We start from the raw sequence: 72,089 nt of genomic DNA, 5'->3' as shown, positions 1-72,089 counted from the left end.
CAATTCACCTTAATCAAATTAATTCCTACTCACTTGAAGTGCCCACATTTTCAATCATACCTAACCAAAGAATTCACAAGACAAATCACCAACTTGAGCACTATAAATCAATGATTGAATATATAATCCTCAGTGGTGTATCTCTCTTTGGGTGAGTGTTTCTCTCAACTACACACATCATTTCTATAAACATAAGCATTGATATCATCTCTCCATTGTTACTCTTGAAAAGAAGATGAAGGATCACAAGGTCTTTTGAGGGTTGTAATAGGCCTAGTTAACAAAGAAATATGGTTTTTCTTGTTAAACAAGGTTCAAACTCTAGAGAGCACAATAAACATAAGTAACATGACTCAAGATTTTGTTCACTCTTCAATTTTCAATTCCAACCACATTTCTCAACCCAATTTCTTCCTTCAATTTTCCATATTTACCCTCATAATTTACTAACTCAATTGCAAGAATCCCTTCTCTTTTGAAACTTTCTATACATTAAATTAGCTTCATTTTTTTTACTCTTTTTTTATGGAACTTTTTATGAAGCTACTTTTGAATGGAATTGTATAGTGATAACATTATAGAGGTAATTCTCACTTTAACACTTTACAACATAGTACTTCTTTTCTTTTTCTTCAACCTTAACAATCTTCACTCCCCCCAACTTAACCCACATTCATTTTCATCATGCTCTCTAAGGTTTGGTTAGGGTGAGGAATATACACTTGCCATAGACTTAACGGTTGAATAAAGGTTAAAGCTCAAATGGGTTTCAAACAGAGATTTTTCTCAATTAAAGGTTAGTTGTTTGGCTCTAAGCTCAAAAGATTTTTAATATGAACAATACAATGCCTTGATCATTTCCAAAATTTCTTACAAGAGCAACTATTTCAATAATCAATCAATGCAAACACATATGTTATGATGGTGACTCTCTGAAATATAAGTGTATGCATCGGGTGCTCTCACTCCCCGACTTGGCTCAATAAATCTGCCTCCATTGCAGTTGCAACTCTAGCAATCGTTGCTCCAGCCTTGGTTTCAAATGTCCACCTTTTTAAGTTAATTTAAGACCATTTATTCCATTTTAAGGCTACGAACTCTTTCTTTTCACTCCCTTTTCGTGCTCTCAACCCTCCCCATTCTCTTCTAATCCCACTCTCATTCTCACGAGTCTCTCTTGCTGGTAGGAGATTCTTAATAATTTCATGGTTCTCTTCTCCTCTCTTTCATCATAAAAAGGTAAGTTTTCCTTCAATTTCTTCTCCTCTTGTGGGTTTGCATGCTATTCTTTCAAATTTCTTCTTCCTCTTGGAGGACAATGTGAGTTTTAAATTGCAATTTCTTGAAGGAACTAAACTTCATGCTTGCTTAAATGTAGAAAAATTTCATTCGGGAATCATCTTGGCTAGTTTTTGAAAATTCATGATTTTGTAAATAATCCTAACCCACAAGCCTATCAAATTCTTATTTGCGTGTCTTGGATGTTTCAATGCTTGTTAATATTGTGCTTCATGCTTGTTTTTAGTTGGTGAACGAATTTGGGTGAGGCATGGTTCCAAATGTGTTTGAAAATTTTCAAATTAAGAGTTGTATGCAAGGTTTTCGATCAAATGTCTATGTGAAATTTCATCAAAATTTGAATGCAAATGAATGACACACTCCATGCATATTAGACTTAAGACATATTTGTGTGATTCATATATTTGTACATGGTAAGCGTAAATTATTGAAGTGAATGAAACACTTTGTTTGAAAAAAATGCTTATTGAAGGAGCATGCAAGGTGTTTGTGGAAATGTTTGAATGAAGTCCACGTTGTGAAATTCAAATCCTTGTTATATTTTTTGGCACATTAATCTTAAATTATTGAAATGAATATCATCCACATGGTTAATTGTGCTTGAAATTTGGATTGGTTTTTTTTGAAAATATTTGACTATACCTTGTGCGCATTGTTGTTTACATGGTCATGAACAAATTGTGCATATGCTTATCATTTTAGCATTGACCATTATGGGAGCTCTTTTGTTGTTGAATTCTTGTAAATGGTCTGCTCTAGAAGGGGTGGTTTTGCAGTCTCAATTATCATCATACTCATCTAAAGACAAGGAGACAACTCCCATCAAAATCAATCACCAACCTCTCAAGTTTAAAACTAGAGCTAAACAACACCAATTTCTGGAGTTACAAGAGAGACCAATTCTTGCTGAGAGACTTATGGTCAACACCACACCATGTATATTCTTTGATAATGAAATAATGAGGAGAAAATGGGAAAAGATTGGCACACCAAAGCTGCAATACAATGAGACTCTTGTTAGAGAATTTTATGCTAATGCTTTTCTGACTAGGCCAGATATAAAGGATCAAATTTCTTGGGTGCGAAACAAGAGAGTTCCATATGATCCTGACACTATAAATTCTTATTTGGACACTCAACATCAAATACCTAGCAAGATGACTACCATAAGATGCTCCACACTCCTTTAGATGAAGTCAGCTTTGCTTAATACTCTTTACCTTCTTGGAAGTGAATTTCATCTCGGTACCAAACAACAACCCAAAGATATTAAAAGAGATCATTTGAAATCATTAACTCGCATGTGGCAAGCTCTCTTGCAATATAACATCCTTCCAACCACCCATTCTTCAGACATCACCATTCCTCGAGCCAAGCTTGTTTATTGTATTATTCAGCAAAGAAATGTAGACTTGGCTAGCTTAATCTCTAAGGAGATTCATGCAATTGTTATATCTCAACCTTCTAAAAGTGGAATGGTAAGACCATTGGCATTTCCGGGGGCTCATCACAAGATTATGCAAGGCTTTTGGTGTGGTTATTCCTAAACCATTAACATCCATCAGTAGACCCATCAATCAAGCCTATTACAATAATCGGATCAACAATGCAAGAGAATTTGAGCCAATCCCACCTCAACCTTAGCCTCACATCCCACCATAACAAGCACCTCAACCAGGCCTAGAGGCTCCATTTGATATGTTAGCCATGAGGTGTTTGTTGTGGTGGGATGTGAGACTGAGGTTGAAGTGAGATTGGCTCAAATTCTCTTGCATTGTTGATCTAGTTATTGTAATAGGCTTGATTGATGGGTCTATTGATGGATGTTAATGGTTTAGGAATAACCACACCAAAGGCCTTGCATAATCCTGTGATGAGCCCTGGAAATTCCAGTGGTCTTACCATTCCACTTTTAGAAGGCTGAGATTTAACAATTGCATGGATCTCCTTAGAGATTAAGCTAGCCAAGTCTAGATTTCTTTTCTGAATAATACAATAAACAAGCTTGGCTCGAGGAATGGTGATGTTTGAAGAATGGGTGGTTGGAAGGATGTTATATTGCAAGAAAGCTTGCCACATGCGAGTTAATGATTTCAAATGAGTTCTTTTAATATGTTTGGGTTGTTGTTTGGTACCAAGATGAAATTCACTTCCAGGAAGGCAAAGAGTATTAAGCAAATCTGCAGAGATGGCTTCATCTAAAGGAGTGCGGAGCATCTTGTGGTATTCATCATTCTCAGGTATTTGATATTGAGTGTCCAAATAAGAATTTATAGTGTTAGGATCATATGACACTCTCTTGTTTCGCACCCAAAAAATTTGATCCTTTATATCTGGCCTAGTCGAAAAAACATTAGTATAAAATTCTCTAACAAGAGTCTCATTGTATTACAACTCTAGTGTGCCAATCTTTTCCCATTTTCTCCTCCTTATTTCATTATCAAAGCATATACATGGGGTGGTGTTGACCATAAGTCTCTCAGCAAGAATTGGTCTCTCTTGTAACTCTAGAAACTGGTGTTGTTTAGCTCTAGTTTTAAACTTGAGAGGTTGGTGATTGATTTTGATGGGAGTTGTCTCCTTGTCTTTAGATGAGGATGATGATAATTGAGACTGAGAAGTTGCAACTACCCCTTTCCTTTTTTTGGTTGCAAAGATCTCATGAGTTGGTCTAGAACCTCCTGCAAAACCACCCCTTCTAGAACAAACCATCTATAAGAATTCAACAACAAAAGAGCTCCCATAATGGTCAATGCTAAAATGATAAGCATATGCACAATTTGTTCATGACCATATAAACAACAATGCGCACAAGGTATAGTCAAATATTTTTAAAAAAACCAATCCTAATTTCAAGCACAATTAACCATGTGGATGATATTCATTTCAATAAGTTAAGATTAATTGCCAAAAAATATAACAAGGATTTGAATTTCACAGCGTAGGCTTCATTCGAACATTTCCACAAACACCTTGCATGCTCCTTCAATAAGCATTTTTTTAAAACAAAATGTTTCATTCACTTCAATAATTCACGCTTACCATGTACAAATAAATGAATCACACAAATATGTCTTAAAGTGTAATATGCATGGAGTGACAATATTCATTTGCATTCAAATTTTGATGAAATTTCACATAGACATTTGATCGAACACCTTGCATTCAACTCTTAATTTGAAAATTTTCAAACACATTTGGAACCATGCCTCACCCAAATTCGTTCACCAACTCAAAACAAGCATGAAGCACAATATCAACAAACATTAAAAATCCAAGACACGCAAATAGGAATTTGATAGGCTTTGTAGGTTAGGGTTATTTACAAAATCATGAATTTTCAAAAACTAGCCAAGATGATTCCCGAATGAAATTTTTTTGCATTTAAGCAAGCAAGGAAGTTTAGTTCGTTCAAGAAATTGCAATTTAAAACTCACATTGTCCTCCAAGAGGAAGAAGAAATTTGAAAGAATAGCATGCAAACCCACAAGAGGAGAATAAATCGAAGGAAAACTTTCCTTTTTATGATGATAGAGAGGAGAAGAGAATCATGAAGTTTTTAAGAATCTCCTACTAATAAGAGAGACTCGTGAGAATGAGTGGGATTAGAAGAGAGTAGGGAGGGTTTAGAGGTTGAGAGCACAAAAAGGGAGTGAAGAGAAAGAGTTCGTAGCCTTAAAATGGAATAAGAGATCTTAAATTAACTTAAAAAGGTGGACATTTGAAACTGGGGCTAGAGCCACGATTTCTAGAGCTGCAACTGCAATGGAAGCAGATTTATTAAGCTTGGGCTTGGGAACTGGAGCTCCAGCTCCAAATTTTATTATTATTTTTTTCCTCCCATGCAGAGCTTGGCAGAGAATTTCAGCTGCAGCCACGGGTGAGGGCTGCAGCTCTAGACCCCTGGACATGAGGCAGAAAGTTGAGGCTTGGGCTCTGAGAACCGGGGCTTGAGCGCTTGTAGCAGAAAAATTTTAAGTGAATTTTTCTACTAAATGCTCCTGTTTCTAAAAACTGCACTTTGACCTTAATTCCTCTCCCACCTGATAGAATTGCCATTGGATGTAAATGAGTATAATGCGTGATGAAAAAATGCAAATGGTTTTGTTCCGAAGCTTAAATCTAGATAAGTTTTAAGATGTAGGCTAGGGTGGGGAAGGAAATTACGTGGTTTATGATGGAACATTATTATTTACCGAAAGATTAATTGTATTCTTACAATTTTATGGTGGACTCTCCTTACCCATTTTTCCCCCTTTTAACGACCTTTCTCCTTGGCTCTTCCTTCCACCATTGCTTGGTGTCTCCATGCCCCCACTTCGACAAACCAATCTACCAAAGAGCAATCTCCAATCCCACCCTTATTGCCCAATATCAACATCTTAGTGCCCTAACATGCTAAACACCAGCATCCTTTCCTCTTAGCTATGAGACGCACGTTCAAAGTCACTTTTGCCTGAAGAGTCACGGTGCAAGGACTTAGATGAACTAATAAAATCGCCATATGAGAGTGAAACTGAATCGGTGTGGCCAGCACCTACCGTGCAACCTCCCCCACTATAAGCATGTTCACTAGTTTCACATAAGCAAGTCTTTAATGAAATTTTATGCAAGTAATTCCTCTACCAAGGGTTTAAGTAGGGACCTCAGTAACTACTTCAATAATAATGTTAGTCTGTAAATGAAATTGGGTCTGCTAGAGTGGGGGTGCGGAGACACTGGGCGACGATGGAAGGAAGAACCAATGTTAAAGTTATAGTGAGGAAAAAAACTTGGTACAAATGGCACACCATAAAATTGTAAGGATGAGATTAATCTAATAATAAATAAGAATGGTCCACCATAAACCAACTAATTTCCTTCCCCATCCTAGCTAGCCTTCATCTAGTTTTAATAAAGTGCCTTCATTTGCAAATGACTTTCATTTGAGAGAAGGGATTGATATTTTAGAAACTTTTAGCAGGGGTGTTCATGTAGGCTTGTGTTGGGTTTCATTAAACTCATTATGGATCAAAATAGTTTTGGAAAAAAAATACTTGCATAAAAAATTTCAAGCTAAATTGTTAGTTATTTTCATATAATTTCTACTCGCTAGTAATTGTGTAAATGAATAATGATTCACTTATGAATTTGACGTATCTGAACTAACATAATTATATTTTTGCGGTTTGAGTTGGATTATCGTATTATGTTGATAATTTTTCCATTATCTAATTATATATATGAAAAATTATAGCTAACGACATTATTATTTGTGATTTCCTGGTACAAAGGGAGTAAGTGATAGACACATGGGATCTGTCTAACTACCAAATTTCTGTCATTAGTAATCCACCCATTAATAGCACATTATAAAATACTAAAATATTAAGCAGAGCAAATGCCAACTCAGACCAATCTGTCCCCGTTTTCACAGGAGCAATTCCACACCACACCATTTTGGAGTTTGCATGATAAAATGGCCAGTTATATTTGTAATAATTAAGCGTAGTGCTTGACCATATTAGTGAACGGCATAACTTAATTCTCGCGCCACCAACAGTTTTCAAGCGTTCCCTCTCTCTCGTTCCTCTCCCATGCATATAATCCCCGCAAACTCTCCTCCCACCAAATCCGTACCCCTCTTAATTCAAACTTCAAAACCAGAAAAAATACAAAACTTGATCGCACCACGAAGCCTCCCCCTCCCACATCTCCATGCATTATTTGTGATCGATGAAGGTGACGAAGTAGTACTGTGTTTGCCTAACATATAACAAGCTTCGGTAACACAGATATGAATACACCATGAGCTCCTGAACACCATCATCATCGACCTGGGTCGTAAGTTCAAAAAATGGAGATGCAGCGGATGAGGGAGTTGTTGTTACTGTGGTCATCATTCGAAAGCAAGAGAATGTCCCTTGTGGGTGGAAACCACACTGCTGCCAGATTTTGCACTCGCTAATACAATAACCACACAACCCCTTTTCTCTCCTTCCTCTCTAACAATCTCTACTATTTATCTTCTTCTGCAAGTAACAACTCTCTTAAATTTCAACAATACCATCATTATCTTCTTGGTGTTTAATTTCTTTCTCTTGAATACCCTCAAGCCTATATCACCCTGTGACAAGTTTATCCAACTCCAAAATGAGGAAGAATTTTCAGCGTTTGTTGCTTTTGGCATTGTTTCTAGCTTCCTTCACCTTGATATGTTCGACCTCAACCCAACAAGAAACCATACCTGACCCTGTTGCCATAGGAACGCAAAGAAAACTATTAGGGTACGTACCCGAGGCAAAGAAAGCTGCGTTGCAAAACCTAGAAGACGTGCTTCTGGAGCCCCCACGTGCGGCTTCGGGGAAATCGAGGGTGTACTTGAAGCGTACGAGGTATTTGCCTGATTTGATGGGTGATTCGCTTGAGGGCTACCCTCGTCGCGTTTTCATCGATGTGGGGCTTCCAGAGAAAGATGGAGGGAGTGGAACCGATTGGTTTGGAAAAACATACCCAACGAGGAACAAGAATTTTGAGATGTATAAGATAGAGACAGTGGCGGAGGGTGGCCCTCAAATAGAGATGTCAGATTGGTTGAGGAAGAATGTGAGGGAAGAAGAGTATGTGGTGATGAAGGCTGAGGCTGAGGTGGTGGAGGAGATGGTGAGGAACAAGGCCATAATATTGGTGGATGAACTTTTCTTGGAGTGCAAGCCACAGCAAGGGAATAACAAGAGGAGGAATAGAAGAGCCTATTGGGAGTGTTTGGCTTTGTATGGGAAGCTGAGGGATGAAGGAGTGGCTGTGCATCAGTGGTGGGGTTGATTCAAGGTTTTAAATTTCTATCACAATTAATTCAAGGTTTTAAATTGTCATCACAGTTGCAGTTATGTGTTGTGAACTTTGAGAATACTTAAAAAACCTTAACATTATGGCTGAAATTGCGATTGTAGACTGTTTTTTAAATCCTTGGATTGATTGATTTGTTTGGTGTAGAAACTTTAAGAGGGTGTTTCAGGAATTTGTGTTTCATAGAGACAGTGGTGTAGATGAAGACACGGTGTTGAAGGTGAAGAGTGTTACAGAGATTCGAGAGGGGAGGCGGCCCGGACGATCAAAAGGCCAAGGAGTTTTAATTTTCTCTCTTGTTCTTTTAATTTCTTATTTTCTTTTGTGGCTTGTGTTTTAACATGCAGTCTATTCATATATTTTTTGCTTTGTGGATTTGATGAAAGATTGAAAGGTATCGATTAAGAAAGGATCATGAAAATATAGTGATCCATCATGGTGTTACAGTTGAGCGATATGTGTTCAAAGAGGGGTGACTTGTGGACACAATTCAGATCATGTTGTGATTGTTTATATTCTATAGCACGTAGATGAAGCTATTAATGCATCAGTGTTATGTATTTTTTTAATTTTCCCCCTATTTTGTTTTCATGAAACTAGTAAAACTTTGAAAGTCTATAGAAATTGGTTCAGTGATCGAATCGGTCAATATTTATTGGTAAGTGATTTGTTAAATTAGTAGATGAATGGTTGAACCACCCGATTAAGTGTATTATTTAATATATAATTATATTTTAAAAATATAATATAAAAATTATATTTGTGATTTAATTAATGAAAGAATGTGCTGTTGTAGTTGCAGTGATATCATTTCTTAAACAACCTCAACGACATGGGTTCAGGGAAAACATGCATGCGACAAATTAAATTAATTATATTTGTGATTTAAAATGCATACATAAACCGGTCCGATTGATAACTTGGGGTTCACTAGTTTGATCAAAATACCGGTCGGGTCACAGCGATTAACACTGAGTTATTTGTATAACAAATCTAATCACCGGTTTTCCTCGACAGTCATTGTATAACAGTGTGCTAAAATTTTTTATAATGGTCAGAATAAGTGTATAATATTTTGTGACATTTTTTATTTTTTATGTGAGACATTTTTTACTTTCTATGTGGGACTTATAAGATGATGATTGTCTTTTACTTATATATTTTTTAATTGTCTTATCTTCTGATTAATTATTTTATAAATAGTCGATATGAGATTTGAATTTTTCTAAATATACTCTTCAAGTTATAAGTTTAACTTAACCCTACAAAACAAATTTATAAGGTGAGAATTATTATCCATTTATATACTCTTTAATTATCTTATTTCTGGTTGATGTGAGACTTAAGTTTTTTTAAACAAATAATTGTCGCTAATAATAAATTTTAGTATGATATAAATACATAGTGACCATTATATATTAATCATTAATATTTTTATTAAATAATAAAATAAAGGCAATTAATTTATTACCACTAAATAATTATCGGTAATAATCAATTTTGTTGTAGTGTTAGTTGAATCATGGTTTTGCTAACCATTAAAGAACAAAACTTCACAAGTGAAAAATAAAATAAAAAGAATACCAAAAGTTGCTGCTTAGAACAATACAGATAATCAAAAGGAAGAGAAAAAGGAAAGAAATGAAAAATATAAGAAAAGAAGGGAAAAGAACACCGAAAGAAGAAAAAGAAATGAAACAATAAAAAAGACTCGCCGGAGCTGCATCAAGAGGTCCCGCCGGAGAAGAAGTTAGGACACCCATGCACAAGGTTTATTATTATTATTATTATTATTTTTTATGCACAAGGTCAACACACAATAAGAGAAAAAGAAGAAAAAAAAAATCTAAAGTGGAAAGATAAAAATACCCTCGTTAAGTGAGGGTATTCTCGCTCGCTCCAGCCATAATGTTGAAACATAAAACAACAAATTTTTACTATCAAGACAGACTACACATTGTTGTAACTTGTAAGTTCCTTTGGTTTCAGTTCTATTTCCATGAATAAAAAATATGTGGATTACACATTATTGGTGTTATTATTGTTGAATTAGTTGGAACTTTGAGAATATATTTGTAAGTGTAATAATTATACTACTAAAATTTCTCTTATTACATGCGACTTTTCCTGCAAATTTTTTATAAAAATTTGCAGGAAACATTATTCCTGCAAATTTTTCTGCAAAATTTTATCTGCAGGTAATACCTTCGTGGATAATATTTTTTTGCGAATTTTAAAATTCACAGGCAGTGTTTTAAAACCCGGACCGACCCGGCCGGTCGGACCGGTTGGACCAGGAACCGGTGGTCCAGCCGGTCCGAATCTGAAGTTGGATCGGTTATGCAGTCGACTCGTTTCAAACCGGATTGAACCGGTCAATTTTCCGGTTCAACCGGTGAACCGGTGGGTCAAACCGGTTCAACCACTTTTTTTTTTTTTTTTAAATTTTTTTAAGGGACCATAAATCACAAAAATAATAATGAAAATTGAATCTCTTAATGAAAAAGTAAGGAGTCTTATTAAATATAACAATGACTACTTGTTCTAATATATTTGTTTGCAATATATACAACTTAAATAACTTTTATAGTATATTATTAATTTTAAATTATATATTTAATAATTCAATATCTATGTAAATATTACATATATTATTTTGTGATATTAATTGCAAGCATATTATATATGTACATATTATTTATATTTTTAATTTGTATTAATATACCGTTTAACATGTAATTTTTTTATGTATTTTTTTACAAAATAAAAATAAAAATAATTTTAAATAAGATAGAAAAATTTAAATTTAAAATAAGATATGAATTTATTAAAATTTATAAGTATAAATATATTTAATATGAATATTTTTTAATAAAAATAAATAAAAATCGAGTCATGCGGTTCAACCAGTGACCCACCGGTTTAACCTTTGACCCACTGACCCAATACCTTAACCGGTTCGATGACCGGTCCGGTTTTTAAAACTATGTTCACAGGAAAATTTTCTGCGAAATTTCTTGCGAAAAAAATTTGCAGGAAAGTTTCTTGCAAAAAAAATTCACAGGAAAATTTCCTGCGAATTTTTTCACAAGAAATTTTGAAGGAATATTTTTTACAAAAAAAATAAAGAAATTACCATAAATTCTATCAATAATTTTTCAACTTTCAAATGTTCATAATGAATTCATCCGAAGCATTTGTTTCCATGCCTCCAACATGTGATACATAATCTTTTAAATTTTAAGATTATAGATTATAAGTCTAACACTCAACTATACAAATGAACTTGTGAGATAAGTGTTGCCCCAACTTATATACTCTTTAATTGTTTTATTTTCAATCGATGTGGGACTTGAATTTTTTTTAAAATATTAACTTATAAATTTAAATATTTTTTTTATTTTTCCTGCTGATTAAAATTTGCAGGAAAATCCGCAGAAAAAGTTACCTGCAAAATTTTTCTACCATTTAGAAAACATTACTTGCGAATTTATTTTTGCAAGAAAATCTGCAAGAAAAAAAAATAAAATTCTTACAATATTTTCTGCAAATTTTTATCAGAAAAAATTTTTTATGATTATTAAAATTGTAGCAAAACTTGTAAGAAATATCTGTAAATTATTTTTTACAAATAAATTCGTAAAAAATTTCTGTGAATATTTTTTTGCAGGAAAATTCGCAAAAAAATTTTGCGGAAATTTTTTTGCAAGAAAATTTGCAAAAAATTTCTGCGAATATTTTTTTGCAGAAAAATTTGCAAGAAAATGACACTTTTCTGGTAGTCATGCATACAATAAATGTTAATCACTTCTAACATATGAATAACTGCTATATCGGACATTTTAATAATATTATGATACTGTTCATTTGTGAGAAAATTTGTTTTTTTTTTAATTACGGTATTGATATGAACTACGAAATATCAACTATAAAAAACAGTATTAATTTTTATTGAGGATAATGAACTTCTACAAGTTATAACCTTCCCTAACACAGTTCATTATATAGTTAATATCAAGATTTGAACCTTAATAAACAATTTAATTGAGAAATTAACACTTATGTTATTGATTAAGATAAAATTAATCGTCATTAAATATAATAACCTGCTAATGACATTATTAATCACATGTCAAAAGTATATATAAATTTAGTTATTTATTATCAACCTCCTATGATGTAATATGTTTATACATGTGACCATGTAAGAGAGTTAGTATATTCATAATTAATAATATCAACGACAAAATTAATTATCACTAAACATTTTGAAAATCTCAAAATATTATTAATCAAATATTTAGGTGGATGTTGTGTACATTTTGATGAGTTATTTTGTATTTATATTTGAAAAAATTGTACTTATCTCCCCTAAAGTTTGTTTGACACTTTCCTCTAGATTTTAAAAACCATTCACTTTTCTTAGAATACATCATTAGTACATTAAAGTGAGAAAATGTTTTTTGGTAAAGATAGAAAAGATTACAAAGATGGTCGCAATGAGGATTGAACCTAGGTCATCATGCTTCTAATTACTCCAAACCCTCCTCACCCAACTACTAGGCTAACCCTAGTGGTTATTAAAGTGGGAGAATGAGAAAAAAATAAAAGCCACATGTCTATTGTTCATTTTTTAATTACGTAAAATACTTTTTTTTTAAAATTTCATTATTCTTTAATTTTGATAATAATTTCTAAGTTCTTTTTTTGAAAATTGTTCTAAGAAGTTGGTGTATTTTTTTTAAATTGCAACACATGTGATATTTAAAATATAATTTGAGAGTTAAAATTGATTAAGAGATCAAGTTTCATCCAATTGTTGATACTTGCATTAATAATTTGTTATCTTTTAATAGTGCACAAGATGTTATTTTATTATATGAAATTGTATATGTCACTTAGATAAATAAATAACGGAGGTTAGTATTCACTTAAAAATTAGATGGAATGTGTGTGTCATTTAAAAAAAGGTCAAGTAAGGGGAGTGCAATTTTCTTTATATTTTTTTAAGATATATTTGTCAAGAAGAACATGCTCTATTTTAAAATAAGGAAACAATTCTAAAATATTTTTTTTAAAAAAATAAATCTAAATATTTGAAACATAAATAACATATTCTTAATAAAAATTAATTTATTCCTTCCTTTTTAAACTAAAGATATTTAGGTATATTTCCAAAACTCTTCCTTTATTCATTATCTTTATCATCCGATTTAATTTTCAATTTCAAAATCTATTTTTATTCTTTTTGACTATTTTTTCTTTTTATTTTTCTTGTGATTTTTATCTCAATCTTGGGTGGGATCGCCTTAACACTTGACTCAAATTTCTCTTTTGAAGCTGGTATTTCATTATCTTCATTCTCCTTTTAATCGTCAAACTTCTTTTGAAGACATACATCTTTGTGCCCTCCTTCACTTATATCTTCATCTATAATTGACTCCTCCTTCACCAAATCTAAAACAAAGATCTTGCCTTTCATATAAACATTAAACACTTATTTCTTGTATTTATCTTTCTTAGTTTTTGTATTCATCTTTAATCACACAATTTTTTTATCTTCAAATAGCACTTTATAGACTTTTTCTAACAATTAAGCAACATTTGACAAATTTTAATTAATATCAATAACATATAAAACATCATATATTAATTTAAAACCTAAATGACTTTTAATATTGCAATTGTTCTTTTGCCATTTACAATACCAAGAACATATAAAACATCATATATTAATTTAAAACCTAAATGACTTTTAATATTTTAATTGTTCTTTTGCCATTTACTATGCTCCACTCTCATTTGAACTTTAGAGATATTAATGTTGTTGAGTTCTTTGGAGAGTTCTTAATCATAAGTCATATGATTTGTACAACTAATAAGCCAAACTTTTGTGGGTTCGTTAGTTGTAAAATATGACATTGAGAGTAGTTGTTCTTGTTCTTATTGATTTTTAATAATGTTGACTTCTTCTTGTTGTTCATAAGATGTGAAATACGTTTTTCACATGTCCTAATTACCTACACTCATAATAGTTTACGTTATGTACCCACCAACATCTCTTTTGTGGATAATTAGTCTTTTTGCAATGAAGATATGGTAGAAAAATTTAAATGCTATATTTTGGTCGCCTTCTTGGAATAATTCCTTCTTCTTATTTTTGTTACCATTGTTGCTCTTCCATTTGGCTCCCATAATTCTTTTTTGTCTCATAAGTCTCCTTTAGTTCTAATGCTTACAATGCATGTAACATCTCTATCAAAGTGATCTTACTTAGATCCTTTGGGTTCTCCAAGGCCACTCTAGAAGCTTCATTTCTTTTAGGTATAATTACTAGAAGTTTTACAACAATTCTAGAATCAAGAAATTATGCTCCTAATAATCATACCTCATTAGCAATGTGAAGCAATTTGTCTAAGTATTGTTTAATTGTTTCACACTCTATCATTCTTTGTAATTCAAATTCCCTTATTAAATTTAGTACTTGCATACTTTAAATCCTTTTGTCTCCTATATTCTTCTTCTCCAGTAATCTCAAATTGTTTTTGGCGATTTGAGAGTCATGATGATTATGATGAAAACATTTTGTAAAACATAAACAAACAATTCCTTCCTTGTCTTTACCTTCTTAATTTTTCTTTCTTTGTGAATTTTCATTTAAGTCATGGTAAGGTTATCTAAGAGTACAGAAACATCGTAATCTTCTTCTATACCCTACTATAGATCTAAAATCTCTAAGTAAGATCTCTATTATCATCATCAAAAGATCATAGTTTTTTCCCATCAAAGACCGGAGAGGAATTTTGTGAAAAGATTGTTTCAACTCCCATTTTCACATTTTGTAAGAACATCAACTCAATAAAAAGTTATTTTGTAAAGATATATTTATTAAGAGGATAATGATCTATTTCTATTTGTCACCTCTCTATATAAGAAAATTGTAATACAAAAACTAAATATTGACATTATTCTATTTCAAAAATAAGAAAAAATAAATTCTAAAATATTTAAAATAAATTTAATCTAAATATTTAAAACATAAATAACATATTTTTAATAAAACTAATTTTTTATTTTTTATTTAAACTAAAAATATTTTTAATAAAAAAATTAAAAATATTTAAACATATTTCCAAGACGGGCATATATTTGAAATCAGTAGACATGGACAGATAAGAATTAGACAAGAGACAGAAATCTTTGGAACCTAGAAGGGAGTTGAGGTCAGTTTGTTTGGGAGATCAATAAATGAACATTACTTGATCTTTTGTCCTTAGATGGGTCGTGCATCAGATGTGTCGGTCACGGGCATAGATATAATGACTTTCATTTAATTTGTTTGCATAAAATCCATGCATGCATGGACCCCTCATTTTCAGCTACGTATGGATCGACATGCATTCTGATTACGTAACTCCGGTGAGAGAATCAAATAATCATTTCTATTTGTTTTTATCAGAAAAGAATCAAAGTCACGTAATCATTTCTAGTTATTGTTCATCTTCTTCCGATCCCTCTTCGATAAGTCTCTTTTGAACCAAATGGGCATTAGCACTCCATTGAACCTATTTTAAATGTTTTTTTATTTTATAATTTTAAATTTATTAACTTTTTATAATATATTATCGATGTTAATTAAGTGCCCACCAACTTAATTGATATGCTTAGTTTATATATATATATATATTGATAATTAAATACTAAATTATATTCACAGAGGAAATGATTTCTATTGATCAAATATTATTTTTAACACAAACAAAAAATGAATTTGGAGCATCAGATTAAATATTCATATTTTACAACTATTAAAACAAGAAACTTAGTTTCTAAACCTAACTGATCGCTTTTAGTGAAATCGCTTTTTTTTAATCATGTATTTTTTTATTCACAATATTTTAATTTAAGGGTTAATTTTATATAAATACAAAAAACGTGTCCAATACTATTTGAACTAACAATTAACTTGTCTGTTTTAAAATTTATTTATTTGATTAAGAAAGAAATATATTATAAGTACAAATTAATTGTATTGGAATAAAACGTTCTTCAAACTGGGAATATAATAATTTCTGGGTGTTGTCCCTTTCTTACGGGCTATTTTGGTGCTTCCGTGTTCAACGAAGCGTAGAAAGCTGAACTTCTTCAAAACTAGTGAACTTTACCAGCTAGGAATCCAGGGAAAGATTATTGATTCGTTGCTACATGAAAAACCTACACCAACAGACATTCAGAAAATGTTCTTGGTCGAGATTCCCCACTTGGGGTACCACAAAATTTACAAGACATTAGTACATTTAAAGTTTTGTTTTGTTACAAGTAAAAAGACATGTGACATTAAAGTCACTTGCGCTTGTTTAGGGATGAAACTAGAAATAGGGTTTATAACTTAGCTTGCATCAAAATCAAGTCACACGATGCTTAATTATTTGTTAAACTATTATTTTAACTTATGCAGCGTACACATAATAAATTTTTTATTTTATATAACTATGATTTATAATAAATAAATATTTTAAATATATATTGTATTATAATTATAGTTTATAATAAATAAATATTTTTATGATATAGATTATACTTTTTATTTATGATAAAAAAAATTGATTGTGATATAATTTATTTTTAACTATTGATAATTTAAAAATATTAAAGTTAAATGTATAAATATAAATAAAAAATGATAGAGTAAAATATAAAAGAAATGAAGAAAAAAAATTCTAAAAATATAATTGTTAAAGAAAAAAAACTAAAATTCATCATTAATTTGTATTCAATTTTTATACAATATTTTGATATTAGTTGTAACATCCTAAATTTTCTTAAAAAACTATTAAATATATTTTCAATTAATTAATTGGAATTATATTATATATGTGTTGGAACTATGAAAATAGAAATAAAATATATATTATTTATCACTAAAATTACATGAAGATCAACATTGTTAAATGATAAATTAAAATAATAGTGACTAAAATAATTAAAATAAGATTTTAGAGAAGATTGGGTTGAAACACGCTTGGAAAACACCTTCACTGCATTGGTATATTATTTTGTAATGAGCTCATCTCCCAAGATATGACAACTCGTTAGATTAATTGTGTGCAGCGAAGGATCTAAATCAAAGAACATCGCTCCAAAATATACTTGTAGTGATAAGAAAATAATTTTCAAACCAGTATTTTAACATCCATCAAGATAAGGAGGAATGAGAACATCACTTTAGGGAGTAGGTTATCTGTTGGATAACAGGATTGATCTCCAATCCCATAGGTTGTGTATGTATGCATGTGTGAGGAGTTAATCCTGTTAAGAGCTAGTTATCAGGACTAATATCCTACCATTTATTCTCTCATTATTATGATGTAATTTCCTGTTTTACATTGTAATCTTTTTCTTTAAATCATATTGATTGCCTCACACAAATTGTGGTGAGATTTATCACATCTTACATGGTATCAGGTTACGGTTCCAAACCCTAGCCTCCAAACCCTTGTGCCGTCATCTGCCACCACGGTCGCACATTCTCCCCCAACCGTGCGATCGTCCAATTCTGTTTGCGGTCCTCTCTCATGGCTGACGATACCACTCCTCCGTCTCTGCCGTTTGCTACCTTGGTTCACATGATCACCATTCGGCTTAACTCTGAGAATTTTCTTCTCTGGCGTAAACAGGTTACTTCTCTTCTTCAAAATCAGAATTTGTTTCACATTGTTGATGGTTCTGTTGAACCACCGTCGCCAATCCTTGATTCTATTCCAAATCCTCGATTCGCTCAATGGCAAGCTCAAGATCGAAATGTCACCAGTCTCCTACTTTCTTCCTTGACCGAGGAGGCCCTCTCTGAGACACTCAGTGCTGACACTGCTCGGGATATTTGGAATGCTCTGCATACTGCCTATGCTTCACGCAGCAAGGCTCGTGAACTGCGCCTCCGTGACGAGCTTCAACTCATGCGTCGTGGTTCCATCTCTGTGACAGAATATGGAAAGAAATTTCGCACTATTTGTGATCAGTTAGCTGCTATTTGTGCTCCTATTGCTAATGATGACAAAGTACACTGGTTCCTTCGTGGTCTTGGTCCCTCCTATGCAAATTTTTCCACAGGTCAGCTTGATCAGGTATCTTTGCCTCGATTTACTGATATTCTTTGTAAGGTCGAAAGCCATGCTATTTTTCAGGCATCTCTTGAGGAACCAACGCCCTCTCAGCCAGCTGCCTTCTATGTGAACAATCAACCTCGCTCATTTGGCAATCAGTCGTCTCGCAGTGGTAACCGTGAACATTCCCATGATGGTTCTAATGGTGGTAACCGTGGCAATTCTAATGGTGGTTCTCTTCAACGTCGCAACAACTCTGGTCGTCGCAACACTTATGTCCCTCGATGTCAGATTTGTCGTGAACAGGGTCATTATGCTAACAAATGTCCTGTTCGCTGGGACCGGTCTTCTGAGTCTGCTAATTTGGCTCAAGCATTTGCTGTCAGTTGCTTGGTGGACACCTCAAACCAGTCAGATTGGTATATGGACACCGGTGCCACATCTCACATGACACCTTCTTCGTCTCAGTTGACTGATTCCCAAAATTATAATGGTACTGATCGTGTTTTTGTGGGTAATGGGACCTCTTTAAATATTACTCATGTTGGTTCTCGTTCTTTATCACATATTGTTCCTTTGTCAGATGTTTTGGTTGTGCCTAATCTAACTAAAAATCTTGTATCTGTTAACAAACTGACTCGTGATAATCATGCTAAAGCTATTTTTGTGATCAAGGGGACGATGTGATCAAGGACTCTATGTGATCAAGGACTCTATGTGATGGATCAAGGACCACAAGCGTTGCTTACTCCTAGTTCTTCACTGCCTCGTGCCTCTTTTGAACTTTGGCACTCTCGTTTGGGACATGTTAATGTTGATGTTATTAATAAGTTAAATCAGCAAGATTATTTAAATGTTTCGTCTATTTTGCCTAAGCCAATCTGTTGCACTACTTGTCAGATGGCTAAGAGTAAACGTTTGGTTTTTTATGACAATAATAAAAGGGCTTCTGCCGTTCTTGATCTTATTCATTGTGATTTATGGGGACCCTCTCCAGTTGCTTCTGTTGCTGGATATTCTTACTTTGTTATTTTTGTGGATGATTTCTCTCGTTTTACCTGGTTTTATCCATTACGACATAAATCAGATTTTTATGATGTGCTTGTTCGGTTCAAAGTCTTTGTGGAAAACCAATTTTCTCGATTTATTAAAGTTTTCCAAAGTGACAATGGCACCGAGTTCACGAATAACAAAGTACAGGATTTATTTGCTTCTTCTGGTGTGCTTCATCGGTTCTCATGCCCGCATACTCAAGCACAGAATGGTCGGGTTGAACGGAAACATAGACATGTCCTTGAGATTGGTCTTGCAATGTTGTATCAGTCACATGTTCCTACTCGTTATTGGGTTGATGCTTTTAGTTCTGCGGTATATATTATTAATCGTGTTCCCTCTCAGGTGCTATCCGGCCAGATTCCATTCACACTTCTATTTCAAGTTGCGCCTACATATGCTAATTTTCATCCTTTTGGTTGTCATGTGTTTCCATGCTTGCGCCCATACATGAAAAATAAATTTAGTCCTCGGAGTTCTCCTTGCATATTTTTGGGTTATAGTAGTCATCACAAAGGATTCAAATGCTTAGATCTGACCACTTCCAGGATTTATGTGTCTCGCCATGCTCAATTTGATGAAACTTGCTTCCCTTTTGCAGGTTCTCCTTCTTCTAGCATTGATCTTATGGTTTCTTCATCCAATCACAGGCTTCAAGTCTTCTTCGATGTCTGCTTCCTCTAGTCTTCCGACGAGACCACCACCAGTTACTACCTTGTCTTGTCCATCATGTGTTTCCTTGGATGCTGCTCTGGCTCCCCATCCTGCTCCACCTGTTGCACCTGCTTCATCAGAACCTGTCTCTCCTCCACGAACTCCATCCCCAGCATCGACCTCTCCTATAGTGTTGCCTGCTTCTTCTGATGCTTCTATTCAACCAGCCCCAGTTGTTGTTCGTATGCAGACTAGATCACAGAATGGCATTTTTCGGCCTAATCCGCGTTATGCCCCCGCTCATCACCAGCCTACTGCTCTTCTCACTGCTTTGCATGTTGCTGCTGATCCCAAGGGTTTTAAATCTGCCATGAAGCATCCTCAATGGTTGGCAGCAATGGAGGATGAGCTCTCTGATATTCGTAACAATCATACTTGGACCTTAGTCCCTCGTCCATCTACTCCTAATATTGTTGGTAGTAAATGGGTTTTTCGTACCAAACACAAAAGTGACGGCACTATTGAGCGCTTAAAAGCGCGTTTGGTGGCTCAAGGTTTCACGCAAATTCCAGGTTTTGATTACTCACTCACTTTCAGTCCAGTTGTCAAGGCTACTACTATTCGTCTTATTTTATCACTTGCCGTGCTTAATGGCTGGCCACTTCATCAGTTGGATGTAAAAAATGCTTTTCTTCATGGCCACCTCACTGAAATTGTCTATATGGAACAACCTCTTGGCTTTGTTGATCCTCGTTTTTCGACTCATGTCTGCCGGTTGAACAAGGCTCTCTATGGGCTCAAACAGGCGCCCCGTGCTTGGTTTCAACGTTTGAGCTCTTTTCTGATGCGCTCTGGTTTTATTTGCAGCAGGGCTGATCCATCCTTGTTCTTCTTCTATCGCGGGCGCATCACTCTCTACCTCTTGGTTTATGTGGATGATATTATTCTTACTGGAAGTGATCCCCCCTTTCTCACTCAATTTATTGCTCGTCTTAATGCTGAGTTTGCAATTAAATATCTAGGAAAGCTTGGCTACTTCCTTGGTCTTGAGATCACTTATACTGCCGATGGTTTGTTCTTGGGACAAGCCAAATATGCTCATGATCTGCTTTCCCGAGCTATGATGCTTGAGGCCAAACCTGTCTCGACCCCATTGGCTGCCGGTTTTCATCTTGTCAGTGATGGAGTGGCTTACTCTGATCCAACTCAGTACCGCTCTTTGGTTGGGGCCTTACAATACTTAACCATTACTCGCCCTGATTTATCATATGCCGTCAACACGGTAAGCCAATTTCTCCAGGCTCCTACTATTGATCATTTTCAAGCTGTCAAACGTATTCTCTGTTATGTTTGTGGTACACAACATTTTGGACTTACGTTTCGCAGCTCACCTTCTCCCGCGGTTCTTGGTTATAGTGATGCTGATTGGGCTCGCTGCACGGACACTCGTCGGTCTACCTATGGCTATGCTATCTTTCTTGGCGACAATCTTTTGTCTTGGAGTGCCAAGAAACAACCTATTGTTGCCCGCTCTAGTTGTGAATCTGAGTACCGGGCCATGGCCAACACAGCTTCTGAACTTGTTTGGTTGCTCAATCTCCTTCGTGAACTTCGTGTTGGGTTGTCTGCGACTCCTCTCCTTCTCAGTGATAATCAAAGTGCATTGTTTATGGCTCAGAATCCTATTGCTCATAAGCATGCTAAGCATATTGATTTGGATTGTCACTTCATCCGTGAGTTAGTTGCCTCTGGTCGCTTGGCTGTTCGCCATGTTCCTACTTCTCTACAACTTGCTGATATTTTTACAAAGGCGTTGCCTCGTCCGTTGTTTGAATTGTTTCGATCCAAGCTTCGTGTTGGTCTCAATCCAACGCTTAGCTTGACGGGGGGTGTTAAGAGCTAGTTATCAGGACTAATATCCTACCATTTATTCTCTCATTATTATGATGTAATTTCCTGTTTTACATTGTAATCTTTTTCTTTAAATCATATTGATTGCCTCACACAAATTGTGGTGAGATTTATCACATCTTACAAATCCAAATCTTGTTTTGATTGTGATGTGTATATGATGTCTCTTCGAATTTTTAAACATGTTATTTATAAATGTGCTCTAAATCTATGAATCCATTTTAATTAATTTGTGAGTGCTTGTCAGTTATGTGAGAAACCCTAAAGACTTTGAATTGAATAATAATTTTTAAAGAATCAATTTTGAACTATAAATCCCATGATAAAACTAAATTAATTAGACTATAAATGTCTTCTTTCTAATACAAATTTGTGTAGATTATGGAACATATCGAATGTGTAAATCACAATTACGCAAAATGTGAAATTATTGATACCACATTAGGTGCCATCTTGGACTCATTGGGTGCAGAAGCTCGAAATGCCACACCAAGAGTAGGAGCTAATCAAGGGACTCCCTATTGTAAATTCACTGAGTATAATCCTTTTAGAGGCTTTTGACCTTAAACGCATCAAGTGTAGGGTAAGCCATGCCTAACACTACCCTATTCCTGAGATTAAATTATATTGATAAATGCTTAACAAATGCGAATAGACTAATATATTAATTACATGAATTAGATGATTTAGATGAGAGAATGATGTGCCCAAGGATGAAAATTGAGAATGTATGCGAAGTATTGGAAGTCTATGATATTGTGAAACATATGAGTTATGTGATGTGTGATATACGTAAGTGATGATTAAGTGAACAAGCCTAAGCTTAATTTACTACTAAAGTGAACTAAGAGACGATGTGAATATGATTTCTATGACCATATGCAAGAGAGTCTATATATCACTCATCATTTGCATAAATGTATTTTTGTATGACGGACATGATGTAAAATACGTTGTCAAGGAAGGTCCCCCTTATGTAAAAACTTGAAAATCTCATGATTTTGGGATAACCAGGTTTAAAAGCACCAATCTTGCCACTGTGTTTATAGGGTGAAACTTGGCCAACGTAACTATCTCGACATACTATTATTTTATTGCTATATGATGTTATGGATATATTATTGTTGTTGATTATATGCATGATCATGCTATGTATTTTGTATGCATGTGACTACCTCACCATTTCTTACACTAGTAGTTAAAGTGAGATATGTTCTCACTCCCCTTTTTCCTTTGTGTCTTATTTTTAATTTGTCTATGCAAGTGACTTTAATTATGAAGGAGTTTGAATTGTTGATAGGATTACTCTCATAGGATATGACATCGAGACTCTAGTTAGATATTGTTTTTTCTATTTTATTGCATAAAGAATTTTAGTTTCTTTTCTTAGGAAATGTTTCAACTTTATTTGTTGTTCTTTGTAATTAATTGCTTTAGTTTTTAGTTTTGTTAGCTTTGAAATTTCGAGTGTGATACCAAATGCTGATTTTCGATGGAAATTTTCGACGAAAACAAGTAAATTTTCGACGGATTTTTCCTTTTTCGACGGATTTTAATCCGCCGGAAAAAGTGGCGTCGGAAAAAAAAAATCCGTTAGAAATAAATTTTTTGACGGAAATTTTTGACAGAAAATTCCATCAGAAATTTCCGACGGATTTTTCCGTCGGAAATTATAATTTTTCTTTTAATTTTAATAAATTTATTAATGTAACAATCCTCATATTTGACCTCTCAAGGGTTCTATTTCACGATATTTCACTATTTAGCGTGTTTTATCCTTACTTGTGCAATTTCTGGGAAACTTCCTAGAAGGTCACCCATCCTTGTACTACTCCAGGTCAAGGACGCTTAACTGTGAAGTTCTGATGAGTAAGCTACTGAAATATATATGTATGTTGTTAATATAACTTGTACAAATTAATTCATTTAAGTCATCCTCAAATATACAATATGATATTTGTACTATAATAATAATATATAATAATTTTATATTACGAATAATAATAATAATAATAATAATAATAATATATTTAATTATTCTTTATTTATATGTACTTACTTTTATAATTAACATATACTTATTTCTATTTAAAATTATAATTTAAATTATTTAATTTTATAATTTATAATGATAATATAATTTATAAAATTATAAATATTTATTTATTACATACTTATAAATTAAATTTTAATATTTTAAATAAATTATTAATTAATTTAATATATTTATTTACCTTAAATCAAACATATTAAATTCAAAAAATGTATTTATCCTTGTTTTTTTTTTTCTAATTATCAACTATTAATAAAATACTAACTTAAAATCTTATCTAATTATATATAATATTCTCATATCAAATTTAAAACCAGATATTAGTTATACAAAAATATTAAGATCATATAATAAATTGTCAATAAGATTTTAGTTAAATAATTTAAAATGATTAATGTTTCAATTATATTGTTAATTAGCAAATAATTTATTCCAAAACTAATTAATTTTTTTATATATTAATTATTAGTAAAATTTAATAACTTTTAATTTAACAATTAATTGGATCGATGAAATTCAACACACACCATGAGTTATTGAGCGGAATAACTTTACCAAGAGTTATTTTGTAAGTTATCTTAAATCAAACATATAAAATTCAAAAAATGTATTTATCCTTGTTTTATTTTTTAATTATCAACCATTAATAAAATACTAACTTAAAATTTTATCTAATTATATCATAACATTTTTCATATCAAATTTAAAACCAGTTCTTACATTTTCGACAAATATAAATTTGTCTGAAATATTCCATCAATAATATAGCTTTTCTTACAAAAATTTTCTCATCAAAAATATAAATTTTACGGCAGATTTAATTTTGTTTTATAAGAAATCAACTTCGATTAATATAACATTTTGTATATATGATTTATTTAGAGTAAAAGTTTTTCAATTTAACAGTTGAATTTACAAAATTCACATTTAATATAAAGTTATTGAGCGGTGTAACACTTAGTAAAATTTACACCAGTATAATTATATCCCCCCTCATATGTGTGTGTGTGTATATATATATATATATATATATATATATATATATATATATTAAATGTGACTTTTACTAAGTATTACACACACCATAAGTTATTGAGCGACATAATACTTAGTAAAAGTTATTTGACATAGTTGCTAATACAAATGAAGGTGCTCCAAATAAACATAACATAATTGATTATGTCAATGAATTATAATACTAAATTATATATAAAAAATATACTATATATAAAAGAAGAGAAAGAGATAATATAATAATTAGTTAAATTATTTAATTTTTTATAAATTTTTTAATCACATAAAGTACAATTTTAAAATATTAAATATCTTTTATTTTTTACTTAATTATCCTGTATTAAAGAGCTAGTTACAATTTTTACTTTTAATTGTCAGCTTTTTTTATTAAACCATTTCTCATATATTTTATTTTCTTTTATTACTTCACTCCTCCAATAGAGCATTAATTTTTATATGATTAAATAATATAAAAAAACATTGCATTTTTTATTTATTATTATTTTCTTAAACCTAACAAACAAAGTATACATCTCTTGTTATCATATCATAGATTATTTTCAAGTGGGGCCTATGTTATTTTAGATGGGACCGGGTTGATTAATGGTGTGTGATTAATGAAGGAACCAACCAACATCATTAGAATGGTACAGGGTCTGCACCGAATATACTACGTTTGATCATTTTTATATTTTTAATACTGTTAAATTATTATAAAAATAAGTCTTTATGATTATAGTTTTACCTAAACATTTAACAAATGTCTATAATAGATAAAGAAGTCATACTTAAGATATATATTTTTAAAGAAAGTTGGATTCAAACTAACTAAATTATAATAAAATATAGTGTGACCTAATTTATTTTTATCTTTAATACTAATCGTAGATATAAAAAACTTGTAATAAATAATTATAATATATATTTATACTTTTAAAAGTTATATATAAAATTTTTAATACTACAAATATATATAAGAAATTAAAAATATTAAATTAAAAATAAGAAATTAAAATAAGAAATTAAAAATAATAATTAAAAATAAGAAATTTTCGACGGATTTATATTTCTGTCAGAAATTTTTGAGGGAAATATGAATCCGTCGAAAATTTCCAACAGAATATTTCGTCAGAAATTTTCGACAGAAAATTATTTCTCTGACGGATTTATTTTTCCATCAGAAATTTCTGATAGAAAATTCCGTCGAAAGTTTCTGACGGATTCATATCCGTCAGAAAATTTTCGTCAAAAATTTACATTTTTCTTATAGTGACCATTTGCTCGTAGTTTTGGTTAATTAATGAACTATTTTTCAGATTCATTATTTTATATTATTGAATGTGTGCATTAATGGTAAAGGATATCACACTAATATTTAAATCATACTATGTATAATCATTAGGGCAACCTAGTGATGCAGAGTTGAGATAATGAATTTGTTTATTTAAAAAAAAATCTCTTGTAAAAGTGTTTTTTTTATAGAATAATCACTTTTTTACTTTTTGATATGTTTGTCTAATTTTTTTTTAAAATAAATAATTTTATACTTTTTAAAAAAACAACTCTTACCTATTCCTCAAAGATTTATTTTTTAAAAAAATACTTGTTTAAAAATACTTATTTTTAAATTTAAACAAACAAACTCGATATATATAATGTCTTAGACTCGAACTTAGTATAGTGATCGTAAACCTACTATGTAAAAGAGATACATTTAGTTATATATTCATATTTTCTTATTTTATTTAAAAAAATTATAAAATTGTATGAGAACTTTATATTTTAAAAAGATTTAAATTATTTTAGACTTAAATGTTTTTGTAAACGACGAAATAATTCTTTTATTTTATACCCTTATATTTCTTGTTTTCACATACCAAGTAGTATTTTCCTGAAAATGTACAAAATAAGAGAGATTGTTAAGTTAAAGTACAAAATAAAGTCACTGCTATCAATGGTGGATACTCCAGGGACGAAAAAAAAATACAAAATAAAGTCTTTTAAAAATTTATTTTAATTATAATTAATAAACAAAGGGTAAGCAAAAATGATATAAAAAAAGGCTTTATGTTTGAACAATACAACAAATTTCTTAAAATAAAATATACTAGTAACAAATTATAAAAACCATGTACAAAGTACAATAGATTATGCGTATCTTACGGCAAAAGAAATATACGTGTAATATATACACCGTATAAAGTATATCACCTGTCTTTATAAAGAAAAAGTATTTTTATATTCCAACACAATATTTTTATTCTATCACACAAATGTTTCTTTTTGGTTTTTTTTTTCATTATAATTATAATAACGATACTAAGATTCGAATTAAAAACTTTCTGCATGTTATTCCGATCTCACCACTTGATAATTCAACTGATTTTTTTTTAAATAGTGAACAACATTTAATGCTTCAACGACTATTCAACTATTTTCCCTAGTTGGTGCCTGTTCTTACCGGAAATCTGCTGTAGAGCTGGTCCGTCCAGTAAGATCAGTGAATCTCCTTTGCCCGGTGTATTGGTGCTCCAAGATGGGGGAGGTACCTGCAAAAGAGACTATGATGCCAAAGTTAGGGTTTGCATGAGTAATAGTCTCATATATATAATGCACGTACCTTGAGGTGATCTAGGTTTGCCTTGGGCTTTTGGGCTTGAGATAAGATATATCATGATATGATATGATATAATTGAAGGGCGGATCTGGTCTGGGATGAGATCCTCGGAATCAGGTATGATTTGCTCAAATATCGGGCTGACGTCATGCACCGCGTGCCCGAGGTCACCTATTTGCATTACTAATCCGGGCTAGGAGCGCGGGTGCGAAATACGGTTAGTATACTAGCCCCCCAAGCTCCGAAAGCCGTAGGTCGAGGAGTTAAGATCGGGTTCACTGGAGGGGAGCGGCTTTTCGCTATGCTTTGTCCGAAGGTTTGCCATGTGTCACGACTGTTCATTTCCCGAGGGCGTTCGAGCGACGCGTTAAGGGAAGTGACGGTTGTGTAATGATGGTTTTGCAATAAATGTGTTGTCAGTTGTGCTTTTCAGCCGACACGTGTCGCGTCGGTTTTGAATTTTGGGGGAGAGTTTTTCCTTTTCTTCCACTCGCGCCTCTTCGTTTTTACTCTTTCTCTTTCTTCTGACTTCTCAAGTACGAGAGCTTTTCTTGCTTTTTTGCCTTTGCGCTTCCATCGCCGTTTCCGGTAATCCCTTCTTTGTTAGGGTTGTTTTCTGAGGAGGAGTACCAGGTACTTCCTTTTTATTTGCTTTTTCTCTCTTTTCATGGCCGGTGGAAGTGGTGTCGGATCCTCTACGTCTGCCAGGGGCAAGGCGCGTGGCAAGGCGGTGGCCGCCGGAAGGGTCATTGTTGAGAAGAAAGACCCGCCGCCGCCTAGGGGCCCGGAGCCAGGCGTTCCTGGTTACGACTGGGTCAAACGCGAGGTGGCTGAGGCTCAGAGCATTTTTCGCTCTTTCCTCGAAGTGAATGCGTTTCGGAGAGCGCATAGGGTTTGCGATTCCTCCATCTCCCACATGATTCGGCTTGAGCCCTGTCAGGCCGATGAGGGCGTGTACATGGGGAGGTCTACTGATCCCCCCCATTTCTATGTATATCAATGCTTTTTAGGGATTTGGGTGTCTGTCTTCCCTTCACTCAGTTTGAGTGCGATTTTTTGAATTTCATCAACGCGACTCCTTGCCATTTGCATCCCAATAGTTGGGGTTTTTTGAGGGCTTTTCAGGTTCTGTGTACAGTTCTAGGTATAGAGGTGTCTCTTCGCGTCTTTCTTCATTTTTATCAGTTGAAAATGGGCGTTCCGCCTTATGGTATTTTGTCCCTGAGCGAGAGTAGGGATGGGGGATTGTTTACTCCTACTCCCAATCGTATAAAAATTTCAAGCAGGAGTATTTCCGGGTCGCCCTCGTGGGTGTTGACACTTTGGAAGATGAGGTGTTTTACTTCGGCGGTTTGCCGAGGTTTCCGTTTTATTGGCGTCCCAAACCGTCTAGGTTTCACGGTTTGGGAGATCAGAAGGTGACGGCCGCGGAGGCGGCCGCCATTAAGAATCTTGTCGCGCTCCCTCGTCCGCTGGATTGCAAGCTCGTTCTGTCGCTTGCAAATTTGCCTTATAGGGAGAGGGGCCTAGAGAGTGAGTATTGCACGCTTCAATAGATTGCCGGGCTTGTGTAGTTGCCTTTTACTGATGTGCTTCTGTTTCTTATCTGCAGGCATTATGGGGAAGAACTTGTGGCGTGAGCTTAAGCACCGTTACAATGTGGCTGAGCTCGAGGTTCCCGAGCTCCCGGAGGAGGATGCCGCCCCCCTGAGGACACATCGCAAAAGAAAAAGGGGAGAGAAGGAGGTCGGGGGGACCTCTGCCCCTCGTAGTGCCGAGGAGGTGACTTCCAGGGCCGCTGATGCCGATACGGTGGACCTTACCGAGAGTCTGCCGTCCAAAGAGGTTTTCTCAGTGGTTGCTGAGGATGTGACTCGGGCTGCTGAGCAAGTTGTTCGAGTTGCCGAGGTGGTGAGTATCGTGTTTTTTCGATCGTCTCTTGTTACAATCTTTGGTCTTTTGACCTTGGACCATTTTTTGCAGGCAGGAAATGCCGCCGAGGTGGCGACGCAGGCTGCTGGGCTGGCCTCCCAAGCTGCCGAGGAGGGGGTTCCGGCCGCCGAGCATGTTGTTCATGCTGCCGAGGTGAGTAGTGTTTGTTCTATTTGTTTTTGTGGTTCCCCGTATGTCATCTTATTTGTTCTTGACATGGGGTTGGTCTTTGCAGGTGGGGACAGGGGTCCCTACCGTTGACGTTCAGGATGCCGAGTAGGGGACGCCGGTCTCTGCTGCAGCTTCGGCGCTGCCGGCGGGTTCGTCGCAGGGGCCTTCCCGGACCCATTATCTGGCGCATCGCTTCGGGAAGGGTTTGGACAAGGTGCGGCTGGATCACGTGAGTGCTTCCGCCGACATGAACTCGCTGTGGAGCGCGGGGGTGACCGCTGAGAAGTTCTTTCCTCACGGTTCATTGGGCTCCAACGACCAAGGATTGATAGACGAGGTCGGCCCTGAAGATAGTTTTGCTGCTGCCCAGGTCATGCTGTAGAGGGTTATGGGCATAATGGGCCATTGGAAGCCTAAGTGGAAGCAGCAGCGGGAGGACCTGGCTAAGCAGCAAGAGGATTTGGCCAAGTTGAGGGGCCGACTTCATCCTTGGAAGGAGGCGAACAAGATCCTGAGGGAGGAGAATAAAGTTCTCAGTGCCTCTGTCGGCGAGGCTAAGCGGCAAGAGGCTGAGCTCCGGTCTGTGCGTGGCGATCTTGCCAGGGTGCAGAAGTCTCTGGAGATCGCTTTGCGGTCTAATGAGGCTTATGCTACTCAGGTGGGGGAGCTGCAGCAGCTCGCTGCCTTCTCCCGAGGCCGCGTCCGGTCCTTGGAGGATGAGGTGACGTCCTCTTGTGGTCAAGTGCGGGCTCTGGAGGACGCCGTCTCTTCTCTAAAGGGGGAATTGGCGGCGGCGGCCGAGGAGCGCCTCCGCAGTGAGGTCGTTCTTGGTGGCCGAGAAGACGAGATTGCTTCCTTGAGGGCGGAGCTTGCAGAGTTGGCGGCGGGGAAGGCGGCCGTGGAAGAGAGGCTCGCGGAGGTCAAACGCTCCGTTGTGGCCGAGCACAAGAGGGGTTTTCAGAAGGCTGTTCGTCAGGCACGGCTCCTTGCTCCCGGGTTTGACTTCTCTTCCATGCATGTGGAGAAGGTGGTTCGCTTTGGGAGGCTGGTTCAGGAGGATGATGTCAACGACAGCTCTAGTGAGAATGCCTCCGCCTAGGTTGCCTTTGTAATAGCGTAGTTGTTTTTGTTTTTGTGAATTGTATCTTGAGGACTTGTCTTATATGTACGTATATATGCCCCTTTGTTTTCTGTTTTTCCTTGCGACCGTATCTGATTTTTCGACACTTGCGCATTTTTAAGCTATATGTCTGGTGCCTATGGTGTGTTTTTGGGCTGAACACATAATTAAGCTATATGTCTGGTTCGAATTCGACCCTGCTTTTAGGATGAACAACATAATTAAGGTTCGAACTCGACTTTGTGCTGAGAGTGTTGAGGTTCGTATTTGACCCCGGATTTTCATGTTCGAGGTTCGTGTTCGACCTCGCTTTAAAATGAACAACGTAATTAAGGTTCGAATTCGACCTTATGCTGAGAGTCCCGGAGTTCGTACTCGACCCCGGATTTTCATGTTCGAGGTTCGTGTTCGACCTCGCTTTAAAATGAACAACGTAATTAAGGTTCGAATTCGACCTTATGCTGAGAGTCCCGAGGTTCGTACTCGACCCCGAATTTTCATGTTCGAGGTTCGTGTTCAACCTCGCTTTAAAATGAACAACATAATTAAGGTTCGAATTCGACCTTATGCTGAGAGTCCCGGAGTTCATACTCGACCCCGAATTTTCATGTTCGAGGTTCGTGTTCGACCTCGCTTTAAAATGAACAACGTAATTAAGGTTCGAATAAAATGAACAACATAATTAAGGTTTGAATTCGACCTTATGCTGAGAATCCCGAGGTTCGTACTCGACCCCGGATTTTCATGTTCGAGGTTCGTGTTCGACCTCGCTTTAAAATGAACAACGTAATTAAGGTTCGAATTCGACCTTATGCTGAGAGTCCCGGATTTCGTGCTCGACCCCGGATTTTCATGTTCGAGGTTCGTGTTCGACCTCGCTTTAAAATGAACAACATAATTAAGGTTCGAATTTGACCTTATGCTGAGAGTCTCGAGGTTCGTACTCGACCTCGAATTTTCATGTTCGAGGTTCGTGTTCAACCTTGCTTTAAAATGAACAACATAATTAAGGTTCGAATTTGACCTTATGCTGAGAGTCCCGGAGTTCGTACTCGACCCCTGATTTTCATGTTCGAGGTTCGTGTTCGACCTCGCTTTAAAATGAACAACGTAATTAAGGTTCGAATTGAACCTTATGCTGAGAGTCTCGGAGTTCGTACTCGACCCCGAATTTTCATGTTCGAGGTTCGTGTCCGACCTCGCTTTAAAATGAACAACGTAATTAAGGTTCGAATTCGACCTTATGCTGAGAGTCCCGAGGTTCGTACTCGACCCCGGATTTTCATGAAAAAGGCCAGTTTAACTTCGAGTGTTACAAAAGCAATTCGTGAGGAAATGGATTGAGCAAAACGTATAATTTTATTGATTTGTTCTTACGTGCCTCGTTAAAAACCCTCTCAGTCGAGGACTGAGGCGGGAAAAGAGTGCACAGCTTGTTCGTACTGAAAGTAAAAGAAGATTAAGCAAAAAACTTAAGGAGCTATAGTGGGGGATTCTCCTCGCTTTGCTTGCTCGACGAGGAGATCTTCAGGCTCTCGGCGTAGCATTGCCGAGCTATCTTCTGATTAGCTTTGACGGAGATGACCTGACCGTCCTTGCCCGGGAACTTCATAGTGAGGTGTGGGGTTGACACTACCGCTCCGAGTTGGTTCAAGGTTGGCCTCCCGATGATAATGTTGTAGGAAGTGTTGGCTTCCACGAGGAGGTACCGGACCATGACCCGCCTTGTATCTGGTGGCGTTCCGAAAGTTGTCAGCAAGTCTACGTATACCCGAGTGTGAACTCGTTCTCCCGCGAAGCCGACTAGGGGCTCCGTGTGAGGTTGAATGAGAGAGTGGGGGACGTCTAGTTTGAGGAAAGTCGGCCAGTACAGGACTTCAACCGAGCTTCCCTGGTCAATGAGTGTTTTCTGCACTTTCCAGTTGGCTATCTCCACAACGATGACCATGGAGAACTTAGGTGCGGGGTCGAGGTGGTAGAGTGGACGCAGTTGATGTTTCGCAAGTGTCTTTTCCGGGCCGAGTTGCTGGCGCCTCCTCCAGCAAAACCACCTGCAATCGTGTTGATTACTCCCCGTAAGGGAGCCGACGCTATTTCCTGACTTATTTCGGCCTGTATCGCGCCGTTAGCATTTTGCTGGGACCCTGTGGGTAAATCTGTGCGAGCTCCTGACCCGCGGCCTCTCCCGCTTCCCCGGCCTCCAGAGCCACCTCGGGAACCTGGCTGTCGCTGGATGTAGTGGCCGAGGTGGCCTGCCTGGATGAGCTCTTCGATGCGGTCCCGGAGCGTGCAGCACTCGTCAGTGGTGTGGCCGTAGTTCCTGTGGTACCGGCAGTGTTTGGACTGATCGGCGCTGTTGGGGGTGTGGCCGGGTGGTGGAAGGGCTAGTAGGTTATTGTTACTGGCTTCTTCCAGGATGTGGACTCTCGGGGCGTTTAGGGGAGTGTAGAAGTCATACCTCCCGCTTCTGTTGGCTCTGGCCGGCTTCTTGAATTGGCTGTCATTATTGACTTTTACCTTATCTTTGTGGCCCTGTTCCGGTTTTGCGGGGCCCTTCCCGCGAACTTGGTCGCGGAAGGCCGAGTGCTCTTCCATCTGAATGTAGCCGGCGGCGCGGGCACGTAGCTCATCCATGTCGCGGGGGGCGTCGCGGCATAGGCTGTCGACGAACGATCCGGGTTTCAGTGCCATGAGCATGGCGTGCAGGGCGACCTCCGGGTTTAGATTCCGGATTCGAACCGAGATGTTGGAGAAGCGCTCCATGAAAGCTCGCAGAGATTCATCATCGTTCTCCCTGAGGTTGGCCAAGGCGGCCGAGGTTGTGTGGTGAGGCCGGCTGGTGGCGTATTATGCCACGAATTGCCGCATCAAGGTGGCAAAGCTGTCGATGGATCCGGCTGGTAGTTGGGTGTACCAATGAAGCGCGGGTCCCTTGAGTGAGGTCGGAAAAACCCTACACAATATAGCGTCACTGTTAGTGTAAAGGTTTACCTGAGTTGTGTACGAGTCGATGTGCTCGTCGGGGTCCGTGGTGCCGTCGTAGCGGTCGAGGTGGAGGGGCTTCCACCCGCGGGGCAGTGGGGTCTCCATGATGCCATCCACAAAAGGATGACGGCGGAAGGGTTCTTGGCCCTCAGAGACATGGGTGGGGGCCCTGCTAGTACCCTGCCCTGATCTGTGCGTTGATGCATGAGACCGGTGCGTGGCGGGCCGTGAAGTCGGTGCCTTGGTCGTAGCTCGGGATTGGGAGGCTGAATGTGCCTCCTCCTCATGAGTGTCGCTCTTGTGCGGAGGTTGTTCGGAGTGGTGTCGAGGGAGCTGGGCGCGAATGCGCTCATTCTCGGCGCGTAACGCTGCGAGGTCTGCTTCATTAGCGGTCCGCATCGCTGCAAGGTCATTTTCGTGCTGGGTGCGCATGTTTTGAAGGTCGGGGTCGTGCTGTTGTCGCATCTGCTCAACTTGGTCGATCAGCCGCCTTAGGGTTGCAGTGTCGCTGTCCATGTTGATTGAGTGGCTTGCGTCGTCTGTCGCTCGTCTGATATGGCTTCTAGTAGAAACCATGCAGGTGGCCGATAAGAGTTGTCTTGATCGACCCCACGGTGGGCGCCAAATGTTCTTACCGGAAATCTGCTATAGAGCTGGTCCGTCCAGTAAGATTGGTGAGTCTCCTTTGCCCGGTGTATTGGTGCTCCAAGATGGGGGAGGTACCTGCAAAAGAGACTCTGATGCCAAAGTTAGGGTTTGCATGAGTAATAGTCTCATATATATAATGCACGTACCTTGAGGTGATCTAGGTTTGCCTTGGGCTTTTGGGCTTGAGATAAGATATATCATGATATGATATGATATAATTGAAGGGCGGATCTGGTCTGGGACGAGATCCTCGGAATCAGGTATGATTTGCTCAAATACCAGGCTGACGTCATGCACCGCGTGCCCGAGGTCACCTATTTGCATTATTAATCCGGGCTAGGAGCCCGGGTGCGAAATACGGTTAGTACAGTGCCTATAAATATCCAGAGACAAGTACAAGAAGAGAATAATGAATAGAGAGTTTCGTGAACTACTCTTAAAAGCTAACTTTAACTGTTTAAAACATTTACCTTGTACATAGACTAAGTGCCTAAATTTTATATCTTTATAAGATGATATAAAAACAAATGCACTATACAATAATGGTAAGAACTTTTCAAATTTTGTATATAAGGCATTATAAATAAAAAATAAAAAAAATCTTACTATTACATTTGGAGAATGATTTATACATAGATATACAAATAGGTTAATAAGAGTGGTGAGACTTGTGTTTATGTATATAAGTCAAGTGAACTTGTTGCAAAGAAAATCAGCAGATTTGCCTCCTTGCGCATGAAATACATGGATTTTTTTACAAATTTTTACGTCTTTTTTAATATTATTTTTAAACAATTTCAAAAATTAAGGAATTTTAGAAGAGTAACAATTCTAAGCATCTATGAATAACAATAAGTATTTAAAAATGTTTTTTAAAATATAAATTTTAATATAAAATAAACAAAATTAAAAAAAATAAACAACTTTGTAACAGGTTTATATTAAAACTAAATAATCGTTATATATATTTGTAATTAATATGTTTATATTTCAAAAATTAAGGGACTTCTAGAGAATAATGGTTTTAGCATCTATGAATAACAATAATTATTTAAAAATGTTTGTTAAAATAGAAATTTTAATATAGAATAAACAAAATTTAAAAATAAACAACTTTGTAACATATGTTTATATTAAAACTAAATAATCGATCTATCTATATCTATATCTATATCTATATCTATATCTATATATATATATATATATATTCGTACTATAAATTAGAACAATTTATTTTACATATATATAATTAAAGATATTTAAGTATTTTCAAATTACGGCTACCCATACTCATAAAAATAAATAAATAAATAATGGCTACTCGCAAGACTAGATAATTCTATTTGTTCTCGCCCTATTCATATGTATGTTGAGAAAAAAAAAATTATTCCATTCATTAATATCCATTAAGTTATTAATATTCAATTTGTATCCAATTTTATTTATTACTAGAACATATTTTTATATTTTTGTTTTCATCTCTACCCTTGTTATTCTATTTAAGAAGCTCATTGGTGTATATATAATTTAGATTCTTTTAGATTGTTTTGTAACTTTACTTAATAAGTGATTCTATACAATAATAAGATTTTGGTTCATGCCAAAAGTTCTTTTGGCGTCTCCGAAGAATACAGGTCCTAGACCATGCAAAAAAGATTACTTGAAACAAGAAACAAACACGAAGTACCACTACCACAACACATGTTATTCTGAGAAATGTTCCAAACTCCAAAACCAAGCCAGTGCCCACACGGCTTATTCACCACACCCATTTGAACAAGATCCAAAAAACAAAGCAACCTAATTAAGAAACAACCATGCATGCATGCAAACAAACAAACGTACCAAGAATTAAAATAAACACGTACAACACATGGAGCTAGGGCTAGTTACAAAGCTCACGGGCTATGCCAACCTTATTATTAACGGTATCAAACAAAATCCTAAGGTTCTGTTGCTGGTAGTTGGCAATGACATTGAGCACCGAGTTCACGTTGTTTGGCGCCGCCGCCATGGCCAAGCACGCCACCCACCCGTTGGAGCTATGTATCAGAATGTTCTCATAGGGCAGAGTCAGATCCAAACCCGTGAACTGAAACTTTATCAACGGTGCCAAATTCTCGTAGCTTTTCACAAAGCACGTGTCGAATGCTCCTATGCTAACAAAAGGACCCTTCACTTGCTTTCTAAACTCGTCCCTTATGGCGTTGTAAACCGGTTCCACGAACCGGGTTATAACGGTACCCGAGTCTATGATGGTTCCGGATCCCCGGTTCGGGTCAAATGCCAGAAACTCGCTTTGTAACGGGACCCGGACCCGGCCCACGGTAACTCCTGTGAGGTTGACGTAGTACAGAGAGGGCCGCCGCGGGTTTCGGAGAAGCGGGGTGGTGCGGATCCTTCTGGGCTGGCCCGTGGGCCCGAGTTTGAGTGACCCGGAAAAGTAGTAGGACTTGAAGCTGGGGAGGCAGTAGGAGAACACGCCGGAGTAGCGTGACCAGGCTTGTGAAAGGAGTGACACGGGGCCGCGGCCCAGGCCCAATAGGCCTTGGGCCGGGATGGACCCGCCTGAGACGGAATTGACGCAGCCGAAAGCGTAGTTTGGGAGGGCATCAGTCGCCAACTTGAGGTAGTCTTGCACGAGCGTCGCGGAGAATGTGGAGCCTGCGTTAAGCCAAATTTCCAAAGGGAAAGGTAGTTTCAATTTACATGTAAAAAAAGGAAAAAAAAAAAAAGAAAAAAAAAAACTTTGTAATGTTAATTTTCTTAAAAGTTAAATTCAATTTTTTTTAATTAAAATTAAAGAACTAGGAGATATCTTTGAACTGTTGGCATAAAACTTTAATTATAATAAAAAAAATGGGAATATGTAAAAAGAAATAAAGAGTAGTTGTTACCTGCATAGGATTGGTTGAAGGTGCAAGCGTTGGAGCCCGTGGAGGGGCAAGGTAGGGCACCGCGAACCTGTCCACAACGGGGAGCATAGCAAGCAACGGGGCCGCCATAAGTGGTGGAGGCCTGCGGCGAATACGTGGCGGTGGAGGAGCAACCGGTGCAGCCGGTGCAGGGGACCCAAGCCTCGTCGGTGCTGGTATCGAGGACCATAAAAAAGAGTTGACCCGGCGTGCCGAGTTTGACTCGGACGACGTAGTTGCCAATGTTGAAGGCCTGGCCCGAAGCGATTGGGGCCACGGAGGCCCGTTTACGGCGTTTGGTTGCGACGAGGGTGGACAAGTACTGGAGCCTGAGTGGGTCCTTGGAGGCCATGTCGATGATGGTGGTCTCCCACGAGGTGGAGTAGTTCTTGAACGGCGAGCAATTGCCGTAGATGGGAATGACGCTGATGTCTGAGTCGTCGCCTTCTGAAGCGCATGGGTCGTTGGCGATGGCTGTGGTGGTGGTTAGGTAAAGTAGTGTAGCGAAGAAAAGAAATGAGGTGGTGGTGTGGTTCGCACCCATGGTTGCTGTGTCTTGAATCGTTTTGATGGAGGAGAAAGAATAGGGTCGTAGTGTGCATGCATGATCAGTCCTTTAATACATGCAAATTTCGAAATTATTGTGCAAACTTGTCTACATAATTTTTATTTAGAAAGAATTAAAAAAAAGAGCAAAATTTATGTAGAATTCTGTAAGTACATGTAGTTCTCCTCAGTGATGAGTTAATATAAATTACTTATGCTTGCACTATAGATTTGATTGAAAGTATATTATTGAGATTAATCTTCGATTTTATCATTCATAAAAAAGAAAATTTCAATTTTAGCTGGAGAGCATACTACACATAAGGAAATGTAATAAATTTTGTTTTAAAAAAATTATTTTGACAAATGTTTTTATTTTCAAATGCTCTTATTTGATATTTTTATCTTATTTCTCTTTTTTATTTAGAATATTTGATATTTTTTTATTTTACATTAATGTTTCAAAAATTCGTCTTAAATTAATCTGATTTAATCAAAAAATACATAAATCTAATAAATTGTTTTTACTAAAGATCAAATTAGACATTATCCGAAAAATTCAATTTAACACATTAATAAGTTATACACAACTCATTGATTTATGTATATAGAGAAGTATAATTATAAAAAATATATGGAGAGAAAAAAAATAAGAAAGAGAGAATATGTTGATAAATACAAAGGACGGTGAAACATATTAAAGGTTTTTATATAGTGTGCGGTGAAAAATTACCCTTTGATATGTTGTAATTAAAATTAAAGGTTTTTATATTGTAATGAAATATGTATTAAAATAATATATCTTTAAATTTGCAAAAATATAATAAAATTGGAACAGTGTAAAATAGGAAAGGTGTATCAACGTGTTAACTAGTGATACTGAATTTGGAATTTTTAAGTATGATTTTAAATTCATGTTTTTGGCTGAAAAAAAATGCTGTTAAAAAAAGATTACCAAGAAATATATATAACGAAGGTTTTTGATAAAGGTTAATCATTAATAAAATTAATTTCAATAATTAATAAGAAATATTTTTAAGTCTTGTGAATTACGCTTATATTTAAATCCATTGAGAACAGGTTAAATGCAAGCGTATGAATTATAGATTTTTATTGATGAACACACGACATAATGAATACATGTTCCCTTGTCAGATTAAATTTGTTAACTGTTTCAGATTCTGCTGAAAACTGCAAACAGCGTTTGATTAGGACGTTTGCATAGGAAAATAATAAATCTGATACAAACGGCCTATTGATCGTTGGGGTAAAGCTAATAGACAAACTCCGGTTTTAGACACTTTTTGGAATTAGTACGGTGAATCCAGCTGCGCTACAGAAAGTTGGTATTTGGAACGCTAGTACAAAAAGTTTAACACTGTTGGTGTTATCGTTTAAATAATTGAAACTTGTAAAGTTATATCAAGATGTGCAGTAATTAGACATCTTACATTTATGTTGTGAAAATAATTTGTTTTAAGAGAGAATTCTGTATTCAATTCTCGCCATAAATTTTAAAAAGTTTCAGACTAACAACTGATATAATATGAGTGAGATGAATTTTTAACGTAGTGAACTAAAAAAATATATGTGGTGGGAAAAAAATTGAGAAAGAGAAATATTTGTTTTTTATTTTTTATAACTGTGTCAATATAAGGTTCAAAATTATAATTAATTTAATGTACAATATTCTAATCCCACTGCTATGTCAATTCTGGTAGCAACATATTGAGAAACAGACATGGATCATGGATGGTTAAGATTTAGACAAAGGATATAATCTATAGAATTTAGAAGTACTCAAGGTGAGTTTGCAGGAGAGATTAATAAAACATGAACATTACTTTACTTGATATTTGTTAGATGGACAGTGCATGAGATGTGGTCGGTCACGGGCAGAGATTGAAGACTTTCATTGATTTATTTGCTTAAAATCCATGCATGTATGGACCCCTCTCATTTCCAGATACGTATGAATCAACATGCAAATTTCTAATTCAGTAACCCCTGTGGAAGAAGCAAATAATCATTTACATTTGATTCCATACTATCCAAAAGAAACTAAAGTAACAGGATATATTTTTAGCTGTATGTAGTCCATCATCTTCTTCCGAATTCCGATTTTGATATTAGCACTCAAATGTAACTATTTTATATCGATCACTTATATTGAAGTGGTTTTATATAATTTTTTAATATATTAATTGATTAACAAAATAAAATAGATTATTAATAAAAATTAATTGTACAGGAATAAAATAAACACTCTTGAAATTGAGGATAAAATTTGCTCAGTGTGTTGTGTTGTCCCTTTTTGTTTTGGAAATTAGTGATGTCCCTATTTATGGGGCTATTTTGGTGCTTGAGTGTTCAGTGAAGCGTAGACACAGCTGAACTGATACAAAACAACCGGAATCCAAGGGAGTATTCATTTCCCACTTCCCACAAATTACTCTTGATTTTCTCCACAAGGGGTACCGTAAAATTAATAACGTTAACGCCATTTTTAAATACACACTACTAAAATTTTTCTTTATTACATATGACTTTTCAATTCACATGAATTTTTATATAAAATTCATATCAAACATTATTCCTATAAATTTTTTTGCGAAACTTTATCATCAAGTAATACTTTCGTGAATAATATATTTTTGTAAATTTTAAAATTCATAAAAAAAATTTCAATTCTTTCAAATATTCACAATGAATTTATCCGAAACATTAAGAAATTTGCTTCCACGCCTCTACTATATGATACATAACATTTTAAACTCTTAGATCGTAGATTATAAGTTTAACATTCAATCATACAAATTAACTTATAAGATAAGTGTTGCCCCAACTTATATACTCTTTAATTATTTTATTTTCAATCGATGTGAGACTTGAAGTTTTCTTTAAATATTAATTAAATCATGTCTTTAGAAAAATGATTAATTCATTATATTGAACAACACAATTATATTATAATAAATTATTTTAACTCTTAAATATTCAATATTCTTAAAAAAATAGTTTTTTATTAAATAATTTTATTTTAAAAATTATCATTAAATTAAAACTCATCATCTTTAATTTATACATTTAATTAAAATAAATATTTAATTTATTAATATTTTAAATTAAAATTAATTTTTATGAAATATTTATAAATAATTTAGTAAATAATATTTTATTAAGTAAATACTTTTACTTTTAAAATTTTATAAATTATCATTAAATTAAAACTCATTATCATTAATTTATCATATTTATAAAATTTTATATATTTAATTTAATTAAAATTAAAATTATAATGATATATTTATAAATAATTTAGTAAAATAATATTTTTTAATTAAAAATCTTTTAATTATTAAACTTATAAATTTAAACATTTTTTTTATTTTCTTGCAGATTTATATTGGCAGAAAAATTCACAGTAAAAGTTACTTGCAAAATTTTTCTACCATTTAGTAAACATTACTTGCGAATTTATTTTTACAAGAAAATCTACAAGAAATAAAATAACGTTTTCTACAAATTTTTACCATGAAAAAAAATTCTATGTTTATTAAAATTGTAGCAAAAATTGCAAAAATTTCTTGTAGGAAAAAATTCACAAATATTTTTTATAAGAAAATTCGCAGGAAAATGAAACTTTTCTAGTAATGACAAATATACAAATGAGTCTCATTTTTGTTCTATTTAGATAAAGTTTTTCATAATTAACATTAAAAAAATTAAGAACAAGTGAAATAATTTTTTTTATAAACCAATATTAACTAGTAAAGATACAAAAAATAATAATTTGGAGAAACTAATACAACAAAACTTTTACAAATTAGATTATGTATTGATTAAATTTTGTTTATGATTGTGAATGTCCTCCATTTACATAATGAAAATCACCAAAAACACAATAAATCAGATCATAAACAACAACCAAAATGAAGAAAAACGCATCAGGGGAGAATTACTCAAATATATCAAGAGCATAAAAAAATAAGAGAGCATTACAACCAAAAATTGCAAATGAAGAAGAGATCATAGAATGGAGAACAAGTGGCAAAGTAGGGAGGCAAGAAGAGGGAAATGAGAGAGAGAGTTCATCGATAGAGAAAGCAACAAAAAAGAGTAAAAATGCACAAGAGAAAGAGGAAGAGTGAGCACAAAAGGAGAGAAAAGGTCTTGAAAGTTTTAACATAATATATTGCATCAATTATTACTTAAATAATGTAGTATATGACATTATAACACCAATTATAAACACAACTAATGTAAAAAAGTTGAGTGATATGCTAACGTTGTATCCGATTTTTCTACTAGTGTCTCCATGATCTATCTTAAGCCATCATCAACTCGAGTTTCAAAGTTTGTGGATGTATAATCATTTTGGCAATAGAGTTTATGTTACCTAACTAACCTCTTGTTCATGGACTCATAACCATAATGAATTACCCGGTACTTTACACTCTTTGGTCTTGAATACAAGTAAAAGAATAAAACCCTATAATTATATATAATGGTGTCAAATATAATTTTTTGTTTTATTTAAAAAATATATTGATAATGTATTAGTTATTTGATTTACTTCTAACTTGTTTGTGTGGACTGACATAAGTGATTAAGGATTTGGATTGAACTTTCACTTTCTTTGTGAGTGAGTCTAAATCATTCTAATGCCATTTTTTCTGCTTGGTAAGCAACCTTTCGTAGGGAGATTCCCTGACACTCAAAAGCTAGTTAGTAGTTACAACTAATTGGAATTGCTTGCCATTATAATGTCTTGTCTGGTAATATTTGAAGTACTTTCTCGTTCTATCATCTTTTTTTACTCCAAGAAAATATTTATGACTTTGGACTTCGCAATTAGGGATGACAAAAAAAAACTCATGCTCACATATATTTGTAGATAAAATTTACTATAAACTTTAAATGAATAATCAAATAGATACATGTTTAATAATGAAATGATGACAAATAGTAAGGCACTTATACTGCGAGTACTTGGATTTTAAAATTATTATAAATACTCTTAATTTTGTATAAAGTAGTTTAGCTAAATTTATTTTTACACTAAATATATGTGTCATAATTATTTATTTTAGTATAAATATATGTTGCAAAAATATCTTTAATATAAATATACATTTTTAAATTATTTAATTTTATTATTATTTTATTTTTTATTCTTTTTATTTAAAATTTTATATTTTCTCAAATATTTATAAATATTCATGAATATATATATATATATATATATATATATATATATATATATATATATATATATATAAATTTCATGAATACTCATTAAATAAGTACCTCCACTAAATGAGAGTGATGAACAATTATTATTTATCCCACCGCTTTATTATCATCCCTATACACAATTTGTCAACATCTACATGTTATGCAATATGACTTGAGGCATTAGTCTAGACTGGACAAGGAGTTATCAATGATTTATTAAAACATGACATTAATACCTAATGATTGTCCAAATAATGGACAAATTGAATACCAAAATATCATCATGAGATTTAGTAATTATCTAAAATCTCGATCCAAAATGCGACGTAAACATATATAAAAATTAAGATTAGTAGGCAGAAACACAACATACTTTTCAAACGTTCTTAGTCATGGGTAGTGATAGACTATGGCCAAGGCTAAGGAATCCAAGAGGTGATACATTGAAGGAACCAAGAGGAATGGGATGATGGACCATGGGTCAAGGGCCCAATCTCTAGAGCTATAGTCACCTTTAAGACCAGTGGACACCTTGAAGACTAGTGGACTTTCCAAGCCCAAGGTACTCTTCAATTTGGACCACTCTATCATGAAGAGAAGGCATAGTTCTAGTTGTAAATATCTTGTACATAGTTCTCTTGTATAGGCTTATTTTTGCCTTTGTATTTCTTAGGCACTTTAGTTTCTTTTATTAGTCATTGTATATTGATTCTAGGGTGAGTTACTTGGAGAGTTTGACTCCATTTAACCTCCTTTGTTGATACATTCATTTTATATTTTTTCAGTAGGGAAAAAGGGGTGGCATTTAGCAATGCTTGAGGGTGTGACTAGTAATTGGGCCAGAACTGGGCCTAGGCAAAATTTTGCATATTAGACTCATTTTGCTCCTAATTTTTCATAGATTTGATTTAGCTAGGTCTCATCATCATATGATGAACCTAACTAAACCAAATCAAATATTTTTGAAATAAATCATGGAGCATTTTTTAGCCTTGCCCACCTAGCTCATTCCTTTTATTCTTAGCCGAAATTTCTAGCTTCTCTTACAAGCTTTGAAGCTTTCCTTCCAAGCTTCTAAACCTTAGTAGGTTTGGCTAACCTTACCATGGTTCTTAAGTGAACCATGGTCAATGTTAGCTTCTCCTACAAGTTTTAGAAACCATGGATGGTTAGCTACACCTTACCATGGTTCCTAGTGAACCATGGTTAAGGTTAGCTTCCTCTACAAGCTACCTCTCCCTATATATTTCTAAATTGTTCATTGTACTTCACTTTTTGAGATATGAAATCAGAATTTGACTCAAATATAAATAAAATCTTAATTAATTTTACCTTATTTAATAAAAATAACTAAATATATTTCATTTAATTAATTTTTTAATGAGTTTTAACTCTTTTATTTTTACATTCTTGATATCAAATGTCAATTATAGATAATTTTAAAAAAAAACATTTATATTTAAATAAGACTAATATACTTAAATGATGTTAAGTAATGTTTTTAATTAACGTATTTTTTTTTTAACTTATAATCGATGTTGGACGAATACGTGCCTCAATATTGGGCTTGTGAAACAGCCTTCATTCTTGGGCTTCCAAGACGGTCCTAGCTTTAGGCTCACAATGTACGAATAAGTATGATTTTGTTTTAGCCATCTATGGTTTTAGACTTTTAGTTTGAAAAAAAAAAAAAAAACCTACACTTCTCATCCCTGGTGATAAAGGAGAAAAAAAACATGGGTCAATGAAACAATATGAAATTGTTTCGGAATAAAATGATATATTTAGCAAATAGTTAGGGGAAAAAGTCCACGTAGGCATGAAACAATCCCAGGCAGCACAGAAAAAAACCAACAACATAACACCTTTTGCATTTTCTCATTCCTGAGAGAGAAAAAAAAAAAAAAAAGGCTGCAAATTGCATTGGGCCCACCACATTGGTGACGGCTCTCTCTTCTTCCTTCCCCACCACCGCAACCAGACAACCTCGTTCTTCACATAAACATAAACATTAAAAAATTAACAAAACAGAAAACACGTGTCTTCAACCACACACAAACCAATAACTCATTTCTCTCTCCTCTCTCCTCTCTCTTCTCTCCACCGTCAACGCAACCCCAACCGGAAAATGGACCTTGGGGCCTCCGATCCGAACCCGGTTCGGGTGAAGCGGAAAACCCTAGAAGCCGTCCTCGAACAGTGTCAGAGAGCGCTTGAACTTCTCAATGCTTCCGATGAACAACAACAACAACAACAACAAGACGACGACGACGACTCTCAGGAATCGCCTCCTTCCACGCGCCCCGATCCGGAAACGGATCAGGTCATAACTCTTTTCCCTTTCGAATTCAATTTAATTACTTGGATTTTCTATTGGTCTTTCAGCGTTGAACGTTCTCGTTAGGTTAGGTTAGGTGAAGCTCTTTTGGATATTGTGTCTTATGTGTTCGTGTCGTGCAATTCGGGTGGAGGAACTTTGCAAGGTTGTGTAGTGTATGGTTTATGTGCTGAAAAAAACACGAGACTTCTCAGAGTTTTAGGGTGTGTTTGGTAAATGATTACTTTGAAGTCAGGAAGGTTTTGGTTTCTTAATTAAAATTAGAGTTTTACTTTACAATAGTAATTTGCATTGCATAATAAAAGTTTGCATTAAATGTCAAAATATGTTACTGGGGTGGTTCAACATGGGGAAATTCCAATTTTAATTGAGAAGTAGTACAAACGCATTGTCTGATAGTGCGTTTGAGTTACTGTTTCAAAGGGGAAAAAAGTGTTCCTTTGCATTTTCAAAAGCGCTAAATTTAGAAGCAAGATCAGTGTTGGATTGGAGTTAATGTGGTGTGTTACGGTAGTTTCAATTGTTTCCCAAATACAGTATAAGTTTTGTCCTTTTTTTTGTGCTAATCCAAATAAGCAGTTTAACAAAGTTGTATTCTTGTATGTGTTTAAACTCTAGCCTCTATAACCACTAGAGTCGGCCTAGGAGATTGTTAGAGTATAATATACAAGGTCCTAAGTTCGAACTTTGTAGTTGTCATTGTAATTCTTAGTGATAAAAAAAAAAATAGACACTAGTCTCTTGATGTGGAACAACATTCTCTTGATGCAATGGGTATTGTGCATGCTCTATGATTTGTTAAGAAGGATGTTAGTTTGTTATTGGAGATTTGACTTCTTAACATGGCATTCTATATACTCTGTGCAGTTGTGTGACTTGCTCAAGTCTAGAGTTGAATGCCCGGACTTCCTTGAGAAGTTGGAGTATGCACAGGCGTCAGTTTTGCACAACTCAGCTGGTATGAACTCGGTGAAAATGTTCTGTTTTTGTCTGGGTTTTCAATTTTAGAATGCTGACGAAAGAAAAACTGCTTGGTTTTTGACAGAAGAAGGTAATTCTTGGGATTTTGTTAGCAAAAATGATCTTTGGGAAGGTGAAGATGCTGACTTAGACCAAGAAGATTACGTCCTTGTTAGACAAGAAGATATAGTGGAAGGAATTGCATGTTTCATGGCTGCGTATTTGTTGTCACTGAAGCAAACCAAGGTTCGTATCAGTTTATTCTCTTGTTATTTCAGAGGCGGCTCTACCATACCTTTGAATTTAAGGCCTAGGTATATGGTTACATTCATCATTGTAATGATACTGTTCTGCACTGAGTTGAAAAATGTGTGAAAATATAAATCTGTTGACAGAAAAACACCTTCTAAGTTCTGACATGTCTATGTGAATGAGCACTGCATATGCTTCTCAGTTAGGATGCAAATTCCATACAGTGAAAAATAGCATATATGTTTTCTGAAAGGTTGTGGGGATTGTTCCCCAACCATATGTGAAGTTGTCTTATATGTTTACTGCCATGCTATTTTTATTATTGGTTAAAATTTATTAGAAACTACAAAATTATGAGTAGAGGCTCATTAAATGACTTAGTGGGACTTGTAAAATTGTCATTTCCAACAAATTTCAACCAATAATGAAGAGTACATTTGAAAGACTGTGGTAGAGGAGAGTATGTTCTAACAAACATTTCTTTTATATTTGGGGTTTGTTTAGATAAACTTCTCTAAAAACACTTTGAGAGAAAAAAAAAAAAAAGGAAATTCGAAATAATTTTTTTCATAAATTAAAACTAGCTTATGCATAAGTTAAAAACAAGATTTTGGAGGAAGCTAATAGGAGAAAAATTGTACAAATTGCTTATTCATAAGCTATGGAAATTCTTGTTTCATTATTTTTTCCTATTTTTCTTTTATAGAAATATATTTGGAGAAGTTTACATAAGCAGACTCTAATGTATCTATTTTATCTACAGTTTATGTAGTTATTAAATTGTACGATTCATGATTCAAATCACACAATATGATAAGATTTGGCTAGCTAGTGATCTGTATCATGTGAAAAATTGCAGATAACTCTAAATCTTGCATGCATGGATGAATTAGTGCAATTCCATATAACCAATATATATCACATAATTTGGTGACTCACTATTTTTATATATTTTACCTTTCTTTCACAGTTCAGTGACTCACCATTGATCACACCTTATTTGATTATTCAAATGCTTTATTTTCATTCTTATGAAACACGAGAGTTTCAGACTGCCACTCATCCTATGAAGTGTGCACTGTATTTGGCTGTTTTGTTGCTCTGTTTTCAGTCTTTTCATATTTAGGCTTCACAGACTTAGTTGTGACTTATGATTTCGTTTCTTGAGCTCTATAAATGATATATTTCAAGCAATTTGTTTTTGTGTCTTTGAATCTTGCCATTCGATAGGATTTATGATTTACAATTCTAGTTTGACAATTCATTATTTGAATTGCAATTCGATCACTACAGCAGTTTATATTCTTTCTCTAATTGAGTGCTTTGCTTTTTGCAGGATTTGACGCCAAATCAACTCCAGGATGGTGAGTCTGGTTGTTTCCTCCATAGTGATATCTTATTTTTGTTTTGTTCATAACTCCATATGTTCGAGTGAAAAATGGGGAAGTAGAAAGAAACAACTCCTTGGATACCTTTCTCATTCCAGATAAAGTTTTTTGCTCTACTTTAGACAAGTTGTTACCAAGATAAAAGAACGGGAAGGGATTTGTGACTTTTTTTGGGTATGTTTTTATTAGCTCTCAGCAAGACATTTTCTGTGAAAAAGAAAAAGGGAAAGCTTCGAAAGGCATGGGATGGGAGCAAAGTTATTTATAATGTTGCATCATGGGGAGCTACAGCCATTGGGTAAGTGGCCTTACCAAACATACCTCTTCTTTGTAAATATTAAGGAATTGATTAATGAATAATTTAGCTGATGCAATACCTTTGTAAATTGCAAAATCTTGTACCATATTTGCCTATGCAGTTGGCTAACTGTTGGTATGAATTTAATGATGTCTTGTGTTGGACACTGATTTTTGACTTCGGTTATTTTGTCAATTTGTTTTTAACTTGAGTAAAACAACAGAAAAATAAGTGGGACTGTTTTTGCTCTCTTTTGAGCTCATAGTTTCATTTTTATTGATTACTTTCATTTTTTATTCTTGACAGGATATATCAGAATCCTGTTATTGTAAGCGTTGCAAGTAAAGCATTCTGGACTTCTTGTCAAGTTATATCGAAGCTACTCTGATTTGCCAATGCAGCTTGAAGTAAAATTGGGATGTAGAAGTTTGACTGTTGTGTATTTTTTGCTTGTGCTGCAATTTAGTTTGGTTTTTCACACCCTTTGCACCAAAGATCAATTGATCATGTAGTTTGCAATGTAGTTTGATCATGTAAATATCTTTATTCAAACGTTCCGAGTGCTATTCAAATTCTTATTCACAACGTAGGCCCTAATCATAACCTTTGGCTCTCCTGCTGTACCCAACTCAGAACCCAGTTTTAATTCAAATTAAAATTGATTGAAATTATAATAATTTTTAAATTCATTTGATTTTTTAAAAAAATATTTATTTTTAATTTTATATGGTGAGTTGAGAATTAAGTTAAGTTGCAGTGGTGTTGAAAGTCATGCAATTATTATTATTGTTGTTACCACTATTATTGTTATGATGGTGATAGTGCTAACAATAATGATGCTAGTAATAATAAAGTTTAAATATATTTTTAGTCTTTCAAATTAAATTTGTTTTTAGTCTTTCAAATTTAAAATTATTTTTAGTTCCTGTAATTTTAAAAAAATTTATTTTAGTCTTTATATTCAAATTTTGTTAAGAAATTTACTAAATATTATTGTATAAAATTTATTTATTAGTGCTCTTATTAGTGTATAAAAGATCACATTAAATCTAAGTTATATTGTATAATGATCTTAATTTGTACTTTCAGATATGTTACTAGTGATCTGAGAGACTAAAATAAGATTTTTTAAAATATAGAGACTAAAAATAATTTTAAATTTGAGGGATCAAAAATAAATTTATCTTAAATTTGAGGGATTAAAATCATATTTAAGCCTAATAATAATAAGTAGCGGTTATGGTGATAGTTGTGAAGGCAACAATAATACTTCTAAAGGAGAAATGTTTATAATTGAATTTCAATTTCAATGATTAATTGTTTTTACCACTAACCTAAAAGTTATTATTTAATTTTCTTATCTTTCATAATATTACATGCTCTTATTTTATACTTTTTCTATATATAGAGATAGAATTTTATTTTTTTTTTGTATTTCTTGTATCTTATTATCTTATTAATTATAATTCTTAACTTTTAATTTAAACATATTCTTTATATATTTTTAAGGTTAAAGTATTTTTTTAATTTTTATAGTTTCACTTTGTCTTTCGGTCATTATAATTTAAAGTAAATAATTTTAGTCCTTATATTTATTTTTTAAAATTTTTTTTAGCTTTTATAATTTAATATAGATCTTTTTAATCTCTATATTTACAATTTTGTAATCATTTGTCTTTATCATTAATTTTTTTTAATGTCATCTATTTTGTGTTGATTTGATAGAAATCTTCAATTTTGTGAGGATAAAAAGAATGATGTCTTGCAGGTGAGAGTACAAAAGGAGCATAAAGTCTTGATAAATTTAATTTAGAGTAATTTCAATAAAATAAATTTGATATGAGATATAAAAAGTTGAATTAATATTTCTATTACAACAACACAAAAAAGACGTTACAAAAAATTAATGTCAAGAACTAAAAAAATTAAAGAAAAATTATAAATAGAAAAAATTATCTTAAACTGTAGGGACTAAAAAAGATTGAAAAAGATAAATATATGGACAAAAAATAACTATTTTAAATTATAGAGACTAAAAGATAAAATAATTAAAATTATAGGGATTAAAAATTACTTTAATCTATTTTCTAAAATAATGCTTATCTAATCAACCTTTTTTTGTATTTTTATTAATATTTTAAAAGTCCAAAGATTCTAAGTTGACTAACTCTTATATTTACAAAGTTATCAGATTAAAGTTTTTATTTTTTCTTTTCAGGATTTTTTATATTATTATTAAGGCACTTAGGCACGTGATGACTGCTTTTATTATTATTTTTTCTTAGGTACGTAATGAAATTAAATTGAATTTTAAAAATAAATAGGTGTTGAAAAGTATAATTTAACCTTTATTTGGTATACATCTACTGGTTCCTGGAAATGATTTAAACCCTTTAACCAAAGTTGTGGCATTAAATGTTTACCTGTGACATTAGGCATGATTCATCACTTGATGACTACTCGTAGTGGTAGCGATTGTAACAATTCACCATCCTGAAAAATTGAATCATGAGGCACGATTGTAACAGTCCACCTATGCTTGAAGCTGCACCAAAGGTTCTTTTCTGTTAAGACATGCGGTACGACTACAAACTTGGGACTCTTCATTTGTTAATTTTCTCCAACGACACATGATTTAGTACTTAGATTGCAAACTTAAGTATCACAAATGAATTAATTTGCTTTTGATAGATATATACACAATCAGTGTAACAAATTTTACACTATCAATTGATAAAAAAAATACTTATGATGACACTTTCCGCAAACTAATTATTTATGGATGACAATATACGAATCCTTTATCGATAGAGCATATATTATTTATTCTTATGTGTTGTAAGACACTGCACTAGTTATCAAATTGCCAAGGATTGACCGGACAGAATGCAAAAAAACATAAAGGAAATGAAACTAATAAATTAATATATTACTACTACCAGGTATTACAATGAGTAATTTACTGTATATATACCATGTGTTAAAAGAATTACTATTGCCATTGAAAGACACATGAATCTTTCTGGGGGAGCAGTTGAGTTGCTTGCTCCTACTACAAAATTGGTGACCCATTCATTCTCTTTTTACCCCCGTGTATTCATTCATCTCTCTTCATATTTACATGTAGTTTTGGCCTAGTAGTAAAAAGTGTTGTCCTTGTTATTGGGAGCATCCTTGCATAGCATGGAACGAACTTCCATGATGGATCTTGGTGCCTCCAGGTCTTTCTCATGCAATGCATTTCCTAGAAGCTGCTGCATGTGTGAGGCAAACGTATCATCCAGAATCTGCACACATTACTTAAGGTCAGAAATCACAACCCCCACATACAATACAAACAAGACAAGGGATGCCTTTTTGGCACGTCCACTATACTGCAGCAGTGTAATGTTTTTTGGGACCAAAACTTGAGGACAGACACATGCATTTTGGTTTTCAAAACTGGCATGTTTGGATAAACTTTTTCAAAAACACTCTTAGGAGGAAAAAACATAAAGATAGTTGAAATAAATTTCACCATAATCTAAAAATAGCCTTATGTGCAAGTTAAAATTAAGATTTTGAAGAAGTTAATAGAAGAGAACTACAAATTAACTTATGTATTGGCTAAGCTTAACTTTTGTATTTTTTTTCTATTTTTTGCTCCTAGATGCAGGGGAGGAGCCAGGGGAACTGGGGAATGCGGTCATCCCCAAAATTTGTAATTCCCTTTGAAACTCCTAGATAAAAATATTTTATGGCACAATAAGAAAAAGAAAAAGAAAATTGGAATTGGAATTGGTCTCTCTTAAACACATCCTGCCTTCCTCCACCACTCTGCTTCCAGAGAAATTTACTCAAATACACTCTAAGAACACAGATTAGTTTAAAGTTAAACTAGAATTGGTTCAGAACCATTGAATGTGGTTTAGAATTCTGAATAAAGTAATCCAAACCATATGTACATTGGATTCCATGTTTTCATTTGAAAATGCAAAATTTATTTTGTAGCTTCACACCAAACAAGGGTTATGTTAACTATACCAAAATCAATTATGACATCAAGGATTTTTGGTGCCTAAAAAAATCAAACACAGAAACACGTGTATTTTTTTTGTTTTACCTAAACAAGCAATATATAAAAGAACATCGTTGTCATTATTCCTAGGTTTGTACAAATAAAAACAGTTAATAATTAAGCCAATAGGATGCTACTTACAGAAACAGCGACCCTTGAACCTTTATACCACGATCTATTCTCTTTTCTGTTCTCCAAGAAACTTAAAATTTCCTGTTAAATAAGAAATACAATAATCAAGATGCAATATCTTAAAAGTGTTTAAAATCTAAAGATGTAATAGGCAGGCAAAAAAATCCAGATGAAAGTGAACTGACCTGTCCCATACGATCCCAATATCCTCGACAGATAGCAATGAAAACATGAGTCTCAAAGACACTGTGAATGTGACTTATGGTATCAGCTAACTGTTCTTTCAGTGGCTGCATTCTACTTCTTAAATCAGACTCCACCACAGTTTCCTTTGAATCTTGAAGAATCTTTTTCAATTTTGTGGTATTCTGTAGCTTTGTCTGAAACAACATAAAAGATGCTATAAGGATACTTGAATACTTTATTAACATTATTCTGAAATGGGAACAAACATGTGAGATATCTTGCACCGCAAAACAATGAACAAACAGTAATTTCACAGGCAACTATAGTTGGTCACATTTGCAATTTGATAGTAATATTCTGGTGTCATACAAACTCTGCTTAGTATTACTCCATTATAAAACCATAAAATGAGTTTCAGAATTTGAAAAGTATTGATATGTGCATAAACATCCTGACTTCAAAACTTTCATTTTCTATCATAAGCAAAGTCATCATGAGTTGACTGACCAAGGGTATCAAATATTGTTATTAAGAACAATAAATTTGTTTCAAAAGGCTACACTAACATTCTCTGCAAGTTTCTCCACAATAGCTTGCACATAGTTCCTGAACTTCGCTCTCAGCATCACTGTCACCTCACTAAGTCGCTCCCCAGGTGTAGTGTTTCCAACATTTGGCAAGCAAGAACCCCATGTTTTGAACTGGGATTCAATCCTAGGACGCAAGGTGTCGAGCATTCTCTTCAAGGAATTCAAATGAATTCCAAGCTGGAAAAAGTAACAAAAGTTTAAACAAAGAATACAACTCCAGAAAAACACATTTAAGATTTTCAGAAATTCAACTCACCTCATCAGGAACCCCATAGGCAGATGTAGATCGTTTGGCAAGTTTTTGGACATATTTAAGCCCGAATTTCTTCGGAGCCATGCTTTCTTTGAGAGGAGATAATACATCTGCATATTGTTTGTCTAAAGCTTCCACGATGGCCTTTTCAATATCAGCAATGGCCTGTTGCAAAAAAAAAAAAAAAACTCCATTTAAAAATCATTCATTTTTTATTATTTTGTCCATCTAATACAGCAACATATTTAGAATCTAGGAATTAAAAACTCCTGTGCTGAAAAAGGCCTTTGTAATATGAGAAATAATTGAAAAAAATCCTTAGGGTGGGTATTTGTTATAGAAGTGATGAAAAGATGAGAATGGAAATGGATAGCATCTGAAAGTAGTGGGGAAAAAGGGGGAAAGAAAGATGCAGGATAAATAAAATAATAATAAGATCTTGCATACATTCTCCAAAACCAAAGTATATTCCGGCCAGCGGCAAATGATGACCTCATAGTCTGTCAAGGTCTCCTTCAGCCGCTCATACATGTCATCAACGAAGGGAGTAGTAGAATGTTGTGTTCTAACTCCTGACCATTTCACCTGCAAAGAATTGAGACAACCTGCTGTCACAACATTTTACTACAGAAAAGATGCAGGAACTTGAAACCTAGATCACCTAAAGGAAATATGACAATTTCCTGAAGACACAAAATAGAATGACAAAATTTTGCAATATGTTAAAATAAAGTACCTTATCTAATTTGCATGACTCCAGCAACGATAGACGTTTATCTTGTATCCAAACAAGAATATACAAATGAAACAACTCTTTTGCGTCTACTCCTCCTTTGATGGGACTAAGAAGAAGGAAAAAAAACAAGTTAGATTTGCATAGTAGTAGGGATTCATTCTCTCCAGCTAAAAGCACAGCAGCACTTACTTAATATTCCAGCTTACAAGATCTCTCTGAAAATCTGATGTTGCAATAACAAGTTCTGCTACTGGTGATGATGGACCTGAAGGTGGACAAGATATGAGGAAGGCTCGTAATCTATTGCAAAGCTCTGTGCTGTATATGGAAGCAGAAAGGTTTGGCAGGTCCACAAAGCTGTGAAAAATATTGAAGCGGCAACATTAGAACCTTTACCCTGCAATAGTTTGACAAACTAACACACAAGAATACCTACAACTAAAGATGATATTTGAAAATCATATAATGAAGTTATTAAAATGATGATCCCTATGCCTTAGAGACAAGCTTACAACAAAAGTAATCATTATACTAAGAAAGTTATCCTGTCAAATGTGAATACAGATTCAAGATAACAGCTGTTGTTAAAGAGACAAAATGCAGTAGATAGGAACAAAGGCTAAAATAAAGGAGTTGAGTTCTTTAAGTGTTAAAACAAAACCTACCATATAAACTTAGTTAAAGATGATAAATGATACACATAACCTGTATTAAAGTTCTAGCTAGCAACCTAATACATACAAGAAGTTGTGAGAAATGAATAATACCTAGGAAGTATATTTTGATTATGAATCTGGATATCTGTAAAGATCTCATTTCTAAGATTTACGCATAGGGTTTTCATCTTCTGGTAAGCAGTAGTCATAGCCATGCCATCCATCAAACTGCTTTCATTATTTTGCGTAATATATTCATCTGTTTCACTCAGGTGCCTTTTGGACCTCTTTTTTGCAGCAACCTAAGAAGTTACTTGTCAATTAAATAGATGTGTACACAATTAGCAATTGTCATGATGAAAAATTCAAATTTCTCCAACCTGGAAATAGTGACAAAAGGCAATTTGAGCCTCAGGAGATAAGATATCATGAAGAAGCTTGTAGAGTTTAACAGCAGGTTCCAAGGCAGGTGCTGCATGACCAGTTGCTGGTCTGAAAACCTCTACGATGCCCGAGAAAGATGATTCATCAAGTGCTTTGTAATTCTCAAAGGCAAGAGTAAGTATTTGTTCTATTTGATCCTTGGTCTCTCCAAGTATTCGGTTCTGAATATGAGCAGAAACCATACAATTTAGACTAGACAAAAAAAATCAATATATTTAATAGTAAGCAAATGCTAATAAAACAAGCAGTTCAAGCATATTGCATGCATTTAAAATACAGTATGTTGCAGTGATCAGTTGAAGTTACACCACTCCAATTAAAAAAAAAATGTAATGATACCTCCTGGTGGCTTAAAGAAGTCTTGCCACTACCCTTCATCATAACAGGTGCTAGCAGATTATACACCAAGTTGAGGCAATCTGCTGTTGGTGTTGCCACATCCATGACATAAGATAGATATCTATTTAAACAGAATGTCAAGAACACCGTTAGTATAATAAATTACAAAAGTGTGAAACTACACATTTATGAAATCAAATATTTCAGGGGAAAATTGCAAATCCACAGCACATTACCGCAACTTGGTATATATCTCAGAGACCCCATAATATGATGCAAACTCTGTCAAAAGCCATTTCCATGGACCCTGCAATAATAGGTTCCTTTGTTGAAAACCCTGAACTTTCATTGCAACTTCCATAACTAAGTCATATGCCACTGTCTCTGCTACAGAACCATACTGGGATAACAAGAACGAGACAATAAAATGTGAATATGTGAGGCACATTATATGAGAAAACTCAAGATTTTAGAATAGCACATCATTAAGCAAATGAACACTCCAACACAAAGCACACAATGCATTTCTATATTCCCATATCTGATATGTTGTCAAAGAATAATGATATCTTTGTTTATTTTTCTGTTTTCTGTTGGGGATACCAAAAAACAAAAGGGAGTTGACCACCGGCCTATGAATTGAAAATATAGGGCATATTTTATTTGAGAAATGTTTCCTGTTTTCATTGTTTTGAGGTTCATCATTCCTATAATAATCATTGAAAAGAAGAAACAAATTAAAAACAATGTGGCAATTTGTAATTGTTTCTGAAAGCAGAATGAAAATGGAAAAAATGTTTTTCTTAAACTAAACAGACCCTTACATTGCATCTGACTAAAATCATGCACTGAATACTGATGAACAAATGTAATTACCGTGTAAAATAAAAAAACAAAATACATAATCAAATAGTACTGCATTTTTGGCAGCCCAAAACATGATGGCTTGTTATGTTATCATCACGTAAATTCAGTTCTAGATACCATAACATGGATTCTCAAAATAACTTCAAATATCTATGTAAGAATCCATGGGAAATTACCAGGATGTATAATTATCTTTGCTATTCTAAATAATTTCACATAGAACCCCTACTTTTTTTAGGTTGCCAAGAACTTGATGGTGGTTTAAAAAAGAACATCTCACAAGGTTTGAGGCGGTCAATGCTATAGCTTATATGTCCCAAAAAAAAAAAAAGTACTCATTGTTCATAGTACTAACCTTAAGATGACTATTGTCATCTGCACTAGTAGAATAGTTTATATAAAGTTGTAACTTGCCCACAAGCTCATGGTCTGGTTCGCGATAAATAGGCCACCAGCGTAATTTGTCAGCCTGTTTCAGTTGAACATGAATTCTATCATGATGATTGTCACTCGTGACAGGGACCAAAAAAACCCAGAAAAATAAGCAACACATAATATTACCGGATCATCAGCTATAGTAGCCACTTGGACAAGAACACGGCCAAAATGCTTTCCCTTGGAATCTTGAACTTCAACAAGCAAATCATCTCCAAGGCTATCTGGAAAACTGTAAAGTATTCAGAAATTTATTCAGGAGGAACAATCATAAAAGAATAAGAAGACTTAAAAAACAAACGAGAAAAACTTACAACATATGGGCTTCACTAGATCCAGGCTGCAATCTTATGGCATCTTCTTCAACTGTGCTTTTCAGCCTTAAGGAACAGGAGTATGTCTCTGGTCAAATGCATAGGTAGAAAAAATAAATACAATGAAACAAGAACAAGTAAAAAAACCTAAATAGTGAAATGATAATAAAGTAGGTAAATTTAGAACGGAAAACAAATCAAGTAGGCTTGAGTAATAAAATGTGTAAGCAGGTCAAAAAGTCAACCAAAGATCTCCAAATTCAGCAATAACTAGTTATAATGAAATATGGAATGGAATAATTTTTTTAACTCAAGCTGTAACAGGAATACCTTCCGAAGGACTATATCATAATTATTGTTAAGGTTAGTTCCAGCCAGGAAGTGTAAATTATAGCAAGAGCACAATTTTATTTTTCCTGTTAATAAAAAGTCAAGAGAGAAAGGAGGGTTCCCAATTATAAGATCAGGGCGAACCACAAGTGTCAATGAGACCTTACAATACCAGTGGGAATGGGATGACCTTTATGTTGATGTTATTCAATCAAATCCTACCTTTATGTTAACCTCTATAAGACTATAACTACAATACAATTTTAATAGTGATCAAATTGTAAGCTACCAATGATTACCTGATGTGCTAGCATAAATTTCATAATTCTTATAACAATTCTAAGGAGTAAAAAAGCATAATGACACCATTAGTTTCACAGAAGGCCAAAACTCAATTCGACTAATTGCTTCCTAAATTTAAATGTGTCTAGATATTTCATGCATAATCATAATATAAATATTGACAAAGGATTTTTTTCTGACTAATTTTCCTCATAATGCATAGTTATAATGAATAATTATAATGCATGCTGCACTTTTACATACCTTGAACAACTTCATAAGAAGATGAATTATTCCTTAGTGTTGTTACACCAACTTTCAAGAGCCCAGACACCTGCTGTATGTAGCGGGTGCTAGCATGCATATAAGCCAAGCTTTGTCGCGCCAAGGAACCATTTGCAGGCAAGCGTGGTACAAATCTAATTCTTCTGAGAGCTTGCCATCCAGCTGAAAGTGATGATTGCAAATTGGAGAAATGATGTCGCACAGCTTCCATTTTAACTTTGTCCGTGATTAATGATGACATGCTACAGCCAGTAGGAGGGTCCAAGCCCATTTTGACTTTTCTAACTGCAAAGTGAAGAATGTCTCAACTAAGACCCACTTGGGATAAGTTAAATAATTTAACTAGTAAAAGATAACATGAAAATGTACCTTGCACCTTCATCTTGCCAATAAGCTTTTTGGGTTTTGGAGCAACACCCTCACTGGAAAGCTCTGAATTGCACTTCACCATTAGTTCATCTTCTGATTGTAATAGTATCTGCCGCAATCTACATATTCAAAAAACAAAAATCCAATAAGATCTTAAGTAATTGTGAAGGACCAACTATTCAAAAAAATTTGGATAAATAGAGGCACGTGAACGGAATCTTCTAAGCTCAATGTATACTTGCTTCATTGCTGCAGCATAATATAGGTTTTCTTTTTTAAATGTTTTGGCTAGACTCAGAATTAGATAATAAATAACTGTTTAGATTCTTGACAAGATACTATCTACTTATGGAACCAGACCATGTACAGTTAGCAACACTTGTTTCAACATATGGATTATACACACAAGGATCAAGCAAAAGTGTCTTTCCCAGAACTAAATACATCAAGACTCAAGGAAGGAGAGGGAGAAAGAGCAGTGAAGAGACTTGACTTACCCAAATGAATCCCTTAGTAAAGCACATTCATTTTCCAAAAACATAGGAGCTTCCATGCACTGCATTGCCCAAGCATGAAGGCAAAGACGCACACAAGCATCGTATGCAATCACACCATGCCATGGCCCAAGAGCACTGAAATGAATTTACATAAAAAAAAAATATTAGCGTACAGTCAGAGAGAACATTATTCAGCACAATCAAGAAGGGATGGAATACCTTGCATGAAATGTGGGCAGGCGGGGTGGGTGTGAATTTGAAGATGTAGCAGCCTCTGAACCAGTAGCAGTTCTATGAACATAAATTCAGGATTAAATGATATTTGATTGCTGTACATTCCTATAAGTTGTTTGACTAGGAAGTTGTGCATTTTTAAAGAGGTTAAGACCTCAAATGTTCAGAGATACAATTATTATAAAATATACTAACCTAACACATTGTTCAGGGCTCCCATTTTCAACATGGGTTTCTATCTTATCCCCAGGCATAGATTTCAAAGTGCTTGATGCTGCTTTCTTTGGAGTAGTATGTGCTCTAGAAGCAGGAATTCCCTCGTGTGTTCTGATCTCTTGAGTAGAACCACAAAATGGGGGTGCACTGGGAATGTCATCGTCATCATCAGATATTCTCCCATTCTGCGGCTTTTCATAACACAATTCAAGAAGTTAGACTAATTTCAGTTCAGCCATACAAGATATTACAGTTGTCAATGGTAAGCAGTTAAGCACTCAATTCAAAGATGAGAAAATTTTTGGGAAAAACAAGTGACAAAGAAGAGACAGACTGCCCAAACAAAAATAGTGAGTAATGCAGCATCTTCATTATCAAATATAAATTTTATATTATATTACTGTAAGCAGTAGTTTGCATGATCAAATTTGTATTAATTGGTTAAAGAAAATGCCATCCGAATTTTCACAAGAAAAAATTGATAATTACAATTATACTAGAAAAAACATCAGGTGCGCGAATTACAAAAAACTTTCTTAGCCACAATCATATCCTTCCCCTAATTTATCTAGGTGAAAATGTCATTCTCAGTAGTACTGTACGCACATTACAGCCATGCACCATTTCATACCTTTTCTACAGCACTTTTCACGTTCATCCTTGAAGGCACACTAGAAGCATACCCTTCGGACAAATAAGCTCTACTTCTTGGCAGAGCCCCATTGATACTTCCTCCTACCTGCGTGGTAGAGAATTCAGAGCTAGCTGCAGAATCTGATGAATCATCCTCCGTGAAGCCACTCTGCCTTACGTTTGAAGCCCCCCTCATCATCGAATCCCTCATAGTACCAGGTCTCCCAACCAGTGTTTCCCTGGAAGAACTGACCTCAGAGTATGTATAATCACTCACATACCGGGGTCCTCCTTGAGTGAGGTTCCCGTTCCCATATCTCCTAGCAGCGCCATTGACAACTCTACGGTCTTGTGGTGATGAATCCAATGAATACCTGCCACCATAGACTTCTTCCTCCGATTCAATGCTGTCATCATTATCAGAATTTGAACCGCTATCTCCAGTCTCGGCCGGCACAGCTGTTGATACAGGTATAGCATTAGCAGGAAGATGCCCACTTCTGAATTTTGCTGGGGGTGGTAACCCAAACCCTCTGCCAGCACCACTCTTCATCGCACTGATGGGATCATTGCGAGATCTCAATCCAGTGTTTGAGATTGGAACTTCCTTCTAATCACCAACCAAAACAAAACAAGAAAATCAGAACTTTAACAGACATTAATGTGATCTCAGTTGGGGAATGGAACTTCCCTCTAATCACCAACTCAACATAGAAAGGAATAAAAATCACAACCATACAAACATTCATTAAAAAAAAAAAAAAAAAGTAGCATCTTTTACAAATATTAAGCCAAATTAAGAAAACCCCAAAACTGTCAATGAGTGAAGGTTACCTCTCTAACCCATCGAAGTGCATTTCTGTCAAGGCCTTCAGTGAACATCTTAACCTAACCACCAAATCTGAAATAAGCAACCCCTTGATGCAAATGCACTTCCAAATGAGAGGCCTAACATAAAAAGATGAAGCTTTCGATTAAACAAAACAAAGGGTACTATAAGAAATGAAGCATACTACAGCATTCAGCGCAGAGAGTACCAAATGGCAAAAAGAAAGAAACTCTTATTGAGAGAGTGGGGTGGAGAAGAAACCTAATGGGGTGCGAGATTTGAGGGAGAGAAAAAGGCGCTTGCTTACTCAAAAAGCTTGCTTTGTTTAGCACTCACTAACTAAGAGACTGAACAGAAGAATACCATTGTGCGGCTTGTCTCTTACTTTTGTGGGTTTGGTCTGCACTGCACTAATGTTATTCTTTAATGATCTCAATAACAGCAAATTATGACCGTTTATATTATAAAAAATATCAGGAGGTTAATAAAATATTCTACACATCTATACCATTCATTACAATATTTTCTTTATTATTGTTAAATAATCTTCATGAAAAATTTATAAAATTTTACCCAACCGTATAAAAATCTATTATTAGTAACGAAAATACACTGTTATGATTGCTTATGTGTTAGTTTAATCCCCGATTTTGCAAGTATCAAATTTTATATTTAGATATTCCAAAATCAAATTAATCTTCAATGGAAGATTATATTGTGCGAAAAAAAATATATATTTGATTAACTTTTCTACTTTCCTTTTATAGCCTTGTTACTGTAAATATTTAGTACATTGTTATTTAACATATTAAAAAATAACGTGAATTAATTGAAAACACGCTTTCATACACGTAAAACTTTATATAGGAACGTCTTTCAATAAATAATATAATTAAGAAATTGGCTGTATAGAAAAAAGTGTTATAAACGACGACGTATGATTAACAGGATGGTTGATACGACGCCTTGCAGGGCTCAAAAGGACAATCACGCATACTTATTTTACTGATTTTATCACCGACTAAAAAGGAAAAAAATTCGCTGGAAGGGTCCGAAAGTAAAGTGCAAGTAGATTATGAGATACTTGACCAGTGAGAGGAATGGAGAATTAATTTACTTTAATTAAGTTTTTATATACTAATTGAATAATTCAAACAAACATAAAAGATTGGATCGAAACTCGAACGTTATGGTGGGGACACTTTATGGTCCTTGTCTTAAACAATAAAATTCGTAGTTTTGATGAAAAAAAAAAGACCAAAAGCGTCCCCACAAGTGGCATAGGCACATGGTGGTGGTGAGTCACACTTGACGCCTAATCTATTTTTTTGTTATGTTTATATGTTGTTGTCTACTCACGAAACAGCCACAGTTAGGACGGTGAATGAGTGATTGGTTAGTGCAATTGAAGGGAAGATCTGTGTGTTTGTTGTCACAGCCACGAGGAATAATATGCTTCACGTTGACGACTAGAATCGCGAAGGGAAGGGACTTTAATTTGAAATTTTTTGAATGTCAATATAACGATAAACTTTTTATGATATTTGACATTTTCTCATTTCAAATATTTAATCATGACAGTATCATTTTGACGTGGGAATCCCACTCGTACTTGCTTGGTTGTTGCCTTCTGCATTTTACGCTATTGAATGAATGACCCACGCGCCCAACAAACCTTTTAATTTTAATAACACCTCAGTTAGAAGCCTAGAAAACCACATAGTATACGAATAAATAGGAATATGAATTGAATTAAATCAAATATACCCGTTATGTCTTTTTTTTTTGTTATAATGGAGGAATGAAGTAGCAGAAGTTTTGTTAGGGAAGTTAGGTCATAATAAAGGCATGGTGCGGTCTGGTAGACCTGAGCATCCATTCAGCACAAAATAAGGTGTTTTAGTTTGGACTGGATAAATGTGAACGCAATTTTTATTTATGTTTTAAACTTTAAAAATCTAAATTATGAGACAGCCAGGCAACAGTGTTCAAAATTCAATTGACAGCTGCGTGTGAAAGCTTCACTCATGAGGTGACAAATAATTAAGAGTAAAAAAATCAAGGACCAATCCATGGGACAATTCGATATAAAAAAGCTTGAATCGACCCAATGTTATTTTTGTAGCCTGATAGAAACATATTAAGCTGAAATGTCCCCTTTATTGGCTTTATTAGGCAAAACGTCTAATATAAATTCCTAAACGTATGGCTCATGGTGCATACGTTCGCAAGTTTTATCGATACATTATATTATATATCGAAAAAGAAATCAGTTTACACAATTTCATAAAAAATTTCATTGTGTATTAAAAAACTATTAAGCAAAGCCGGGGAATTTATTTGTCAGGATTTGCATTCAGAAGTAAACAGTTGTGACAAAGCAAAACATGACAGACAGAGGATGCACACATGTAAAGGAACGGAATTAAGGTAGCATCACACATTACAATGTATTTCATGTGCCTAATCGGTGAATCTTTTATTCTTATCGTCAACAAGGTATCCAGAAAAGGCTCATAATGACTCTTTTATTGACAAATTCTGGTAAAAGGTCACTAGTCCCATAAATACCAGCTTGCTTAGTTATATATTACCAACCTGATCCTCCATTTCGTTATATGATACATTCAAATGTTGATAAATTAAATATGACTCGAATAGATCACCAAAACTCAACCAACTTTTCAAAAGTCCGTCTAAATTAAAAGAAAAAAAAAATTATCTTCATTGTAGATGGAGAGATCCAACAACCAAAACAATTTATTGCAACCAGCTTTCTTTCTTTCTTTTGATGGGTATTCAAACACATCAATGCCGTTATGAATGAGGGTTTCATTAGTCTAGATCAAGCATAAAGTTCATCAAGATTACACTCCCCAAGAAAAACCTTGATGCTCCGGGGAGAACCACAGTTACCTTCAGCAATCAGTGCTCTGTCGTTGGCAGCCATATGAGCAATGATCTTGTAAATCATTTCAATCTGCAAAAGAAAAAGTAAAGATGTTAATAAATTCATTAGACTCACGGTTCTTAATGATCTGATTAATAAATCTAGTTGAGAAAATTAATAGAGGGGAGCGGGGGGCAAAAGTATGTACATCTTCTGGGGCATGACAACGGTCAGCTACTTCTTCAAGCGTTAATGGTTCGACAGGCTCCTTACAACTGAAAACAAAAACAGAGAAATAGTAATCAGTGATGGATTTAACTGGGATATATACAAGGATGCTATGTACTAAAGATTAATGCGAATTCCATATAATCATATACTGACCCTATTTTTATTATATTTGAAACATATTGACCCTCTTTTTATTACGTCTGATAGATATTGACCCTCTATTTATTATCTGTAAGCATATAACGTGCACAACATTAGAATCTAAGCCACAAGAAGGACAACCATTTTGAATTAATAACGAAATTTCCAAAGGTTATAAGATACTTCTTAGTTATATTACTATAAGATAAGTCAAATGCAACCTAAGTCGACATGATGATAGAAACCCAAGACTCTGCCCCAGGAATCCTGGTTCCGTAGCTAAACGATATAAAAAAACCCACCCATAGAACTCTTCTGCCTTCTGAATTCATACTTTATCCTGACATGCAGTGTATTTTCGAATATTTCTAGCTAAGACAAAGAAGCTTGATATGTACTCTACAAACGTACTACATCATACCTTGCTTCATTTAGCACTGCCAATACCCGCTTCTGAAGTGCTAATACTTCTCCCGCAGCTTTCTTACCAGCTTCCACACCTAATTATCATATTCAAAAGCAGTTAAATGACAATGATGACACTAATTTAGTCACTAATAGAATAAAACAAATTAATTTGCGTCACTTCCTTGCCACCATAGAGCATCGACCACTATGGGGCAGTACTGTTGGTGGTAAGCATTCATGTTAAACCAGACCTAAGAGATCAAATATTTACGGCTAAAGAGATCAAATGTTTAGAGCTTACCAGGTTGGTGATAAGCATTTATGTTAACAAGTGAGGCATATATTCCAACTGCCCGTTCGTAAAGTGCAATAAGGGCGCCAACTGATCTGGGTGTCACTTCTTGCACCGTAACTGTGATGGATTCGCGGTTATTGGCATACAGGGCTGACCTTGTTCCCTGTAGAAACTTCACTTTTTAGTACCATGCAAGCATAATAACTGCAGCTAATCTTAAAAAGAATCACCACCAAATGCAATTAGAAAATATGCTTGATGAATAGGTCAGACCTGTAGCATACCAAACAGGTAATCGCCACATGTGACACCTGGTTCAAGCTCCCAATCGTGACCAGGTGGTCTATCACGTAGCACCTCAATGAATGTCACAAAAAAATTGTGCACACCTTCCCTCAGTTGCTGAATGTAACTGTTTCGGGTAAATTTTTTATTAGACTATTCGAACCAAAAATTATGTCGAACAAACTTTACACTAGACTGAAAACTCACGCATGCTGATCTGTGCTTCCTTTATTTCCATAGACACTGATTCCTTGATTAACCTGCGGAATCAAATTATTTCAGATGGCATTAATTCATTAAGATTTAAAGTGTTTAAGATTAAACATTGTCAGGAATTGTGAGATAACATGTAGCATAAAAGATCCACCATCCTAGGATGTAAATACAAACTAGGACACTTTATCAACAGTCAAAAAGTTAAGTATGATAAAAGCAGGTAAGCTCCATCTAAAAGAGCGAAAGTGTACTCCCTGAATGATTTCCTAACTATAAATAATAAGAGTCCTCTTAGAAAGTGGATTATGAGCCAAACTCAACATTACATAATCGATTTGTCAGAAAAAAGATTGCTTTCCACTTATATAGACACACTAGTGTCGCCATATAATTAGTTAATGTACAAATTGTCTGATAGCAAGTGTCTTAATAAATCCAACAACAATCAATAATGACTTGGATAGACTTTGATACCATCTTAGAAAATAAATTATGAGTCTAACACAATCTTACAAATCAACTTGTAAAATGAGCATTGTTCCACGCTTATACACTAATATGGTCATATCGTAAGTCGATGTGGGATCTCTAACACACAAACAACTCTAAACTAATTAAAGAAAAATCTTTTAGCATTTTCACCCAAAAATGCAGGACAAAGTATGAAAACAATGTTAGTTAGATTTGCTACACATATCACATTCACATACCCGATTACCATCCAAGTCAAACTCCTTGCCTAGAGATTCCATGACCAACTGCTGCAAGTATCTACTAAATAATAACAGGCTGTCCTTATACGGAAGGATAACCATATCCTGAGGAATAAAAAGAAGAAAAAGATCACACTAAGCAATAGTGACACGAAATGATGAAGCAGAAGTCAGTTTCTAATCATTGATAAACTATATGGTCCATACCTTCGATCCTACACCATCCGTAGCCCAATACCAACACAAGGCCAGCAAAGCTGCAGGATTATTCCTTATCTGCATAAAAGTATAGATAAATAAGAGTTCTTTATGGTTGAGGAGAGAGAGAAAGAGAGAGAGTCAAAATTGACCAAACAGAATGGTAAAGTAGAAACAAATATGAAAGTGGAATTGTACTACATAGCTAGTTGTCATACAAGTTACCGCAATCAATCACACTATGTCTAAGAAGGCAAAGGCTTTCTAAAACAATTGTTCTCTGGAGATAAAACCAGCTTGCCATATTCTAGTTTTTCATTATACAGATTTCCCTACTTCCAGAGTAAATATGTATGCACTGACACTCTGACAGTATAAAGATTTCTTTACTTTCATTCAATCGCAAATTACCATATATGATAAGTTTGTTAACTTTTTTATAATAACTACCATAAAAACCATCCCGACAATAATTTCTTATTTGTTGACAATATTTTTTTTCTTTTTACACTAACAATGCATAGATATTCAACTTTTTCTAAATATCAACATTAATGTTTTCAATTTTGCCTCATTCACATATTATTGAATACTCTACCATCGAGAGGAGAAAATGATAGTTTGCATAGCCACAAAAGCATGTAATAGGTTTAAGTGAGACATGCTTATTCTATAACAAGCTCATACTGCTGAGTTTTTCACCATGATGATGAAAAAGACTCATTACTTTAGTAGGACAAACATTTACATTACACTTCAGCATCAAGTAGTTAACACCTAACAGATCCAAATTGAAATCATTTCAGTATTTTATTTTTAACATGGATTTTGGTGCTCATTGCACCTTAATAGATGATTACTGTTTAGAGCTACTAACTTTACCAAGTTGTTATATGTTTTATTACTTCAGTCCTAGGGGTATTTATGTAATTGTATAAGTCATGGTTGAGTTTTATTTTGGCCTATGTTTATGCAACTTATTTGTTACTAGATTTGTTTAATATTCAATTTCACTTATTTCCTAGTTCTTACACCACAACTAACAGTAGGCCTATTCAAACAGCTGCAATGCGAATTGTAGCTTCATTAGCTTGAGAACTACTGACTTGTAGGGCATGATAATCTTTTACTAGTAGTGTATTCCCAGTTTTTGATTAGAATCAGGTGAAAATGAGTAAAAGAACATTTAAAAAATAAATAGAGGTACAGAGGCAGCCACTGCAGGCACATAAATCCAGCTTAAAACAAATTATACTGCCCTGGAATTAGCCTTCATCACTATTATTATTCTTGTTTAATATGATACGTTCTAAATCTCAACCTACCTAAAGCAGCTTATCAATCAATGAATTGCTCAGCAACATATCAGTTTAGTGGATCCTAGAAAACACTGGCCTCCTGCTCAATAGATTTGAGATGCCAAATTCAAAACCAATGAAAGGGAAGCATTACAACTAATCCTGAAAAGATCTGTATATCCCGTATCCCTAAACCCCAATAGAAACTCATAACTCGTTTAGAGGGAGGATGGTCACAAGGAATGATAAATTATACATGCGTATCAGGAAGATACTTTAAGTACAAAAGAAAAGACCACCATTCGAGTATTTGGCACATGGAGCATCAACAGTACTTAAACATAGACACGGCAAGTCATTAACTAAAAGCTGCTCCTCTTAGGGGGGAAATTTGTAAATAGGGTATCATCGCTTTGTTATACAGGAAAAACCTTCATCTAAATAAGCACAACACTCAAAGTAATGTTCAAATATTAAAACATTAGATAGAATGTCAGAAAAAATATGCATACCACAGTACTCCTATTCGCCTCATCCATTAACGCTGCACCAGCAAGCATTTCTCTGATGTCAATGCTCTGAATCAAGAAACATTACAATTGGATAAAAAAAAAGCATCATAATATAGCAATGAGTCTATGTTTATGTTCAGTTACCTGAAGGGCTGCCGGAAGCAGGCCAACTGCAGACATCTCTGATGTTCTACCTCCCACCCAGTCAAACATTGGAAATCTAGCCAACCAGCCCTCAATTCTTGCAGTGTTATCTAACAAAGAATTTTCTTGCGTTATAGCAACACCCTGCATTATACCATGCATCAGCAGGTGAAAATGAGTGTTCACAAACTGACTGCAGATGCACAAATGTAGGACCCACATCATTGAGAAATTCATTACAGTGCCAACCGAAGGAACATTGCTAATAACTAAAATTGTGATAGACAAACACTTAAAAATAAAAACAATATTAAGTTAATATAGAAAGCAGTTTCCATAATTCAAAGACTTCGAGCATGTTAGGATTTCTGTTTGCACACATAAAGTCAAAAACATGCGTTTACTTCATTCCACATAGAGACAAGCTTTTCCATTTGCACTCGTTGGAACATGTGTCAACTGATATCCAAACACATTATAAACCTCACTTTAATCATACAGTGAAAAATAAACTTTAAAATTAAATAACTGAAAAAGCTCGGTATACAAATTGACAACGGTATTATATAAAGTTTAAGGTATATAAAGTTAAAAAATAAAAAATAAAAATCTATGTGAATTAAAAGTATATGGTATATTATTTTCATCACCTGTGTCAAAAGTTACCGAAGTTCAATTATATGTAGACAAGGCAAGAGAATCTATGAAAATAGAAGCCATAGCAGTGATCTAAAACACTATATTAAGATTTAAACACATTATCATTCAATAATAGTTAAAAGGAAATTTTTAAGAAAATAAAAACCTGAGATTAAACCTGTTTTGGGAAATTCAATCCTGCTTCACGAAATGCTTTCTGTACTTCTAATAAGCCATTTCTAGTCTCAGGGGTACCTCCACTCTGAAGATAAATAAAAAAATTCAATCCAACAACATACAATAATAAGTTCCAATAACAACGTTATCAAACAAAAAAATAAAATCTCCACACAGACCTTCGAAATTACTATCACAAGCGTCGAAGCTAGCTCAGGGCCAAGTTGTGCAATCTGATGATCAATTCCAGCAGGATCCGTGTTGTCAATAAATCTTATCTGCCAAAAATCCAAACCATAAAGTTTACCCCATATCAGTGTATTAAAGAATGCATTATTAGCATTCTTCAAAGAGCAAAACTCCAGGGACAGATTGAATTAAGATAACGTCTTCTGTTTCAAGTTTGCACAGGGAAAGTGAAAATAGAAAATGATAAAAGAATCATATTTACTGCTGCTTATATAATCTTTTGAAAACAGGAAACAAAGTGAAAATAAGGTGCATTTTTGTAATTAAAAGAGAAAATAGAAAGGTTAAAATACTCTCATCTTATTTTATGGTTTAAATTTGTTGCCTAAGTTTTATAAGTTTCAATTGGACCATTTAAAATGTCTTTATTAGACCAAATTAATGTAATATCTCTCACAATTTGTCATATGTTACCGATTATGTTACCAAGTTAGTATGGTAAACTGACAAAAGAACCACCTTAGTCAAGATATTTTAAGGGAGCAAAGTAGAACTTCTCAAAACTAGACTGAAACCGAAAAAAAAAAAAAAAAAAAAAAAGAGTCAAAAGCGCATTTAACACATCAGAAAATATCCTCTCAAACTAAACAACATAATATAGTTCGCAATCAATATTAAAGTTTTCTATCGATAGACTTATAACGTCAACGTTTATTACACCCAAGAATGACAATCAACCGAACCATATTGAACTAAGAGTCGAGCTTCAAGCCAAATCAATTCTTAGAGTCAAGTTTAGTTCACAACTCGACTAGACTCATTTTCAACTCTACTTATAGTGAGCAGATTATCGAACTAAAACTCCAATTTCAGTAATGTTAAAATAATGTTTGACTTTGACCAGCATAAATCATGTTCAACAGCACACATTAGACAGATTAGACTTTGGTTGTCAAATATTGTATTGATCATGTTCAACTAAATTTTGTCTAGACCTCTTCACTCAGCAATGATAGAAATGACAGTATGAGTCATTCATTTATCTGCTTTGGATTACCTTGAGCGGAGGATTATCAGGAGCCAGCGCTTCCGCGACAAACTGCGGCCCAAGCGCGGAACCTCCGATCCCAACAGAAAGTATCTGCGTAAACCTCCCCTCCGGCGACGACGGCGGTGTAATCTGCCAAAACCGAAACCACAACAATCGCTAACGACACACAACAATTCGAAACGCAACGTAACCACGAAACGGAGCACGAACTAACTAACTAACCTTACCGGTGACCACGTCGTCGGCGAAGCTGCAAATGGCGTCGAGCGTGTTATCAATCTGCGCCTTGAGGAACGAGGTGGGAGCGCGCGCGGAGTCCCTGAGCCAATAGTGGCCGACCATGCGGCCCTCGTCGGGGTTGGCGATGGCGCCCCTCTCGAGCTCCTCCATGGCGCGCAGCGCCGCCTCCAACCGGGGCTCCATTTCGCGCACGAAGTCGTCGTTGAAGCCAACCCGACTGACGTCGAGGTAGAGCCCCAGGTCCTTGTGCTGGTAGAGCCACTCCACGTAGCGGTGCCATAGCGCGCGTGGGTCTTTTTCGTTGACGCGTTTGGCGGGGAGCGCGGAGAGGTGCGCGGGAGCCTCACGCGCGAGGGAGCGCGGCGGGGTGGGTTTGGCGCGAAGCGGGAATGAGGGGAGCGCGATGCGGCGTCGTATTGGGTTGGAGTGGTTTTGGTGGTTGAGAGTGGGGGAGGAGGAGCAAATGCCTGAGATTGAGGCCATGAGAAGGGTTGGGCTGTGTTTGGTTAGTTAGAATTTGGGCATTTTTTTTGAATGTGTTTGGTATGAGAGTGTGGAGTTGGTTTGTGTTGTGTGGTGTGCTGACGGGGATATCGAAGGGAGTGGTGGCCTTTGATTGGTTGGTGGGTGTAACTGTATCTGTATCTCCTCCCTTACCAAAATGGGGTTCCATTACACTCACTATTACCTCTTTGCCCTCCGATATTCTTCCTCTCACCTTATTTAGAAATTTCGACACTCTTGTACTAGGTTTTTTGTTTTAATTTTGTATTTAGTGTTTGGGATTTTGCTTTTCTATCACGGTCGTGCACACGAATGTTATTCAATTAATTATTTTGTCTTAGTTGTGGAAATTAACTATATACAACTATCTTTATCCTTGCTATGTACATTATTTAATTTATTAATAAATATATTTAAAAAATAAATTATTTTTGTTACTTTCCTTATTTTAAAGTATATTTTATTTATATTTAAAATTATTATTATCTTTATTTCGTACGAAATGAAAAAGTTGAGTATATAATTTGTTTAGTTTCATATATTTTTTAATCTATTATAACTAATGTATATATCAATAATATTATTATATTTTACACTTAACTTTTGATAATGAAAATTCTATTATCCGATTATGTAAAATTGATTTATATACATATTATGTGTGTTAATTCTTACACCGTAATATGTAATGTCAGTTATTATATTTATTATAATTTATATTTTAAATTTTTAAAGACTTAGTACTAATATATCATCTAATATATTTTCATGTTATAAGTGTTTATTTTTGTATGTAGGAGTTGAAGAAATAACAAAATATAACATTAATATTAGAAAATAATTAATTTAAATATAAATTAATTATGTATGAAAATTAATTTCCATATTTATAAAAAAGATATATATTTAAATATAAATTAATGCAAGGTTAATTAAAAAAATGGAAATTAA

General features: G+C 34.6%; 5 protein-coding genes across 5 annotated transcripts; 2 read left to right on the top strand and 3 right to left on the bottom strand.

Annotated features, from left to right (window-relative positions):
• The first annotated feature begins 6,892 nt into the window (after nt 1-6,892).
• Nucleotides 6,893-8,696, top strand: LOC109815027 (uncharacterized). The gene has a single exon (XM_020379607.3). The coding sequence runs from the start codon at nt 7,432-7,434 to the stop codon at nt 8,101-8,103; it is 672 nt and encodes a 223-aa protein (XP_020235196.1). The 5' UTR covers nt 6,893-7,431; the 3' UTR covers nt 8,104-8,696.
• Nucleotides 8,697-36,072: 27,376 nt separating this feature from the next.
• LOC109815020 (aspartyl protease AED3-like) lies at nt 36,073-37,919 on the bottom strand. The gene is made up of 2 exons (XM_020379598.3): nt 37,286-37,919; nt 36,073-37,052 (listed from the first exon to the last, which is right to left on the bottom strand). Exons 1-2 carry the CDS (start codon nt 37,845-37,847, stop codon nt 36,274-36,276), a joined length of 1,341 nt encoding a protein of 446 aa, XP_020235187.1. The 5' UTR covers nt 37,848-37,919; the 3' UTR covers nt 36,073-36,273.
• A 7,064-nt stretch (nt 37,920-44,983) lies between these two features.
• Nucleotides 44,984-48,908, top strand: LOC109788180 (uncharacterized). The gene is made up of 6 exons (XM_020346849.3): nt 44,984-45,410; nt 46,293-46,383; nt 46,471-46,631; nt 47,974-48,001; nt 48,215-48,323; nt 48,630-48,908. Exons 1-6 carry the CDS (start codon nt 45,216-45,218, stop codon nt 48,709-48,711), a joined length of 666 nt encoding a protein of 221 aa, XP_020202438.1. The 5' UTR covers nt 44,984-45,215; the 3' UTR covers nt 48,712-48,908.
• Nucleotides 48,909-51,231: 2,323 nt separating this feature from the next.
• Nucleotides 51,232-61,418, bottom strand: LOC109815018 (pesticidal crystal cry8Ba protein). The gene is made up of 23 exons (XM_083063552.1): nt 61,216-61,418; nt 61,013-61,126; nt 60,177-60,788; nt 59,525-59,736; nt 59,315-59,386; nt 59,096-59,230; nt 58,599-58,717; nt 58,209-58,514; nt 57,333-57,420; nt 57,145-57,250; nt 56,939-57,052; nt 55,953-56,116; nt 55,717-55,837; nt 55,314-55,538; nt 55,045-55,235; nt 54,467-54,634; nt 54,278-54,383; nt 53,989-54,126; nt 53,545-53,706; nt 53,265-53,465; nt 52,698-52,892; nt 52,522-52,593; nt 51,232-51,610 (listed from the first exon to the last, which is right to left on the bottom strand). The coding sequence occupies exons 2-23, from the start codon at nt 61,058-61,060 to the stop codon at nt 51,458-51,460; spliced, it is 3,708 nt and encodes a 1,235-aa protein (XP_082919678.1). The 5' UTR covers nt 61,061-61,126; nt 61,216-61,418; the 3' UTR covers nt 51,232-51,457.
• A 2,091-nt stretch (nt 61,419-63,509) lies between these two features.
• On the bottom strand, nt 63,510-71,239 carry LOC109815019 (glucose-6-phosphate isomerase 1, chloroplastic). The gene is made up of 14 exons (XM_020379597.3): nt 70,617-71,239; nt 70,401-70,523; nt 69,334-69,432; nt 69,156-69,239; nt 68,339-68,482; nt 68,195-68,260; nt 66,394-66,462; nt 66,184-66,291; nt 65,465-65,517; nt 65,246-65,384; nt 64,979-65,135; nt 64,691-64,769; nt 64,106-64,172; nt 63,510-63,987 (listed from the first exon to the last, which is right to left on the bottom strand). The coding sequence occupies exons 1-14, from the start codon at nt 71,115-71,117 to the stop codon at nt 63,853-63,855; spliced, it is 1,824 nt and encodes a 607-aa protein (XP_020235186.1). The 5' UTR covers nt 71,118-71,239; the 3' UTR covers nt 63,510-63,852.
• Nucleotides 71,240-72,089: the final 850 nt, after the last annotated feature.

Source organism: Cajanus cajan, chromosome 9 (assembly GCF_000230855.2).
Source record: "Cajanus cajan strain Asha chromosome 9, NIPB_CcT2T_4, whole genome shotgun sequence".
NCBI classification, from domain to species: domain Eukaryota; kingdom Viridiplantae; phylum Streptophyta; class Magnoliopsida; order Fabales; family Fabaceae; genus Cajanus; species Cajanus cajan.
Note: the sequence above shows the minus strand (reverse complement) of the source record. Positions and strands in the feature narration are given on the sequence as shown.

Coding starts and splice junctions, on each gene's coding strand:
- LOC109815020 (XM_020379598.3), bottom strand. CDS start 37,847: ATGGGTGCGAACCACACCACCACCTCATTTCTTTTCTTCGCTACACTA. Junction 37,053..37,285: donor CTTCAACCAATCCTATGCAG/GTAACAACTACT, acceptor GGCTTAACGCAG/GCTCCACATTCTCCGCGACG.
- LOC109788180 (XM_020346849.3), top strand. CDS start 45,216: ATGGACCTTGGGGCCTCCGATCCGAACCCGGTTCGGGTGAAGCGGAAA. Junction 46,632..47,973: donor TGTCACTGAAGCAAACCAAG/GTTCGTATCAGT, acceptor TGCTTTTTGCAG/GATTTGACGCCAAATCAACT. Junction 48,324..48,629: donor TGGGGAGCTACAGCCATTGG/GTAAGTGGCCTT, acceptor TATTCTTGACAG/GATATATCAGAATCCTGTTA.
- LOC109815018 (XM_083063552.1), bottom strand. CDS start 61,060: ATGTTCACTGAAGGCCTTGACAGAAATGCACTTCGATGGGTTAGAGAG. Junction 58,718..59,095: donor TTACTAAGGGATTCATTTGG/GTAAGTCAAGTC, acceptor TTGAATATGTAG/ATTGCGGCAGATACTATTAC. Junction 54,127..54,277: donor AGTCATGCAAATTAGATAAG/GTACTTTATTTT, acceptor AATTCTTTGCAG/GTGAAATGGTCAGGAGTTAG.
- LOC109815027 (XM_020379607.3), top strand. CDS start 7,432: ATGAGGAAGAATTTTCAGCGTTTGTTGCTTTTGGCATTGTTTCTAGCT.
- LOC109815019 (XM_020379597.3), bottom strand. CDS start 71,117: ATGGCCTCAATCTCAGGCATTTGCTCCTCCTCCCCCACTCTCAACCAC. Junction 70,524..70,616: donor ACGACGTGGTCACCGGTAAG/GTTAGTTAGTTA, acceptor CGGTTTTGGCAG/ATTACACCGCCGTCGTCGCC. Junction 68,261..68,338: donor TGCTTCCGGCAGCCCTTCAG/GTAACTGAACAT, acceptor TTCTTGATTCAG/AGCATTGACATCAGAGAAAT.